This window comes from Accipiter gentilis, chromosome 12, assembly GCF_929443795.1.
Source record: "Accipiter gentilis chromosome 12, bAccGen1.1, whole genome shotgun sequence".
Taxonomy (NCBI): Eukaryota; Metazoa; Chordata; class Aves; order Accipitriformes; family Accipitridae; genus Astur; species Astur gentilis.
Window position 1 is genome coordinate 12,843,555 of NC_064891.1, and position 53,068 is coordinate 12,896,622.

Sequence of the window (53,068 nt, forward strand, 5' to 3'; positions counted from 1 at the left end):
CAAAAGGCTACATTAGGTTCTGCTCTATAAGTACTAAACCACAACAATAAACTAGTACTTTTCTGAATGATTGATAATTCAGAATGGATGTTATTTCTCCCTGTTCCCTTCCATTAGTTTCTACAACATACACTGTGTCAGTGTAACTCTTGCTAGAAAAAGGTGAGTAAAAAAATAAGCTCACTCAGTCTGATACCAAAAGTTTTTTCAGGCCAGCCATGGTGTTCTGCAAGGTTTTCATTTTCTGAGGATCAAATGAGAATGAAAGCCAATCAAAAAGTGCCATAAAGTCTTGATTGTTCCCATCACCCTGTTCTCAATAAACGTGCCCATATTACAGCTTTTAGTGGTTGTGGATTGACACAGTTTAACCCTAATGATGGCGCTCTCCCTGTAACCACTTTGCCACACTGCTTTCTCCAGGACTGACAGCATGTTTATGGAATCAAAACCACCTCTCCTCATCCATCCCAGTTCCCTGTGCAAGCCAGCAACAAATGATCACATCCCTCTTTGGAGCAAAGAGACATCAGGGAAGGAATGAAATGTCACCAAGTCACTGTTTCCCAGGATAACTTCAGGGTAGCATAATACCCTGCATACCCTAAATTGCTCTGACCTAAGGCCAAAGTCAAATCATACCTCCAGAATTTAGAGAGGGATAATCCTTTGCTATATATTGTTCTAGTCATTCAACTTCCCACTAACAGCGGCCCAAACACCAACAGTATTGCAGCTGACATTCTTTTTATATACAAAACCTCACAACCTTCCAGGAAATTTTAGGTGAAAGAGGTATGCAGTTAAGCATGCTCAAAGATCCTTTTATGAACAAAGGGTAATTTTGAATCCTCAGACAAGGTCTACTTAGACTTGTCTATTTATCAGAGGAGCAAAGAACAAAAGAACTTCCAAACAGCAAATTAGCAAGCAAGCCACCTATTTTCAAGCTTGCCTTTTCCACCATTACTGTGAAAGCGAGCCACACTTGCACTCAGGGAATGCAGAGATTACAGATCCCATGGAAAAGAACATCCAGACCTTTTGCAATAAATGTAACAATTTGCAGCCCAGGCTCCAGTCTCCCTGTGTAGAGTTTGTCAGTCAATTACAGTTGCACTCAACCATGGAATGCCCAGAGCCTCTGTACCAGAGCACTCTGACCAAAGTTCAAGTTTGTAATCCTGTACTTTTAATGCATGTTGGTTGCAGCCTAACTGCTCTTTCCAATATGGCACTCCGTAACAAGGTGTCTTAAAGTCTAAACCACATCCAAGTCTTCCAATGTTTTTCTTGTGTGCTTGAATCCACAAAGACTACAAGCCAGATAGTGTAAATACAGGTTTTGTGAAAGCTTCTGAAGTGTTGCAATCAACATACACAAGATTCTCAGAAATTTAAGGTAACAGATACAAGCCTGTGCAGTGCCAGTAGCCACTGGCCCAACAGACTCAGGCAGGCAGTCCCTTCCTGCCTCTTCCTTGCCAGGGCCATGGTGTTCCCAGACAGCTATCAGCCACTGAGTCTGTGGGGAACTGGAGTAGATCCTGCCCTTTGAAAAGCCTGGTTTCCCAATCCACTGGGAACAGAAATTACATTCAAAACATCCACCAAGAGATACTAGGGGAGTCCCGGTCTGCAGAACCTTGTTGGGGAAATAAGACATCTGTTGAGCTTGATCAGGTCATACAGCAAAACCCGTTGCTCCAAGGCACAGGTGTTGCACAGCAAAAACAAAATTTTAAGGGAGCAGGGCACTGCAACTGGAGAATGATCACTGTCAGGAGCTCGTATTAGTCCAGCAGAGAAAGACTGGGCTCTACAACACAATTATGTCTCAGTCCTTTCTAAGCACTTACTATTTCAGATTGAACATGTAGACTGTATGTTCAAAACAGTGGTTATAATGTGGAAAAAAAAAAAGGCACACTTTGATATCGTCATGTATAAACTTGACTGTATTAAACCAATCTGCTGCAATGATAACTTTAGGTGTTATCAGCACTGACTATGGCAAATACCCTAAAGCCAAACCAATGCTGAAAGCACACACTTCTGTCTACACAAATATTACTCCTCTTACACTCCGAGTCTCACATCTATCAGTTTAACGTTCTCATTTTAAAAATAACAAGTCCCTTGCCTCAGGAGGCTTTGAAAACTCTATGTTGCTGACCATTTGACCTTTCCCTTGCTGCTACTGGGGGAGGCAAGTTGACAGACTCAAAGAAGGGAATTCAAAAACCAAACTGTTCAATTGTCAGGCCTTCAAAAGTAGATACATCCTTGAGGAAGCAGCCTGTGAAGAAAGAAGGGAATGCAGCTGGAAAAGAAGTTACAGCTTTCAGCGTGTGCGTGGTCAAAAATAAATGTGGCTGTTCCCATTGGCAGCTGTAAGTAGAATTTAGTCTGTTCATTTATACCCTAGTGTGGTTGTTATAGGCCAGCCCATTAGATGCTGGGCAAGTGCAGTATGCTGCACCGAGAGCTGTGGGCATTCTGAAATGTGTAAACAAGAAAAAGAAAGAGACAGACCTGCTTCTGTTGATGTCAAATCTTTACTTCTCCATCAGTATTTGACATTGCTCCAGACCAGCGCAAGCCCTGGATAAGACCGCAGCAGAGTCGGATACCTCTCCTCATCTGTTGCTTCTGAGACTAACAACTGGCAGAAGTCTGTTTAAAACAAAACTCCTTCAGAACTGAGGTGTTTCCTGCTGTGGCCAGAAAGGAAATAACCGAGAAGGCAGTCACATTACTTACCTCTTTCCATTAATATAGTTTTGAAAAAACTAGTAGTGAGACTACAGTTAGTGCATTTTGTGAACAGTAAGAAAACTACAACACTGCATTCAGTCCAGCAAGTGAGCTTAGGGAAAGATGGACTGAAGGGTTAAAAGCCAGTGTCCAAACACTGTAGGTGCTCATGTAAGACTGACACATGTGTGTACCTGCCACCACCACCTTTGCACTGCAAAAGATGGGCCACTGGATTTTTATTGTCCTCCTTCACACTGCAGAAGAGGTAGGCCCCTCGAGCAGTCAGTATTATTTCACAGAATTACAGAATACCGCCTAACAAACCCACTGCAAACACTTCTTAGAAAGGTCTCATTCATCTACACACACATATATACCCCATGCAAATGAACAGAATGGGGGGGGGGGGGGGGGGGGGGGGAACAGTTGCATGTTCAAAGCTTTCCTTCATTTTGACTGATTTTCCACACACCCTAAATACATTTAGGTGTCTTCAATTAAAATAGGTTGAGAAACATTGCCTTGTTTTCTCCCCTCCCCAAAGCAGGGCCAGCCCATCTACAACACACCTGACAGGCAGCTGTCTCCACTAAATCACTTCAGCTCATCTAGGCATTCATCAAGGTCACTCCCAAGAGGTCATTAACTAACAACCTCCTGACAAATGCAGCACTTTCTTCTGTGGAGAAAGTATTATGGGAATATTTTGCTTTTTTAACACGTGACTTAGCAGGCAGCCATGGGGGAGACTAACTGCTAGCCAAGGAGTTAAGGGGGAAAAAAAAAAAAAACCTGCCACCCTAGGTCAGAGGATGGGCCATTTAATCCAGTAACAGGTTACCAGCGATGATCTGAAAGAGCATCAGAAACAGAACAAGTACAGGGCTCTCTGCTAGCTCCCAGAAAAAGCAGCTGGGAACAGTGTGAGCTAGACACCGTATCTGGTTTAAAACATACCAATGGACTTATCTGCATTAACTTGTCTTTTTATGCTTTAAGTGTCATTTATAGTCATGGTCTCCATAGTACCATGTAACAACAAGTTCCGTAATTTAATCATGTCGTGAAAATTTTTTCCTTCCATTTTGTTTCTAAACTTACTACCAGCAATGTTGCTGGGGGCCCCTGGCTCTCCTAGTACGAGAACAGTAAATAATGACTCTTCCTCTTCTCCTGGTCATTTACCAGTTCATAGTCTTCTCTCATCCCTCTTCCCCACCAGTCATTTTTCTTCTCAGCGGCAGTCCCTACATCCTTTTGGTCTTGAAGCAGCATATATACCTTACAGGCCACAACATCACCAAGGCTCTACCTGCACGTGGAGCGAAGCAAACTGTGACAAGTTATCTTTTGTTTAAATGCAGTGTTATCTTGAACAATGCATGCTGGGAGGGCTGCTTGGATCCTTCTCTGTAACAGAAGAGCCTAGTATAAATCAGAGAGAGAGAAAGAGACTTCAAATAAATAAAGATTAAGATACACCAGCCTTAACTGAAGGTGACACAGTGGGTTCTGAGCCAAGACAAAACATTATGTAAACAGGTTAAATAATTAAGCAATCATTTTGACTGTTTTCTGTTTCCTCTAGCCAGAGGATGCCTTTGATGGATGTCAGTATATTTTTCTCACTGTAAATAGCATTACAAGGTGGCTGTTATATTATATCCTTAAGGTTAACAAATGTTTTATACCCAGCTGTATGGGAGAATTACTGCATATGCTCTTCATGAAGCAGCAAGTTAGATTACCTGAAGATAACAGCATCAATAGAAGGTTTTGAAATTTTAACATAAAGCAGGAGGAAAAAGGGGAGGGACGGGATTAGGAAAAAAAAACAACAAACACCAAACCAGCTTCATTCTTCTCTCCACAAGTCATGTCAACTATGTCTGTATCATTGTTATGGAAAATTTTGGCTGTCTAGTAAGAAACAACCTGAGAGAGACTGTTTCAAATGAAGTCTGCATATGGGTCTGCATATAATGCAAGCAGTACTATTGAGATGGTGAATACAATAAAAGCGTAAACTGCAATTAAACACTGGCTTACAGAGTTTATTTGTTAGCAGCAGTGGATGGCAACACTGTAAAGTCAGTTCTACTTCTAAGCTACCGTTGCTGAAACACACTAAAAATTAATGCCCCCCCCCCTTTTTTTTTTTTTTTAGTATTCATAATTTCCTCCATCCATCCTTATTAGAGAACCGTTTTTTGAAAGTAAATATCAAATGCCAGAAGGGTGAGCACAGATAAAAAGGTAAAACATAGTTAATGAAGCTTTAGAGGCATCCCCAGAGTAACTTCACTGTTTTAATATTTCCACATACAAAGACAAAGCAGTCAGTGTGAAACAATATATGATGGGATGAATACTTGGCAACTAATATAGAGCAGGACTTCTAATGACATTTCCACTAGATTTCAGAGATACTATTGTGCCTTTTAGGCCTCATTATATGCAGCCTGTAGCCTGTTATTACTGAAGGAGGCTTTGAGAACAGGAAGGGTAAGAGGAAAGTACATTTACTGCAAGATGCACAGAAATAACCACCTACACAGGTTGGCTTTTTATTTTTCTTCTTCCAGGTTACCTCACTGTCACGACACTCTTCATAGATGTGTGTAAAAGAATGACCAAGACTGGGACCCCTTCTTTTACAATACTGCTACCTATTGAAATTAAGACTAGAAGTAGCCATAAAGTTAAAACTATTAGACTATTCAATGCATTAAATTCTATTAACATGTGCTCTAGATCCAGGAGGATTTAGGAGTCCACTTCCCATAGATACCAATGGAAGATAAATGCTAAATACCATTTGTCGTGGACCTGGGCTGAAAATTTTGCATACCCAGAATAACACAGCATTTAACCCCTTGAACCTAGAACATCTGCTAAGAAATTGCAGAAAAACCTGAGAATATTTATTTTACTATTCCTTCTGGTAAGAGACAGATGCTTTTCCTCTGTGCATCAAAAACTCTCCAGAAGTTATGCTGGGACATGGATCAGAAGCTCTGATCTAGCTGATTAGAAGAAAAACCACGCACACAATTCCTCAGACAAGAGAGGCCCATAAGAAAAAAAAGACCAAAGCTTTCTCACGGTAGCAGACTAGATTACTCCGTGTTTTATGGCATCCTTGCTCTTTTCTTCTTTCCTGCTCTGGGAGTTTGTCATCACATCGTACAGTTGCCATCTCTGTTACCACAACTGGCTGAAATTTTAAAAAATTTCAAAACCTCATCTTTCCACTCATTTCTGCTCCCTGAGAGTAATGAGTTTTTCCTGCTAATTACACAGTTACTTTCTAAAATATCAGATTCTCCACAGCCTTACAGTTTCTCTAGACAGTGCAGGGCAATTACACTGCTGCTTGAAAGATATGAAAGAATGCCACAGGCTTACTAAGACATGGTAGTAATTCAGGTACTGGAAGTTAGAAATCTCTGTATATAAAGTAATACTGCAGAGCAAAACCTGTTCCACTAAACTCACAAGTTGTAAATGCATGAGTTTAACAAAAAAATTATTTTCTAACTTCTCATAACTGTGGCTGGGGAGGAATAGTGGATATTGTGTATGTTCAGACTGCAGAAGGTGAATGTTCAACATTAAGAAAGATGTCATGTGCATAAACCCAGCTCCTATTTCTAATACTGTTCATTACTCCTCATACACCAGTGCTCTCTGATTTTATACTTAAAACAAGATTGTATTAAAGGATTCTGAAAATATAACAACAAAAAATTTAATTGTCTGACCCATGTTTTAGTTGAGGAAACCAGAGAAAGAAATCTGAAAAGAGTACAAAAAAAACCATCAAGCAAGCAATTTGAGAATGAGAAAATCTTGGGCACCACCATCGTCTGCATGAGATTACGTGGAACAACAGCACCATCCACTGCCCACATGGCGAATGGCAATAGGCACCACCTGGAAAAAACGACACTCGGGTCCCATTGGGGAAATGGGAATTGAACTCACTATGTAGACACACAGAGGAACCTGCGCTTTAACTACAGACACTAGAAGACTAGAAACAGCCCTTCCAATTAGCTCTTTTTGCCGATTTATAGCAGGAAATATTTCTTGAAGTCACAACTAGAAAAACCTTTTGTGGTTTGTTTGCTTTTTGAAGGTCAGTGCACTGCCAGGCAGAGGGAATTCTTGCTGGTTAGACAGGGAGGACACTACAGGTGCCCATCAGTGGACCTGCACCCAGCCAGACACAAACATCACAACCATTAATGCCTAGGATTCAACTTGGGCTTCACAGCATATTCCAGTGGTTGCATTTTTGAAAATTAATTAGTAAATTGAAAGCCATGCAGAGATAAGCCTGTCTGCACGGCAGCCTTCTTGCAGTACCACCAGACACGTCCCTGAACGCAGGAAGCATATGCAGCCACTCCAGCAGGCACCAGCTCAGTCCTCACCATCTTCCAATTGCTTACACAGATGTGGGCCACAGATTACTTACTATTCACAGGCCTGTGACCAGAAGGCTCACAGCACCCATAAACGATGAGATGACTAGCCCAGAGACCCCTCCGTGAGGTTTCAACATTTCTGTAGATACTTTGTTGAACAGGGACAAAAATATTCATATGATTAAAAGCTTTACTGAGTCAAAGAGATGAAGCCTTTCATTTACAAGTCAGAAACACAACGTCAGTAGTAATGAAGTACAGACACTTGACAGGTTAAGTTATCTACAAAGTGGTTTTTAGTCACATACCACATACCTATTCCAGGCTCTGGATTATTTTCAACAACATCATTTTTAACATAGTCTTTTTGAAGATGGTTTGGATTGGGTTTTTGTTGGTTTTTTTGTTTGTTTGTTTTGTTTTTTTTCATATAAAACTTGCAAGACACAGAAAGGATTCATTTTAGAGGAGAAAGTTACTATTTCTGATGAAATCAACCCAGGGCAGCTGCATGTTCTGCACCAGCCACCTCACCTCTCCTTGAATGCCAAATGGAGGAAGGTTAAGAGCCTGCCTGTTCTGCCTGTCCTAGGCACTGGAGTGGGGATTTTACATGGGGAGTAATTAATTTCTTTAAAGAGCAGGCAAATGTATAGCCATGGTCACAGTGATGAAATGGAAGAAAAGAAACTAAATGAGCTCTGAAAAGGTCCCGTTTCTGAGGCACTTTGTTATACTTCTGACAAGACAAAAATCACCCTCAAAGTCAGCATCTCTATTAACAGCTTCAACAGAGAAACCAGCATCTGAATTAGTTAAGGACTGATCTAATCTGATTTCTTCATATTCAGTCACTCTCCAACAAGCTTGAAATGAAGATGCAGTAAAAAGTTTGTACCCTGTCACTGGTCCAGCAGCCCCACCTCTCCCCAGCCCATTCCTCTTTGGAGGGTCAGAGGAAGAAAACATCAGCTTTGAATGCTATCTAGTTACATTTCTAAAGGATCCCCAAAATACCTATACAGAACCAAAAGCTATCATCCACACTCTTCAATGTAACGAGTCACTGACCAATACATTGGGCATACCTTGCTGATCTATGACTTTTATATGTATTGTACACAATCAAAATGGAGAAAAGTTATTATTGCTTAGGCTTTTCACACATAGTATTCCCTTATTCATAAATTACTGCTTTCAAGACAATTTAATAAATAAATGCCCACAGCAATTACAGCTGTCAAAGAGTTGAAATGGGATGAAGAAACAATATGAAGAGCACCACATCAGGTGATCCAGTGATACACATCCACAAAATCCTGTTTAATTCTTAAAATTAACTCTATGCTTCAGCACAAGTCTTTCTTTCTATTTTAGTTTTTAGATTTAAAGGCCTCAACCAGAATATTTTCTTTAAGTGGCTGGATTATCTAACAAGGAAATAAGCAGCTCAATTTAGTTTAACGAGCATTTATCATGAATCCAAACAAAACAAAATTATATTTTTATATGCATCAACAAAAAATTGAGGGAAAAAAATAATCAAGTAAGCAAGCTAGTAAATTCCACCTTTTTTTGTCCAATACACTGTATGTAATAGTGCTAAGACAAACACTTTGTGATGAAAACACATAGATAAAGAGTATCATATTTCTAGTCATAAAATAGTATCTCCTAAAACACTTGTCTGTGAGGAGGGAACAGAGACAAAGAAGGAGGGAAGAGTAGGCTTTTCAGGCAAAACCAACAATATTTGATTTCTTGAAGTTTGCTTTAAAATAGATTTTTCATAGTTAAGAGGGTTGATTTTAGTGCTCATGTTACAATTTGCTCGTGACTAAGCAAAGAGGTTGGTAGGACTTCTCAACACTTCAGAATTGTGCCAGAAATGAACTGAACGCACATTTTCACAAATCAAAATCAGAAGGTGGACAGAAAAAACCAAACAAACCAATGATTAACTATTGCCCCAAAGGAAATAATTAATTCATAGGCAGCTGTAGTTTAAAGTTATCTTAGGATTGCACCATACTGGAGATTCCATATTTTGTATTCCTAAAGGGAAGTCACATATGAAATACTAGAAATATTCTAATACAATAAACTTATTTCCATTAGACTTCTTAGAGAAAGCATAGGTTGTCAGATTTTGTTTTCTCTGTTTAATTACTTCAAAAGGGAATTTCAAACAGTTCTACTCCTTAAAACTTTCTGTAGATGACTGATATTATACTGACCCCTAACACAACTCCTGTTCAGAGTTACTATCTATAAATTTTGGCGGTAATTTATTCAGTTCAAGCCATAAGCATCAGGTTTGTGACAGTGGTCAACTTTTGCTGGAATAGCTTCACACGCAAACCAATCAGCACAGATTCTTCTGCCTTTGGTGAAAGAAACACAGCAGGAGCCTTCTTTACACAGCACATGCTGAAGGATGCATTTCAAGCATCAAAAGAAAATATGCAACAAAATCTACAAAAGGACCAGTAAAAAAATCATTAAGATCAGATGCTGTTTTCCTAAGGATTCTAAAGAAACTGAAAGAGGCTGAAAAATTAAATACAGTGTCTAATCTCTAGAGCAGTAGAAAGCAGTAAATGCGGCACCTTAGCAAAGATTGTAGAGAGATCTACTGGGCTGAAGCTACAGAGCAGTAGTTCCGACATCCACTCTGAACGAAAAAAAAAAAAAAAAACATAATAATGAATACCAGGAGGACAATAAATGTGATACATTGCAGAGCCAGCACAGCTTTTGGGGGAAGAAAGTCTTGCCCACTACATCTATTCAAATTTTTTGAGAAGCCAATAAGCATACAAACAAGGAAGACATCTCTAGGTAGATCTGATACCACGCAGCCATTTTCACAGCCATTTTCATAGCTGCTCACCAGCAATTATTTTGTACATGATTTTAGCTCAGCAAATACTAACTCAACTAAAAACAAAAACAAAACCCCAAAAAAACCCCAACAACAAAAAAGAACATCCAACCCCCAAAAAAACAAACCACCACAACACCAAAAAACTTTCTGTCATCACAAGTTATTTCTAGGCAGTGGTCATGCTAAGCTTGTAGTGTGTGCTGCTGGCCATGTTACTCAAGGATGACTAAATGCAAATTAACGCTCCTTGCTAACACATTTTGTAAAGACTTGACAAAAAGCAAAACTGACATGCTGAGAATTAATCCCAGGAAAGAGGAGAAGAAAAAAAAAATCTGAGCACATAATACAGTTTTTTCTTCTGCCAAACACCTAAAGATCTAAATAAAAACATTACTGTATATCATGTTTTTTGGAAAACATTTAAACATTTCATCATATTCCAAAACACTATACTGTACCACCCTGACAAGCTGGTAAACACAATATAGACAGACAAGTTTTGTAACTGGTACAGCAGCAAACCATACAAACAGCTTAGATATATCTAGACTGACTGTATTTAAGTCTTTATGCATTAAGTCTTAAATATATTTTAAGCACATTTTGTTTAAGTAGTTTCTCTACATCTGGATCCTGCCCCAGTCTTCCTCACAGACAAACAAAAATGGAAGAGGAAATGTTATGATTGAGGCACAGTCATGAGATCCATGCAATCTAATTTCAAGCACCACCTTTGACTTCACATTCAGCCTAAATTTCTTCATTTGGGTCTGTTCCTGCAAAAAGCAATTTGAAGAATCCCTTCGCTAATATTGTGAGGCTCTTGTAATCCAAGGTGCAGTTTGTGACAGCAGACAACAATCCAAAGCTTCAGTCCCATCTCCCTTTCCACAAAATTTCTGCTCACTCTGCAGATGTTCCTAGCTCTTCCCTCCACCAGCAGCAGCCCTCCCCAGTTGCCCCAATGAGTTATTGAGGGCATCAGGCTGTAGCTGTGTGGTTGGATTCTGCGAGCCCAGGGCCCTGCATCAGGTCACCCAAAGGGTCAGAAAAGCTTCAGTGCCAGCATGTGGGAACATGTAGCTGAAGACAACAGCAGAGTAGGATTACAGCAGCACCATTTAGATCAGTTTAGACTACAGTGGAGATGCACACCACACCTACAGCCATCCCCACATACAGCAATGACATGGAGAATTTAGTAAACTGTCCAGGAAGAACAGAGGAAAGCATTTAACTGTCTCATAAAAAAAAAAAAAAAAAAAAAAAAAAATCAGTCATGCTGGTTTTAAGTCTAAGTCTTGAATTTGGAGAAAAAGAAGCAGGGAAGAGAGAGTGAGAGCATATGAACAGGAAAGAGTGAATGCATGTGTGTGAGAGAATGGCAAACAAAGAAGGTTTTAGAGTAGATTAGGCTTTAGTGAACATATTTACTTATTGAAAGAGCTTTCATATTTTACATTGGAAACCAAGTACTTATTAGCAAGAGATTTGACAGTAATAATTCAGAAATACAATATCAAAAAATTAAAACTTCACATTTATTAAATATGAAAGTTTTAAAGCTCTTCATCTGTGAAGAATCAATTTCAACAGAACTATTAAAAGGCACAGTTTCTACAGCTGATGTATGTGACTAACTGATAAGCTAAGTTTAGAACCATGGTGTTTAGACCTTATAATGCATGAAACAGAAGTCTCTTGATTCTCCTTCACACATGTCAATTTGATTTTCAGAGCCAGTCATAAATTATGAACTAAAGCAGTGAATTTAAGCCAGCCTATATAACAGACTGGTGCTTTTCTTGTACTGTGCTTTGCTCCCTGCTAACCTGATGAACAGTGGTGCTGCAACCATCCTCTTTCCACCCAAGATCCCTGAAATACAGATCACTGTCTTCCCATCTCTTCTTCACCTGCTTCCATCCCAGAAATCTTCAATTGGTCCTACAAGTGCAGCATATCTGCTCTACTTTGGCACTGTGCAAACAGCTCTCCTTCCTTCCCCTAGCTTTGGAGGCGAAGAAAAAGACAAAGCAGCACAAAATCAGAATGCAATGCCCAGAAAGTACCAATAATTTGGTGTTCCAGCTATATTGAACAGCAGCATCACCACAGCACCCATATACTAGACTAGACATCAAGACATACAGCTGCAAAACATCATATATACTTAGAAGCCTGCATAATAGTAGGACTATTACACAAACAGTTTGAAGCAGTGGAATCATATGAAAGGTAAAATCAATCTTTGCCCATTAAAAACCACATACAACTGTGCTGAGAGGGAAAAAATTTATTGGTCCTTTAGATTTCCAATGATTGTTTGTATTCTGTTCAGCAAATTCATTCAAATATTACATACAAAGGATATCTTTTCTTCATTTGCAATGTTAGAGCTAGCGTAACATTCAGTGGAAATGTAAGGAATAAAAGCAAAAAAAAAGATCTTCAAATTATTAGTGAAATACATGATTATTTTTTTCCTATTTCAGCAAAACACTTGCAAAGAACTGGGTTCTGTGCTCAGTACCCATCTTCCATGAAGATGACTCTCGCATACTCAGAGAAGGCACTTGAAATTCCTGGAAGTTGGGATGTCAGGAAGAGGAGGGATCAGCTATCACTTGGATAACAATATGCTCATTTTTAGTAAGTGCAATACTAGTATAAATTCAAACAGCCACAAAGCATTAAGATACAAAAAACTTAGCTAGACATGCTAACTAAAGGGCTGCAAAGCTGGAGTACAACAAATCCTTCTTGTCACTGTCACCATTACTCATCATCTCCACCACAGAGGAGCAGGAGTGCTTTCCTGTAGTCCCCAGATGTATCTTTCTGTTAACATAACAGACCAGTCAGCATGAGTCACAACCACAGAAATGTGAAGAAAAGCAGCAGCCAAAGAGGACTCCAACAGATTATACATTTGTCCCACCCACAGGAAATCCACTTGGATGACTCTTCACTCAGGAATGACGCAAGGAAATTCTCTGTCTCTTATGTTAGAGCTGTATTTACGCAGACAAGACTTTCAGAAAAGCTTTACTAAAACTAAAAGCTTTACTAGAACTGAGCTACCCATTGTCTACTAGAATGCATTCATCTGCAAGTACGAAAATCCAGACAAAGGAGAAGCCCAAAGCAGCACCAAAAGCAACAACCTTTAAATGTGCAAAGTGCACCTGCCATCACTTAGAAAGGCCCCAGCCCTGCTCCCCCTAATTCATGGGAAGCTCTGCTACTAGTTCCGCAGGACAGCTGTATGGGCCCAACTGACAGTGTCAAAAGCAACTCCACCCAGCCTAAGTAAGGGAGCATAATGCGAGGAATGATAAGAGAAAAATCATAAAAAGCAGCGTTTAAAAATAAAACTGAATACCCCCAAAAAACTCCTAGAAGAAAAGCATTTTGGCTTCAACTTTGCAGCAACAGCTGGCTTTGCATTTCTTGCTGGCTTTTTCACTTCCTGCTCCTTCCCATCCACTCAAAGGGGATTATGATTCAGACTGATTCCACAGTGAAATGCTTTCCACTTTGAAACGGTGCAAAAGGTTCCACACTACAATCCAAGATTTAAACTTCCACCTTGTGATAATTCAGACTCCCAACCCCAATATAATTTCTCTGGAGCCAGCACCCTCTCTGAAGCACTGAAAATCACAAGGAACCCAGACAAGAAAAAGGAAATGAAGCAGTAGCTAAAAATGGTGTATGAGTAATAGTAATTTCAGAAAACCACATCTGTTCTCCTAGTGAACACTGGAAAGAAGCCTTTAGCTTTTCCTAAGAGGTGTCCCCCACTTAAATGATTCTATGTGGTACTTCACAAAACTGCAGACCAACTACCACTGCTCTCAGAGTGCCCTGTTTTGTGCAGCTCTACTCACATCCACCGCCTTCCCTAAAAGTAAACAGTGGAAACAATGACATCTCAATCACCCCTGTTTTCCCTGACAACAGAACAGTAATTTTACCTGAATCATATGATGCAGTGATTTTGCAAAATTCTTTCTGAATTCTTTTCTAATATCCAACAGATCAATTTCACTTCTTGAAACCATGACTCTGATCAGGGTATCATCATCAGTGCCAGCCCCCTATGGAGAAAAGTTTAAATAATATTAAAATATGAGTTTGTTCTGGACAGATGCTGTAACAAAACAACAAATACAAACCACCACAGTGCAACATGAAAGCACCAAGTGCAACAAGCGGTGTCTCAAAACACTCCTGCATTACATTTCTACTCCAAAACAGAGAATATTTGTGACAGTATCCCAAGACATTCACACTGCAATGTGGAGAACAGAGGACTGACCATGCAAGGTGCTCTAATCCCTGGACTTCTATGAAGTGCCATATTGTCAGACCTCTTATGTCATGTTTCATCTCACAGGCCTCAACCGTGAACGACCATATAAATTTAGAATGATTTTTATTTATACTAAAAAAAACAAACACATTTGGGGATCTCACCAGCAGACATTAATCAGGCCCCTCATAATAGAAATGTACAAGATTCTAAAACACACAGGAAAAGATTTTCTATTGCATTCTTTAAATAAAAATTAATAAATAGATAAATCAAAAAAAAGTAATCCTCCTCATAAAAAAATATTATGCCAGTATGCTGAGCTGTATTTTCCACCTGAACCTTATTCTACATTGGTATCTATAAAAGCAGTAAAGCAGCTTTTAAAAATTAAGCTATCATTTAATCTCTTTTCACTAATTCTCATGCTGACACCTCATCAACACAACCATCTGGTGACAAACATACTTCAGTGCTTTTCAGCAAGGGGAAGGGAGGAATTCTTCAGGGAAGCTGATAACTTGCCCAAAAACAATAGACTACCTACCTCGGTTTTAATTAATATTAGCAACTGTGAGTTAAAACCCACAGTTTTCCCTGCTTATCTCTTCCTATCCAAGAGAAGGTGAAGCCAACAGAAACGCAGCTGTGTCGCTGTTGGGATTGCCCTGCAGAACCTTTTGTAGCCATTTAAGCCTCTCTCCTTTTCTCTGATGAGTTTCTTTTCCTTCTCAAAATGGGATGGATAGTCATCAAAACCTGTTTCAAAGCTAACCACACCTTCAGTCTGTAAATACTCATCTCCAAACCAAAAAGCACTAAATTTGCACATTCTACAATTTAGTTTTTGGTCATCTTTACTTCCTCAATATATCCACCACCTAAAGACACTGTAGCCTTTATTTATCTGAAGGTGCCCAGTGGATATAGCCAGATGTTTTCCAATATAACAAGACCCAAGTCAAAAAACAGGTGATGAGACTGATGTTTCCAGTAAAAGATTTATGGTCTGACAAACTTACGATGAACACGAAGTAAAGCTTATGAATTGTTTAGATCCTCTCCCAGATCTGCATTCCCCAAACCTTTTGAAGATGTTTAGCGACACAGTATGCTGTTGGCATTTACACTGAAATCAAAAATGAAGAACAAGCAAAAGGGAGAGGAATTGTAGCAGGGGAAGATGGAAAGTGAGGTGTGGAAAACATGTACATACCTTCATGGAATAATAGAGAGTCTCAGCAAAATAGGCAGGCACACTTCGGATGCATTTCACTGAAAAAAGGCAAAGGATTGAATTTCTGATTGTTATTCAATACGGGACAATCTTTCACTGTCAAGACAAGGTGTATGTTACTGGATCATTCTCTCCTCTGTGGACAATTAAGTATACAGCTGTCAGCTAGTCTGTTCCTCTGCTACAACTCTTTGGGTTCTAGGAGTTAGAACGCACTGTACACTTCTAATAGAGAAGAGACTTTGCTAGTCAAATTCTACTCCCAGTTACAAATCTGCTATGACGTTGTGCTAAATTATACGCCAGGAATACTAACAAAGGCAGAGTTTTGTCTCACTTTCTCACAGAGGTGCACATGACTGAACAGAATGCAGTTCACCACCACCCTCCATCCCACTTCCCCCCCATTCGCACCATCTACTAAAGGAAGAATAAAGGCTTATTCTCCAAATACAAAAATAGATCCCAGGTGATTAACTTTAACAAGGTACCATGTTTTCATGCCACTTCCTATAACAACTGCAATTTAAGGAGGCCTGGGAGTAAATGAAGGCAGCCAGTTCTAGACCTGTTAAGACTTAATTACCAACTGCCAAAAGCAGCTTCTCCAGATCACCAGAGGTTTCACGGTCAATGGTCTCTTCAATCTGAAAGCCGGAAATAGTCATGTATTTGTCAAACACTGCAAAACAGAAAGTGTGCTTAGTCACATGTATAGCCAGCATTTCTCCCAGTATCTTCCTCAGTACAGGTTAATGCCACCTGTATCTCATTATCCACAGTTCAAATGCTATTGTCCGCTCATTGTTCCCTGTGTCTTATTTTAAATACCTATTTCCTACCAGATTGCTGCTATACAACGCATACCTGTACCTGAGAAGGAACAAGCCCATCCATGCACCAGTATGTGCTGGGGGTCAACCAGGTGGAAAGCAGCTTTGCAGAAAAGGAGCTGGGGGTCCTGGTGGGCACCAGATTAAACAGGAGGCAGCCGTGTGCCTTTGTAGTAAAGAAGACAAATGGTGTCCTAGGAGGAATGTTGCCAGCAGGTCAAGGGAGGTGGTCCTTTCCCATCTACTCAGCACTGGTGAGGCCACGCCTGGAGTGCAGGGTCCAGTTCTGGGCTCCCCAGTACAAAAGAGATATGTAACCGAAGCGAGTGCAGTGAAGGGCCATTAAGATGATTAAGGGACTGGACCATCTCTCCTATGAGGAAAGGCTGAGAGAGCCAGGACTGTTCAGCCTAGAGAAGGCTCAAGGGGGAATCTCATCAATGTGTACAAATATGTAAAGGGAAGGTATAAAGAAGATGGACCCAGGCTCTTCTCAGTGGTGCCCAGTGCGCCAGGACAAGAGGCAAAGGGCACAGGAGGTTCTGCCTGAACATCAGGAAACACTTTTTTTCTGGCACAGGTTGCCCAGGGAGATTGTAGAGTCCCTTGAGATGTGCAAAAGCCACCTGGACATGGTCCTGGGCAGCCTGCTCTAGGGTAGCCCTGCTCAAGCAGGGTTGGACAAGATGACCTCCAGAGGTCCCTTCCAACCTCAGCTGTTCAGTGATTCTGTGCACACATCCAGTGAGAGGGTGCAGGGAAAAGAGGGAAAGGGAAAGAAGGGAAGTTTTAAGAAATTATCAGCATTTTCCCCAGGGTGCAGCTATCATTTAGCCTGAACCTAAGATCTTGTCTACACTGGGCTACTAGATCAAATTAACTTCACAAAAACTGGTCTATTGGCAGTCTATTGAACTCTGTGTTCATTAATATCCGTAAGACCTGAGTGTTCTATGAAATCTTACATTTCTATCACACTAAGTAAATGTTGCGTGCACCAAAAAAAAAGCTTTAGGATTACTTTAACGCAAATAATGGTAAAAAAACTAAACAGTAAAACCACAAATCAAATTACCATTGAAAATCCAAATGAATCCAAAGATTCAAAAAGGAAAACAGAAAGATTGGAGAACCAAAAAAACCTTTCTGGTCATTATTTTGAATGGCCTAAACAGTTTGGTAAAACAGACTTATGAACAGGTAAGGAGCAGGGAAAAAAATTATTGTCTCTATTAACAGCTAATAAAGTATGCACCTATAAAAGGGTTGATCTTTTCAGGGCTAGATCTCCATCAGATTATGACGACTCATAACAGACTCTCAGCATCACTTCTATTGTCATGACCTCTTTCAAAAGGGAAAAATAAAAATAATAAATAAGCATCTAGAAACAAACACCCCAGCTGTCCCTTGGATCTATTGCACCAGTCCTTCAAGCAGGAGATCACCACTGCTAGGGGGGAACTGAATTACAGGAAACAAAATTACACGTGTTAAGTAGAGGGAAGAGGTGATTAAAGACAAATACAGTACCAGAAACAACTTTTCTACAATTTTTACCACCAGGTGGGTAATACTGAGACTTCAGGCAGAAGTTTTCAAGCACAGAAGAACCATACTACCTACCCCTCCTTAAATGGGAAACACTTCGGGTTCCCAAGATGGTGATGAACTTTTCTTCATCTGTTCCCCATTTCAGCTCCCCAGCTCTAAACAAAACCTGTTGTAAAGTCAAAAGATCAAAACAGCAGCATTTGTTATGTGTCCACATAGCCACTTGAAAAGCGCTATTTGTCTCACTCTGAGGAGCATTAAACTTACTAACAACCTATAGCTGGAGGCAAAAAAAATTAAATAAAATTGCCAAGTACTGAACTGACTTTAGAAAAAAATAAATGATAAATTCTGAAATTGACTGTGAAAGCATTTACATGAGCAATACTGCTTAAGGCTCTAAAATTGACTGTGCGCATAGTCCCTTTCATAAGCCTGAAGTTTTCTGAAACTCTGATAATACAGGAGATAAAATCCATTCCCAATACTGTTTTTTCTACCTTTTTTTTTTTTCCTTACTCTTTTTCAAATCAGATTAGCAAAACTTTACTAAATGATGACTCTTATCAATGGCAGAACCATGCTCACTTGGCCCAAGAGGAAGTTTTCCAAAAATGAGGGGAAGATGGATTTAGAAACTCTCAAACAGGATTTTCAGGCTGCTAAATTCTTAGTCATATGAAACAAGATTTTAATCATTTAATTGTTTTAGCACATTCATGGCTCTTCAGGCAAGTCTTTCTTCAACGCAGACAATGACAGGCCATTAGCAGCATTTAGGAAAGTAAAGCACTTCTAAAAGTTGGAATAAGCAACAGGAAGGAGAAAATGAGAAAGAAAAATTCAGAAAATTAAATTAGTTCTTTTTCCTAACACTCAGAAGCTTTTTTCCAAATACTGTGCTAAACACCATGCAAGGAGAAAGGTTTGTACATACTGTAGTATATAGTATTTTTTCTCCCTCCTCAGTATGCAGAGGACAGGCAAACAGGTTACCTCCTATATCAGGCAATCAAATATTTCTTAGAAAAATCCCCACAAACAAATCTGCTGCCTAGCAATGCTGCTGGCCATCTGCCCATACTGTAAAACCTGAATGGGATGTTATGAATTTCCTCCTTCTCCTACAATCCTATTCAAAACACATTTGTGAATGCTGCATGCTCTTTTAATATTAAGAAGTACAGAGTACAAAAGAGTGGGGTAAAAAAAAAAAAGCTATTAAGGCATTGCAAGGTTATTTAGTTCAAATAATATACGCTAAGCTCTTCAAATTAATACCAGTACTCTTCATCCAGTAGCAAATGTGAAGTCCTAGCAGAGCATTTAGAAACACTAGGAATGCATTTCTTTAGAAATACTAAAAGTTGTAAATGGCATTTTATGTGAGCTCTAAGTGTCTACCTGCCTTGCCACTGTGCAATACCCAAAATGTACATCAATTGCATAACTTGAAAATGTGATATTCACAAAATCTCTTCCAAAAAGTTAAACTTTCTCCTTCAGGCACTCTCAGAAAAGCCTTGCAACTTCCCTGCATATTCATACTATCTCTTAGAATTAATGTTTAGTAATGATAGACCCCAAAAAAATCAAAAGTCACCACTGAGCAAAAAGGTTGCCCTCTAATACATCAAATCCTTCCCAGAATATCATATTAATCAAGAGAAACATTGGGGAGCCAAAAACAGTCTTACACTTGCACAGTCACATATCTAAATCCTGACCATCTGTACCTGACAATAATAGTTAGAAAATTCTCTGAATCTGTTCCAGCTATGTTACATGTTGAATGTAAAGGTATCAATACAGATAAATGTGACAGAACACTTCTCTGTTTGGGTCCCAGCTCAAGCCAAATGTACATAACAAACCACAGCAACAATTTAAGAAACCAGGACTTTTTCAACATTTAGATATGGTGCCTCCTAAATTCAGATGCTCATTTAAACTCAATTAAAGAGGCCAAAAGGAATCTATCTATCTACCAAGGCCTGTGGTTCACGGGTTTCCTCAATTATGTAAGCCTAGCTAAAGGCAAGACTGACATAACTTATTTCATGAAGCAGTCTAGTTCATGATTCAAACATTTGCCTCTAATTTTCCAGCTCCAATTTCCACAGGATTAATTTTAATATCAGGAGAACAATGCTTTCTGAATTTACATAGCAAAGGATAGGCCTATGCCAGTAAAATACATTTTGTCAGTCTCTCTCCCCATCTTGGCCCACTATCAGGAGAATGTTTTATAGATTTGGTATTCTACTTTTCCTCCTTGCCACCTTGAACGATTCACATATTTTCTTTCATCTCAACTGACAATTTATAAGAGGAAAATGTCTAGCCCAGAGTTATCTGAAATAACAAAGAAACACGCATTAAATGTGTTCTGTAACCAAATCACTGAAATATTGACCATCGCTACAACTAACAACAAATCCAATAGCATCCAGCAAGAGACTGCATCAAGGATACCAATTAACTGGTGGTTTTGCTTTTGCTGTCTAGAGCACAGGCTTTAGTGATCAGTGAAAACATTATGGACAATACTTGCAAAGTGCAATATGCAAGTCCCTAGAAACTCTTTAAAAACAATTCTTAGACTGTCATCTGGTTACAGTAAAGCAGAGTATTTGATATATTTTCTCTTTTTAGTATTTCACCCTCTGTGGAGGCATGCCTCACTGAATAGCATTAACATTTCACTATGACACACATGAGACATGATATGGAAGGACTGAATTCAGAGAGAAGTTCAAGTCAGATATTAAGGAATGAACTGTTAACATCTCTGAGTTTTCCAGCAGCGGGTCTCAGCATCACAAAGCCTCAGTAATCATAACTCTCTCTTCTAATGATCCAATTACTGTTCCATTTATGCATCTCATTAAGTACAAAGCAATACAAGACATGCTTTACACTGAAATGTGAAAGTGCCAAAAATCTTGATCTCAATGTTTCAGGTTTTGACACTTTTGTCCAGAATGTATAAAAGCACAGGAAAATGCATTAAGAAACATACACAGAGAACCTTAACAATTTCTCTCTCACATTTGAATTCTAGCTGCATAGTCTCTTTGCAAGACAACTTGTAGAAATGCCCCAAAAACCAAGTCATTCACCCACCTGGGCATCCTGCTCAACAAGACCCTCATCAACTCTGCCGTCAGGATCTCTATTTGCCTGAAGAGAATTTTTAAAAGTTGTTAAACTGAAGAATAAAAAGCTGAATCAAAAAACAGCTTATCTGTTATATTGAGCCTGTAAGAGTTACTGCAAGAAGTCAACCCCTAATGCACCTTCTCCAAAATCACCTTATTTTTCCCCTTCTGCTCGCATGAGTCTTCTTGAAATAAATGTTCTCTTCTTCTATTGCCTTCAAAACCCCATGTAGCAGGCATTCTGCTATACCCATAAGCATCACAGAAGCTTGTCAATTCAGTGATGTGGAAATGACCCATAACAGAGCTCAAGATTGACCCCGGAAATCAGGGGAAGTGTCCCAGTTTCAGAAGCAATCCTGCCTATTACCAGGTCTTTTCAGAATCCCAGCTTAGTCAGCAGAAAGCAACAAGCGTACATCAGGCAGGAAAACAAAAGTGAAAATCATGCACATATGTCTGAATACAAAGAGATGCTGACCTGCAGCAGGACCACCAGCAGTCTCTGAAAATAGCCTGATGTTTCTCCTGTGATCTTGTCCTCCAAGTTGGCCTCATACTCTGCAAAAGAGCAATATCCATTCACCACCTTACAGACTTCCTCACTATTTTGAGGAGAAAGCAAGGAAAAATCAAAAAGTTAATTTGACTCACAGCTTGTAGAATCATTTATCAGAAACAGTTTTACCAACTAGGACATATTCTGCTTTCACTTATAACCTAACATTATTGTAAAAGAGGTGAAAAGATAGCATCTCACACCTAGTATCAGGAGCAGGTTCCTCAAAATATTTTGAAATACAGGGTGACATGCATAGATTCAGCTCTTTAAGAAACTAAAGAGCATGCAGATCTGGAGTTATGCTAAAATATGGCAGTCTCACAACTGTACAACAACTGTGAGCCCAGAAAAGTCTAGTACTAATAAATTTTGCCCTTGGAGACTCCAAGTTTTGCCTCAAACTTTTTTAAGACATGAAAATTTCTTGTGTGGCAGGAATCTGCATAGAGGCAAAAGAAATATGTTTTAATTCAAACACTGCCTTAAAAAAACAAACCCCACAATCACAGGGTAAAAGCACATACTCCTGTGGACAACCAAAAAGCTGCACCTGCTTTAGCACAAATGCATTTGAACAGAACGCTAAGCAGAAAGCAAAAAAAAAAAAACAAAAACAAAAACAAAAAACCACACTTCTGTTTTTTTATGTGATACCAGTTTTCTAGTTTCCAATTACTAAAAATCCCCTTTCAAAGGGATGAAAATAACGGGTGAAAGAAATGCATTTGAATTAATTCTAACCATAAAGTACAAATCACCATAACCTGCAGTCATAGCCCTGAAATAAAAACTATTTTAGTTTACAATCCAAACTCTAGTTTCTCTCAATATAAAATTTTGCAACACAACAGAATGAAATCCCACTTATTGGACACACCCATCAGATCACAGACAGACCTTATTTGAAAGATGAGCTACAATCATATTAAGAGAACTGAATGGAGACCCATGAACTTTTTTATGCTGAACTTTACCTTGCAGATAAACCTGTTTAATATTCCGCACTTCCGCAGGTGTTCTGGAGGCAAGAATTTCAGTCAACACTTTCTCATTGGTTCCTGCTCCCTGCAGGGGTGCAAGTATAAATCAGCTGATGGAATAACAAAAGGAAAACAAAAATTCCCTTTGACAATCAAATACAAGCATCAACTTATACACTTGGACCAAATAAAGAAAAATTATTTTCTTCTTTCTGGTATATTGTGGGGGTTTTCGAAAGAATTTCTTCCAGTTCCAGCTTGACTGTTTTCAAAACCAACCCAACACTTAATAAAGGCTCACTGCTGCAGGACTCAGATGAGCCCTTTCATGTTCAAGCACACCCAAATATGCCTCAGTTCTTCACTATTACAGTCAATGACATCAAGGTCAGTGAATGAATAGAGTAACAGGTTCCATCTTAGCTCTAGTTTATATACTGCCTTCATCAACCAGTACACAGATAAACATAGAGCCACCCGGCAATGATCTTTACCCTTCTATGAACTGTACTATGTTAAATGCACCCTCTCTTCCACTGCAAACACACACATTTTACAATAGAATTGCTAACCCAGATAGTTAAAGATGCTGCACTCTAATTACAGCAGGCACAACAGGCACTCTTCACTTTTACAAGGACAAAATTTACAAAAGTCAAGCCAGTATCTTATTTCCGCAAGTCTGAGCCTACTTTGTCTGTAAGAATAAGCCATTGCTCTTCCAAAGAAGTCATTTCACGAAAGCAACACTGAAATACAATACTGTGTATTTTTTGCTTCAGTGTGTTATTTACAACCTTTCCTGTAAGGAAAATCCAAATACTAACTGCATACAAAGATATCCAAAATACAAATCTGCCAGGCTGCATGTAATCATTTTCAAAATACAGACTGTTTCAAGAACATGCCTGCTCAGCAAGTAAGGCAGGCACAGTTATATTAGTTCTAATCTAAGTAGCAGCAGTGACAACTGCTTAGACAACGGCTTAGACAAGCGTACTCTTCGCTGGGTAAAAAACTGGCTGGATGGATGAGCCCAGAGGGTTGTGGTGAATGGAGTTAAATCCAGTTGGTGGTGGGTCACAAGTGGTGTTCCCTAGGGCTCAGTACTGGGGCCAGTTCTGTTTAATATCTTTATTAATGATCTGGATGAGGGGATTAAGTGCACCCTCAGTAAGCCTGCAGATGACACCAAGCTGGGAGGGAGGGTTGATCTGCTCAAGGGTAAGTAGGCTCTACAGAAGGATCTGGACAGGCTAGATCAATGGGCCAAGGCCAATCGTATGAGGTTCAACAAGGCCAAGTGCCAGGTTCTGTATTTTGGTCACAACAACCCCATGCAATAGTACAGGCTTGGGGAAGAGTGGCTGGAAAGCTGTCCAGCAGAAAAAGACCTGGGGGTGTTGGTCAACAGCCGACTGAGTACAAGCCAGCAGTGTGCCCAAGTGGCCAAGAAGGCCAACGGCATCCTGGCCTGTATCGGAAATAGTGTGGCCAGCAGGAGCAGGGAGGTGATTGTTCCCCTGTACTTGGCACTGGGCCTAGTGAGGCTGCACCTCAAGTCCTGTGTTCAGTTTTGGGCCCCTCACTACGGGAAAGACATTGAGGTGCTGGAGCATGTCCAGAGAAGGGCAGCCAAGTTGGTGAAGGGCCTGGAGCACAAGTCTTATGAGGAGCAGCTGAGGGAACTGGGGTTGTTTAGTCTGGAGAAAAGGAGGCTGAGGGGAGACCTTATTGCCTTCTACAACTACCTGAAAGGTTGTTGTAGTGAGGTGGGTACTGGTCTCTTCTATCAGGTAACTAGTGACAGGACGACAGGAAATGGCCTCAAGTTGTGCCAGGGAGGCATAGATTGGATAGTAGGAAAAATTTCTTTACTGAAAGGGTTGTCAGGGATTAGAACAGGCTGCCCAGGGAAGTGGTGGAGCCACCATCCCTGGAGACATTTGAAAAGCACGTAAACAAGGCACTTCAGGACATGGTTTAGTGGGCATGGTTGACGGTTGGACTCAATGATCTTAAAGGTCTTTTCCAACCTAAATGATTCTATGAACCGATAGTACAGTCTTCAGCATAGACTTCATGCTGATAGCCAAGTTATCTTGCACTGAAGTCTATGCTATCACACCTTCTTTACTCCTGTTACCCACCTTAGCTGAATTGCAGCTAGTATCAACATCTTTTCCTGTGCAGACACATTCTCTGAAATCCCATGATCTTGTGTTTACTATAATTTTTTGTGACAAGAACAAAATCACTCCTGTTTCACTATCTCTTATTTTCCCTCCTACACCCATCGGTTCCATCATTTCCCTGTCAGTCTTTGACTCTTAAGTCAACAAGAGGAGCTTGGGAATACATTTTTTTCCTTTTAGTCAGCAAGGCCTTTATCAGCTTCTTTTATCAGGTGCCATCTTCCCTTCCCCCACTGCATATAAAGACATTACAGAAAATTTCCAGGATTAAAGTTTCTGTTATCTGAGATACTATTTGCTGGGTCATGGGGTTCATGACCACTAGCTTGCACAGTTACTAAAGCCTACATATTAACCAGTTGGCCATCAAGGCTCTTGGGAGTTTATGTGTGAGCGTCACCCAACCAAGCACTACCTGACACTAGTCAAGTTCAATGTCCTCTACTTTAATCAACAGGTTCTGTGAATAATCCAAGGACATCCAGTTCCTGAATTTCCACATGCTGATAGTATCAAACAGGTGTGGTGGGGGATGTGGGGGGGATAGGACCACATGGAAGAAAACACACTAAAATATCTACACATACAGATTGTAAATTGTTTGTCTACCTGGCCTTCTCAGAAAGGCACTAAATGCATTGAGCTAAAGAGAAATGTTAGAAAGGTAACACCAACAGGGCTATCAACTCTTGCCTCTGTATTACTGCAGGCAACTTTTAGAACACATTCAATAATACAGATAATACCCACTCATAATTTTGGTGGACACCAGTTTACACAAGTACGCGAGCCCATCAATTTTGGAGTTGCATTGTAATCCATCAGGGGCAAAACACTCTCTAGCTTAAATAATAGTCAAAAACAGACATACAGGTAACACCACACTTTCATGAAACACCTTGAACTACTTTGCAGCCCATGCATACAGCTGCATAGCTATAAAACCTAGGCTGCTCACAGCAGAAAAATCTAGTGTCCACTGGACTTCACCATTGCACTTTAGCAGCAAAAAGAATTTAGAAGCAACATGCACATCTATTAATTGTATTTAAGTCAGAAAGAACAAGTCTTATGCTATGTAGATTTTAGTCTGCATCTACAGAAAAACTGTTCTCTTAAGATTACATAGTTTCTCATGAAAATAATTTCACATAAAACATATACAGAGTAGATTTCTGAACTACCTCTAATGCATTATTAGGATGAATAAGAAATCAGGCAAAACCATGGCATTAGCAATAACAGCAGGTGTTAGCATAACATTCATAATTAAAAAAAGGAAAAAGAAAAAAAGGTTACTTCTATTACCATTCCCTTTACCAACCAAAAGTTCATTCCTAAAAAACAACAAAAGAGCAACAACCATTTCATAAAATGTATTAATTACCTTCCCTCACTCCTCCTACCTTGATAGCGTGCTTCAGTGCATGAGCATCAAAAATATATGTTGGTCTCATCAAAGATACCATCAATGTTTCAAATTTGCCGGTAAGTTCTGATTTCAGGTCATCTACAAGATCCTAGCGCAGAACAAACAGTGCTGTAATGAACAAGGACTAACCATTCAAAATGGATGCATGTGTGTCTGCAAGCTAGAAGACTCTGGACTTGCAACAAAAAGCACAAGGGACAGGGCTCTGTTTGTTTTAATTGGTACCTGAACTGAAACAAATGTAGCCAAATAAGGCAGAAGGAAAGGATATATGGGCATTGGGAAAACCTGAAGTGTATTTCAATTATTTCCCCGCCCCTGCCCCCACTCCAAGACAGAAATTCTCTAAAACCTAGGTGTTCACTGCACTTGCTATTTGAAACAAAGGTTACCCAGCCAGAATATTAAAGGATCCAGCAATGCTGGAAGAAAGAAAAAAAGCCATCTTTGCTTTGAACTCACTTATGGCTTTATCTACCAATATATTTGGTTTTGCTCTCTCCTATGCTGTTAGGCCAGTCTATTTTTTCCACATTTTCTAGCTCTAGAAAATTCTTTTCCTGCTATCACCTTACATTGCAGACCTTGCATCAAAATACTTGGTAACTCCTTCCATAGCAAGAATAAGATCAACACTAAAAGCACACTAACAGGAAACTATAGGAGCTTTTGCACAAAAACCCATCTAAAACATATTGGACCAAAATACAGAAAAAGGAGGTAACTTCCTTGTGCTAACCTAAAAGGAATATTCTAACCTAGCCAGCAATTAAGAACATCACAGCATGGGGAGAGGGGGAGACAGAAGCAAAACTAGATTTTCTTTGAAGGAACATTTTACAGGGAGTGTGATGAATGTGCCTCACAGTTTTAAGTAATCATCACAGGTCACATTCAGCTCATTTCTTAGAGGTATTTTTCTTCCTCTCACCCTGCCAAATAAGGTTTTAAAGGCAGATGCAATTTCTTGACGCTGAGCATTGTTTCTGCTGGTAAGGATCTTCAGAACAGTTTCTTCATCAGTCCCTGAAGTTAGAAAGAACAAAGAGTTACAAACACTCTAAAAAACAAACACCAGTGGCACAAACTCAAAAGGCAATGAAAGATGTTTCGAAAATAAGTCTACTGACAAACAACAGAAGCATTTAAATAACAAATGTCACCATACCCCAAAGCTGGGCCACCAGGTTTGGTGTTCTGCTGTTGCAAAAATATGACTGGAGGACCTATGTGTTTTTTGTTTTCCATTAGTGCTCTGTTCCAGACACTGCTCCTAGCACCCCAGGCATCAGCTATAACATTTAGTCACAGTCTGTATTCTACATAGGAGCCTTGCCTTTGAGCTCACCAAGGGATCTGCTTTAGAATAAACAATCTGCTGACTCCCAGCAAAACTCAGTCCAGTAACCCCAAACACCCCACAGTACAGAAGTGTGGACCTATTATCAATTTTATATATGATAGTTTGCAAGGTAGCCCTCACAGCACAGCACCTTACTAGCCCTACTGAATTTGCCAATAGGTTGAGGTGTATCACACTTCCCTTCCTTCTGCTTCCTCTGGCAGGCAGCTTCAAAGAAAGTAGCAAATTAGGATTTGCTCTCACACAGAAGTTTTGGGGCAGAAAGCTACAGTGTGAGTTTACGGACCACTTGTTAGTCTACATTCATGCTGTGTGCTTGTATTCTTTGCTCACAGTAACTGCAATGTGCTTATGCACTTCCAGACCAAGGGGGCTGTCCCACATTTTCCAAGCACAGAGCTTCTATACTGTCATAACTCTCCACAGTTGTCACCTGTAAATCCACAGTCTAGCTTACTGTGCAGCAAAACTCCGTGTGCAGAAAAGCCTGTGGAGTACCAATTTTTAAATGAAGAATGTGCACACCACCTTTTTTTCCCCCTTATGCTAACCTAAAAATAAACATCCTCAAGACCAGTACAGTCAAAACTAGGACACGCCCAGACTCATGCAGTCCTGCAGTTGTCATTCCACGGCATGTAGATGCACGCCCTACCCAAACCTGCTAATATAAAAAAAAAAGGAGTTCAGAAAGGATATTTTCAAAGGACTGAGAGCCCTTTCCTTTTCATAAAATAAATTATTCTTACCTATTCCCTTCATGGCCTTACGAAGGGCTTCTGCATCAGCTCTGGCATCAAAAGGAGAGAAGGCTGTCACGGTGCCTCTTGTGTACTAGAGCGGGAAAAAAGAGGTAGGGGGAAAGGGAAAAGGGCATGAAATAGATGATAGTATCTTTCAGCTCCCCATACACGAGCTTGACTAAATTTGAATCCGCAATCCAAAAGATGATAGCATTTTTCTTGCAATTGTCCAACTAAACAGCAATCTGTTCGTATTTTAAACACAGCTCACTCAAAAGGTACTACTATGGTTTCACTCAGCAGTACCCCAGCTAAGGTCAGGTATATTTACATAATGGTGGTTTGCAGGATTGATATTTACAACACTGGAGCCTGAATACAGGAAAATTACTAAGAAATTATCATTTAAGTAATTTGGGAAATTAATTGCACAAATCACATATGCTAGAAAAGCTGCACAAAGATCCAAGACACGTTTGGAAATAAGAGCTTCCTCTCCTGAAGAAAAACCTGCTGGAACTCTCAACCAGTATCACACTGATATTTTTTTTCCCATCACATTGCAAATGAGACCTACTGAACTTTGCAATGGCTTTCAATTTTTCATCATGTTCCTTTTGACATAAGCAACTTTTTTCTCAAGTGACTCAGCTACATTTCTCATAGTTGTTTACAGCTAAAAAGAAGTAACAGCTCAAACATAAGGATAAAGATCAGCCCGTCCAAAACACAAAAATAATTCCACTAGGTTTCCATGGAACACGGCTCTTCAGGGACTTTCTCTTCAGGTCAAACACAAAAGGATATTCATCACCCTTATGGAACAGTCTTGCCTATATTTAAACATGACAGTTCAAGAACCTATATGTGTATAGCACAGTAGTTAATTTATAAACTATAAAAGTCAAGCAATGGCCAAAAGAGGAAAGAACTGGGGTTTGGGAATAGGGAGGTTTTTCTAACAGCTGAAGAAGGGAAATTTCTTGTAAGCATTGCTGTACAAAAGTACCAATCAGTACAGGCAGGGCATTTGTCCACTCTCAAGAAAAAGCATGAAAGAAAGTGCCAAGACACCTACTGAGACTGGCACGAGATTATTACACAGACAGCACAGCCATCTGGCCTCTGCGATACAGCCTTTCCCTCAAGTTAGCAATTTCAGCCACACAGTGCTTTGGTTTCAAGTCAATGGACTCATCCAAGACAGGTCAGCCAAAAGAGCACAGATAGAAAAGAGCAGGAAAGCACTAACCAGAAACTGCCCTGAAGCACTGCTGCCTCTCAGGCCACTTGTGTGTTATTGCCATCAGAGACTCCCTACCCTTCCCACCGCAGAAGCAATAATGAGTTATGTTTACCTCCGCCATATTTCAGCAAATCAGAACGCAAAGTATCATGGTGTTTAATAGCAACAACAAACTTCTTTCTTGCTGATGCTTTCCAATATCCAGCATACTTCAGAGGCATGGCAATTCCCCTGAAGCATTCTGCTTTTCTCATTACAAGCAAATTTTTAGGCACTACTTCAAATTTAGGCACAGCAATATGTACTTATTGTCATTCTCCTAGCTAATTCCAAAGGCTATCATGAAAAACTCTCAAAGATTTAGGACTCAGTTCTATAAATTTAATTTAATTTGGTAAAACAGATAAAGACTGAAAAGCCTCTGTATTCCTCCTCCTCCCTTATTACCACACCAGGCAGCATGGGGTTATTTAAAAGTGTATTTCCTGCTATTTTGTTTCATATCATCTTAACATAACTAATATTATAAAACTACCACAATTCTCCTTTGGAAATGACTAAAGGTAAACAGGTCTCAGAGAAAATAGTTATTTATCTTTGAGTTAAAGTTTTCATTTGCTTATCTTGTTATAAGCAAGTGGAATTCCCCTTCACAATTCCTAAGTCTTATGACAACAGCCCAACATTCCTCTGTGGCTGTTTTAGACAACCTATGTGTGAACACTAAAAGCTAGATTAAATCTATCTCTGCATCATCCTTCTCATTTTTGTTAACTAAGAAAAATCCTTCCATAACTCTCTTCCAAAGCACAGTGTGAAAAGCCTCAAAATAGTCCAAGCTTGATGAACAGTTCCTGAAATTCTTCTGGTACACCTGTAGTCTGAAAGAGTTTTCTTGATGTCTTCTCACCATTTGCATTCCAGGCATTCCCTTCTGACACACACTGTTTACTGGATTTTGGCTACCTACCTGCCACAATCATCCTCAGTCAGTACTTGAGCTGCACCTAGCTTGCAAACCAGAAATATTGCTGCAGCTCTGCCATCTAGCATAATAAAAATCCATGTCACCTGGGTACCACAAAGACAGCAGCTATAACAGCAGAATCTCTAGTTACATCTCCTCCCCTTGATACTATATGCTGCTGCAAATAGAGCACAACCACAGCAGAGGCTATTAGTATAAGACAGGCTTGGATACAGCTTTGCAGACCCGAGTCCAACCTACAGTTTAAGTGCCTTCAGAAGCCACATGCGGGCAGATGCGACACAGACAATAGCTGGCCCATCACTGGGAAAGCGTTGAGCCACCCTTAACTTTCACATCAGAAACCTACTCACCTAGCTCTTCAGAGCACTGCAGCGTGGCCTGGCAATCCGGCTATGGCAGGAAATACTCAGGCATACCATCTTAACAACCACAAATCTGTGTAAAACACCCCAATGCCCAGAAGCACCCTGATTAGTTACTCCAGTCCCAATTTCTCATTTGCAAAATCAATGGACAATGGCAGAAAGCTCTGCAGTGATAACAAACCCAGTCCATGGAGGGAAGAGCACTCTCCTCCTTCCCAAACATGGCACCTTTTGGCCAGAGAAAGAGAAGGCAAGCACCTGTCCTAAACCACCATCACAGCCTGAACCACTGAAGTCAACTTTCAGTCACACAGAATCTGAAATAGGAGCTACGAACCAGACATTTCTACCAAAATAATAGATCCATACAAAAGAGTTTCTGACAAAAGCCAGACACTCATTTATCAGACAACTCTGCTAGTTTCAACATTAAGTAGAGTTTAAACAAACTGGTTCTTGCAGATGGATCACAGCGTCACAACTGCTACACCATCCTGACCTAATATGAAAATGGTAAACTGAAAGACAACAATTGATTTACAAACTTAATAACTTTTTTTAGAGGTAAACAAATTATCTTATTTTTAGTATCTCTAAGAATGCTCTTTGTCATTTATGCAGACAGATACACAATAAAACAACAGGCTCATAGGTCATTTGTATTTTGGTTATTAAGTTTCCCACTCAGTAGAACCCAAAGCACATCAATAGAAAGAAGAATACAAAAAGTCCTTGATAATAAATCCTTTTGTAATCTGGAGTGATTCCCTTACTAAAGAGCAACACCCTACACTTAGCAGTAAAATATAAAAGCGAAGCACAACACGCAAGACCTCAACAGAAAGAGGATCACAAGATTATAACACCCAAAACCTACACACATTCTCTTCTTTCTACATTCCCCAATACACTGACTATTGTTAAGCAATCAGGTGTAGTGCAAACAGAGTTTATGATTATAGACTAGAAATAAAACAGCAGCTTCCATTTTCTCCAGACACCTACCAATGAGACCAACGAAACCCACAGATACACAAAATTAGTATGAAGAGGAAAGCTGGGGGGGGGGGGGGGGGGGGGGGGGGGGGGAACGGACGGATGACAAACAAAACAAAACCCAAACAAAACTTCAAAACAAGAGATGATCTTGCTTTGGAATTTATGCCCCTCCAAAGAAGGAGATTCACATTCTCTGTTATTTTTGTTTATTCTGCTCTAGCAAAAGTTTGCAGAAGGAGAAGATACAATCTCATCAGGCAAGTTGTTTCTAACCAGCACCTCAGCACTACATTAACTTCTCCCAAGAGATAACTTCACTTCACAATTTGATGCCCTGTGACCACATATCCTGGCAAAAGCATTATCTGCAAGATCAACAATAGCCACTTAGCGAGGTTCCTTTTAATTTTTCCCACCAAGCACACAAAAAAATCTCCCACCCACAAGATCCCATGTTTAGCCACTGTTAAAAACAAAGCATTCATTACCAGCAAACAAAAGACCACATTTGAACTGATTCAGACTTCTTCCCAGCTACCCCTGCCCTATACCCACTCACAGCAAGTTCCTACCACTCAGACTTCCCATAGATGAAGAGCTACCCCCTTTCACAATGCTGCTCTGCAGCAACAAAAGTAGCACCTCATCAGTTTGCCACTGGAAAGCCCAGTGTCTGGTGCAGAGGTGGTGGTATGTGGCTTTTTTTGTTTGGGGTTTTTTTTTTTATTTTTTTTAAGCAGCCACCTGTTTACAAGATGGCACAGGAAAACAGTGGAGTGTTAAGAATGGAAATGGAAATATTTTCCAGCACACAGGTTGACAAACAGAGAAGGTATGTTATTTTCAGAAGACAGAAGAGAGCCCAGAAGGTCACGTGCTAGAATAAATGAAAGACTGCCTTAAGATTTCTTACACAAGAATAGCCATCTTGCAGGTAAAGCAGAACACAATGTTCACTGGTAAACTGAAAAATTTTGTGGCCATTGAAGAGCACATAGAGATCCCAGTTCAAACTGTGCTTTAAAGCTAACATCATGTAAGAACTATATAATTGTTTCATGACATCCTTACTGAAATTTCAAAGGCAGTAGGATGCAAATTACATTGTGAGTGGATGAATATAGGTGCAGAGCTGATACAAATGTACAACCATAAAGATGTCTCTACAAAACACCTCCCTAAGTTTAGCATCACTTCAGGTTGTTCACTTAAATAGAAGGAGTCAGCTCTGGTCAGCAGACTATATTCACATCTGCCCCAATAAATTTAAACTCCTGACAAAAAATGGAATTACACAACATCTGTGCTGAACTCTGAGTCAGTACACCATGGAGATACCAAAGATAGGGAGGAGAGAAAGAAAAAAACAGAAGAAAAAAAAAAGAGAAAGAGAGCCGGTGAGAGAGAAAAGAAAAGCAAACAGCAATGTAGGAACCAATGCAGGAACATCTGCAAAAACACACAAAGAACCTCTCCTCACATGTAACCTCAGCGAAGCCAAAGAGCTGCTTAGGACCCAATTCTGAAAAACCATATGTACTTTGGAATGTGAGACGTAATCCTCTGAAGCACTACTGGAGTTGGCAGTACTACTCCTGCGCTCCAAGTCACACATGTACGTTGGCCGAACAGGAACTCCAGATATAGCACACAGCAGCCACACCTTCACCAGCACAAGCAATCCTTTCCTGGCATTTTACAAATGAATACAGAAAGCACTCCCAACTTCACATTCAGGGAAAAATTTGGGAGTAGCAAACCAAAACAGATCAGTCCACAGCATGCAAGCAGAAAATAGTCTTGTTCCTTTCTTTCCCGATTTCCAAATCAGCAAACACAGGATAGCATTTCCAAGGCAGCTTGTTTATCGAGGAGGAAGAGATCCTACCATGTGCATCTATGCATTAACAAAGACCACTACACATACGGACGTGTGAAAAAAGGCAGCTTGTTAGGACAGCAGTGTTCCTCCAAAGAAAGCAGATAAACACAGGCATGGAAAGACCAGGCTGCACAGCACATTACGGCATGCTGTAGTTTTCCCACAAAATGAATGAATGAACCTTTTTGTCCTGGACATGGATCACACAAAATCCCCCAGGTCTTTGGGGGGGAGGGGGGAATCTTCCCATAACTGAGCAAGAACAAATACTTCAGTAACCAAGACTCCAAAGATAACTTACCTTCTTCAAAGGTTTTACTCTTCAGTGATGTATCTAGACTAAATTGGACTTCAGTACACTGTGCTGTGCAGCCTTTGTGAACTCTGAACCTTTGGATGTACATATAAATAACTGCTGTCAACTGACACTCAACATTTCATGACTGATAGGCATTTTCATTTCTTAGCATTACTTCACAGTGCAACAAAATTTAGAACAAACGCCTGCCATGAGCAGCAGAGCTTACTCTTCAACTCTTTTTTTTTATTATTATTTTTATAAAATGCTTTACAGGCTACAAAGCTTTAACACTCCCAGTCTTTTGTGGCTGCATTATCGCACAGGCAAAGAATACTACTGGAGCGGAAAAGAGCCCTCTGAACATGGAAATGGGAGGACAAGGCCTACCTAGTACAAGACCTCATCACTCCAATGACTTCAACCTACCACTATCCACCACAGTTAGTAACCCAACCCCAAGTGTCACCTCAGGCAATAGAAAATTCTACTACGTGAAGACAGGAGTAACTGGTTTGCACTAGTGAAGAATGAAATACTCCTTCTACAAAGATCAAGAATTAAAGTTTGTGTCTCTGTGGAACAGACAAGAGAATTGCAAATTTCCATGCTTTCACTAAAAGGAATTTGCCCTAAGCCTGTAAGCAATACTACATATACCATAATAGAAGGCTGTCCAAGTAGGTCTGTCTAGTCAGATGCCCTGCACTGGGGCAAGGGGTCTCTCCTTTCCTAAGATGCATCCTACAAACCAGGCCTGATGTTTAAAGAAAGAAAAATCCACTCTTCATCCCTCAAAAAAAAAAAAAAAGAAAACCCCAAACTTTAAGGATTTAGTGGAATACTATTAAAAATAAAAAAACTTTTTTTTTTTAAATTAAGTAATCTTTCTTTCTTTTAAAGCTCAATCCAGACAGAATAAGTATTCACAGGAGTGTTAAAACACCACTGATCGTTCCACTCATTGTTAAAATAATGTTAAAACACCACTGATCGTTCCACTCATTGTTAAAATAATGAAACTACTACAGCATTAGTGTGCAATTACTCTGACTTTTGTGAAGGCACTCATACCACTTGATGGCTTTCACTTCCTACAGCAGTACAAAGCCCATAAATAAGCCATTAAATTCTTATTTTACTTTCCAGAGCATATGCATTTGATGCAACTATAGAAACAAATGCTGGAGTCAGCCCCATTTTCCAAGCCTTCGTCCAGGCTCAAACCACAGCGACCCAAGGGCTGCAAAGGAAAAAAAAAAAAAAAAGTACCAGACGGAGTACTACACCATAGCTACAAGGCTTCCAGAAAAACTCAAGTCAGAAATGAGAAAGCTGGAGATGGGACTACCAAGCCCCGAGCCTCCACGGGACACAGCCACGGCAGTATTTTTTTTCTCCTTCCTCCTCCAGTGGAAGGAGCCTCCACCCAAGCACTATATAAACACACCGTACCGAAAACTTGGCCAAATTAGTGGAAACTGGCAGAAAAAAAAAACCAGTTGTCCCTGACGCGCGCCTCACATGATGAGCTGCTTTCCCCGTCCCCCTCCCCTCCGCGTCTCCCCAGGCTTGGGGATGGGTTGATTTAAGGCAGACCGAAAAATAAATCACTGAGGACTAAAAGTAAGGAGACGGGCAAGACGAGGGTGTCCCGGGACCGCCGGCGGCCGTTAGCCCCTCGCGGCGGCCGTTCGCCGGGCACCGCCGCCCGCCTAACCTTCGCCATTTCTGGGATCCGCCGAGTCGGGGCTGAGTCCGAGTCTGCAAAAGAGAGACGCGACAGTGAATGCCCGCCCGGCCCGGCACCCTCGCCTCGCCTCGCCTCCCCTCCCCTCCCCTCCCCTCCCGGCGCCCCTCGCTGCCGGGCAGCGCCCTCACCCCAAGCCGGTCCGCCGAGCCGCCGCCGCCCAGAGCTACCGGGAGCACTGACTAAGGCTGGAGGGAGGGGGCCCCGCCACTGCTTGCCTCACCGGGGGCCGGGCCAGGCCCCACCCCGGGCGGGCGGCGAGCCACGGCCGCCTCCCCCGGGCTGCCGGCGGTTTTATCCCGCAAGGCCCCGGGGCTTCGAGGCCCGGCCGGGCCAGACAGTACCCGGGCCGGGCTCCTCCTCACTGGCTACTGCAGCGGCACCTTCACGCAGAGAGCCTCCAACAGCTGCTCCAGCCCCCTCCTGATGAAATCTCAATTAAAAATCAGTTGCCTTTAACCTGAAGAGACTCATAGCCCATCACTAAAGGACAAGGCTGTACTGAATTTTAAAGCAGGCATTTTATTAGCTGGCCTAAGTTAGCTTCCAAGTAAGCTAGGTTAGCAAAATAAGCACAGTGTTGGAACAGAATGCAAGGGCTGTAGTTCTAGGCTATCAGTACGGCAAGCATTTTGGGTGATGATACTTTTTACTTCTCAACATCTTACAGTGGGACCATGTCACTGGCCCGGGTATAAAGAAGATCTATCCAGTTTGGGAGAGCAACGAGGATGCAGTCTGCATGGCTGTTCAAGGAGCACTGTCATCTCTAACACTGAAGACTTGCTCCCTCACCCATACAAATGCAATCCAGCTGTGTGTCAGATGAAAGAAGGAAAAGAGAATGCAACACAAATGGAATTTAGTGTCTTTGCCAAAATAAAACATGAACATAATCTCACTCTGTAAGCGTTTTAACATGTAATGATCACTTCTGCCTTCAAGTGAGTTGTGTTTACCTCAGAAAACAGACAGAAATGCAGATTGTGGTGTAAATTTAAATATTTTGTCCAACATGTCTTGTTGCCCTAAAAAGTGCACATACAGTTCAGCAAAAACATGAGATCCACCCAGCTGGCTTCCTTTGCAGGACCAAGGATCAAATGGTTTGCTGAAATGGCCTGATTTACTTATTAAAGTCTAATTTGAATCTAATCCATTGAAGTGGCATTCCACACATGCTCAAAGAAGGGAATAGGGAGCTGCTCATAATATGCCCGTAGAAATGCACATATGGATTAGATGTAGAATAACAATATTTAAGAAAACATGGGTTATGAAATGGTTTAAAAAATAGTGGTTGACATTCAAACAGGTTGCTTTTAGTTTAAGCACAACCTTGCTTACACACAGCCACCTCTTTCTGCAAAGTAAGTCTTTTTCTCCTTACACACTATATCCAGAGCAGATACAGGCCATGCTGTGATCACATTTCAAGCTTTACCATCTAGAAAGTGTACACATGCACACACAAAGAAATGCAGTGGGATCTAAATCTGCCCTCTTTAACACACCCCAAAATTCTGTCGATCGGATTGAGGCACATAAACACAGCAGTAACTGCACACCAAGCGCCAAACGACACAGGTGTGAGCACAGACAAATGGAATTCATACCTAGTTAGTGGCACAGATGTATGATAAGGAAAAGTTATGGGGTAACATGAAAGTTAAAAAAAGGATCTATCAGTAACATGAACAATTAATAAGGTGTCTAGAAATTAATGAAGCTGTAGTCCTCATCACTTTGAAACATGTTAATAGAATCTCTTTTCGTGTAGCAAATGGCATACATGAAGATTGGTACATTACCGATACAAATGTATCTATTAAACTTCACAAATAAAACAAACCCTTGAGTAATTTGAAAAAGGTGCATATTTGTCTAACACATTATTTCGCAATTCGCATGTGACTACCTGGAACGCAACTGCACTGCCTCAGAAAGACAGCAGTCCTCCCTTTCCTCTCCTCCCCTCTGCCACGGCAAGCTCCTCCTGGCTCCCAGCGCAGCAATACAAGCTTTGAATTCTTGGCTTCCTATAATGCCAAGTATAGTTTAAACCAGGCAACGTGACATACAATTTTTGCTAGGTTAATGAAAATGTTGCTAGTGTGTCATGTGTATAATAGCACACTAAGAGGCGGGGGGGGGAGGGGGGGGAGCTTGTTTTCTCCCCACCTCTTATCATACCTTCCGATTTACGAGGACGGATTTTTCTGGATTATAGGATTTTTGTTTCCTATGCCTTAGTTAGTATCTTTACTAATTTATAGCAACTCTCAAATTTAAGGAAATTATCAAACATATCTTTAATTCCTTTTTTCCCTTTAAACTTTGTGTTGGAGGTTGTAGATTTGGAATCAAACTAACCCATGCCTTTTGTTCTGCAGTAATTGTCTCTGTGTATGCTTTGCTTCTCAGTTCTAGTGGAGGAAGTCTATCTTCTTCCATTTCAAGGTATCTGAAATGGATACAAATAATACAAATAATAGCTTGTTATTCTAATGTATGTGCACATTCTTACCCTCAGCCAAAGATGAGGTAATGTTCAGTCAATTGAAGGTAACCTCTGGATTTCTAATCGGTGAAGGACAGCAAAAAGAATCTTGGATGTGAGAACACGGAATATTTTCCTGCTCTGGAGGGGGTCTGAAATACATGATCCAAGATGAACTGCAACTGTAGGAAAAAGGTTAAACAGAGGAGAGGAAAATTATCTTCTTGCCAATAGATGAAGTTAGGAGTGAAGTCTACTCTAGTCCATCTAAAATGTCATCAATATTTGTTTAAGCAAGCAAATATTGGCGTAACTTCATGAAGCAAGGAGGCCTGGGGGCATGGGGGGAAATGTTAGAATAAAACCATGTGAAAGATTTGCCAGTCCATTTGGCAAGAGCAGATGTTTGGGGGGGGGGGGGAATATCTACTGATCATCACAGAATTTTAGCCTTTGCATTGATTTGAATTCAAAGGGAAGAGGCAGAAATAGCTATACCAGCAAATCCAGAATGAACCTGAAGACATGAATGTATCACTGGAGGGAAATGCATATTGCAGTGACTGCCTTCACTGGAAACAATTCTAGTTAGGTTAAGAGAGTTGCAGGACCTTCATGGTCACCATGGGCTAGTATTTAACCTGACAGCAGCTCTAGTATTCAGTAGTGTTCACCCACAAGCCACATATAAGACTTCCAGATTTAGTATAATTATTTTTCCTTTATTTTTTTTTTTTTTTTTAATTTAAGCCAGATTTTCACACAAGGAAAAAAATCCACATTAGGTGAAAGCAGTCTTTCCCCCTTACAAACCTCTCCCTGCTCTTTGCATCTTCAAACACTAGCAGAATCATACCAGGACGTAACAGTCTGCTTCCCAGTGCTGCTGCTGGCACAGTGCACTTCCAATCCTTCATTAACACAGAGCTGCAAACACCTGGAACAATAAAAAGCAATAAAATATGATGAGAAACAGAGTGGCAGTGCCTTAATGATATATTTAGCTCTGACACACGTTGTGAAATTGCAAGCAAGGCCCTGTCAGTTTCCCATCCGCTTCAAGGCACAGGTCTTGGCCATACAGAGTGAAATTCTGGGGTTGGTCTCAAAGTCACACTTTCAAAGAGAAACAAAATGCTGATATATCACAGTGAGGCTGAACATACCTTGAATTAAGCAACCAGGAAGTGTTCGGCAGCCAGAATGCCAAAGTGACCTCAGAAGCACAGACTACATTAGCAACCTTGCACTTCCTCCAGAGGCAAAGATGGGATTGCACCCATTTGGGGATAAGCTCAGGGGTCAGTTTTTTTGCTCTGGAGGTACACTGGCTAGTGCTGCTGTGTCACAGTTTACCACTTCCCTGTCCTAAGTGCTTGAAAAGGGATTTTTAAAAGCTACATGTTAATCCAAAACTGCATCATGACAAAAAAATGAGATGATTAATCTGCATCAGGGCTTGCTCACTGTGCGTTTCTTTTCCTCCCGACGAGGTGAGGACCTGGGAGACATGCGGCTAGCCTGAAACCGTACTTTATGGTATTTCACAGCATCTTCCTGCAGAGGAGGTGACAGAAGAGAAGAAAGGAAGACTATCGTGGGAACCCTTCTTCATTTGTCAAATACTTCTCTACTTTTTGGAGAACACAGGTTTTGTTGCCTCCCACAGAAGTGCTTCAAAAGCCACCTTTTGTTCTTCAAAGTTATTGCTCTGTATATTGTTTTCCTTTTAAAAAATAAAATCCCAAACTTCAGTATAACCTGCACTCCTGGCCTAGGTTCAAGAGCCTGTAGGCAGGATTGCACATTACATAGGACAAAACTAGTATGCACACGCTACCCAAAGAAGTGTAATCACAGTAAACTTTCTCACTTCTGTATGAAATTCAGATATGCAAGTAGATCTGGGCATATTTAAAATAAATAAGCAAGCAAATTTTCCTTGAGCATGACCACAGTATAAAGTCCAAAATTGCCATCACTCCACAGTTACACAACAGAGTCATTACAGTTGCAGAAGGGAGGCAAAGATTGCGTACAAGAATCATACAAGACATGTGAAATAATTAACTTGATATGGGGTTTCTAATAAGGGCTGGAAAAAGTTTTCAAAGTCTGACTGTAGCACTAAAATGCATCTGCATGTTTTTTTCCTGAAACAATGTAAAAGTCTTCGAGAATGAAAAGTTAGCACAAAAGCAGTTCCTTTCAAAAGCATGCCTTCTTGCAGTTGCTGTCAAGAGCAGGCTGCTAGGTCACAGAAAGATCAATAATTTCCATTTTTTTTACAATAAATAAATAGAAGGATGGATGGTTTGCTCTATCAAGACAGCCTTCCAGTAGGTATTCTCATCTCCTGCCCAAAAGCATCATACATCATTTTGCTACCAATAATATAGCTGAGCTATTATATGACACTACATAGCTACCTTTAAGTGCATCACAGAAGAGGAAAAAAAGAGCAAGGCCCATATTAAAGGAAAGTTTGCTTCTGCTATGTATATGATGGCGGCTGAAAAGGGAACGGTCCTTCAATTTGTGTAACAGGGCTGGAGGACAGTATTCACATTAGAGCCCTTTTCACATGACATAGAAAGGCCAAGGACAGTTAGTGTCCTAGTTAAAATATATTTTCTTAAAAAAAAAATAAAAAAAAAATTGCAAAATATTTTAAAAGCCTGTTGTAGAGGCACTGAAGTGCAATAGGCTTACCAAGGGAGACTTTTCAGGCTTGGGAAATTTCATGGAGCCGGCACTATCCTTATCAAATTGTAACTGAAGATCTTAAATGCTTTTCCACATTTCAATGCCTCTTTCAAAGTGAAACGGTCAAAACTGCTTGATGAACCACAACTGAGAAGCAAAGGTGAGAGAGGAAAAAAAAAAAGAGCAATTTCAAGTTCATGCTTTGATTAATACTGACAGAGAAAAAAAAATCGTTTGTGTTCCAGACTGGGTGCCAGTGGATGGCAATTTCTCAGTGCCTCATTTCCCTCTGCTCTTACACGACAGCAAACAGTTCAGCTATTAGCACAAATGAAGAGCGCTTTGTGCTACACTCTAGCACCTTGGGTAGAAAGTATGAGGCAAACACTAAGCAGTAACGCTATTAAAATAAGGGAGAAGAGGGGAAGGTGATACTGGTTTACAGGCAGGGTAAAAAGTTCAGATTGTAATATAGACAGAAAGTTTATAAAATTCTTTCCATACTTTATGTGCCAGCATCAGGAGGCTGCTGAAGGACAGGCTAAGAGTACAGAGTAGAAGATTTTTTTATTATTTTGTTTTTAAAGCACTTTGAGACTTGCTTTGGAGACTAAATATTGGCTTATATTCCAGCAAAGACAACTTCCTGCAAGTGATTCATTACTTCTAATCCACAACCCATTACAGAGCAGCCCTCTGTCAGATTCTTGATTTCTCTTGGGACACCAGTACAATGTGAAAAGCTCAATAGGAGCTAAGAGCATTCATACCAGTTATAGCATCAGGCAGCTGAATTCATCTTACTGGAAATTTTTTTATTTTCTTTTATTCAGAGGAGGTGCAGGTTTCTGTGAAATTGTCTTTAGAGTAAGACACATCACAAGGATGTCATCAATGCAATAATCTCAATTCAAGCAAAGATAAATCACTTGAGCCAGATTCCAGTACTTATCTCAGGCCCTGGATGCTAAGCTTGATTACTAGAACAGCTCTACAGCACTATGCTAAGGCAAGGCTTGATCTCCAGGCTGCCTAATTCTTCCTGAAGAACAGAATTTCCATCCCTGATGACTAGCGATATGGACTCCTCCTCTGGGACAAATGGAGAGAAAAGAAGCCAGGTGCTTAGGTTACATTTCTTTATCTCCAGCTGTTCTGCACTACAATTTATCTTGAGCAGATCACTTAGGCTTTGTGCTCTATACACTTCCACACAGTGAAGGTGTATGAGGGGACAGCCTATCAATAATAGCAGAACACTTGCTTTGTCCCCCATCCAGGAAGTTGAAGCATTGTGTGAAGAATTTAAGAGCCATCGCAAACCTTTGGGATAATGCTAAGTAACTATCAAGAGTAACCAAGGCAAGTTCAGGAAAAAATATTTCCCTTAACCCGTTAGGCCATTAGTTCTACTTAAGAAAGAGGAGCAGACACAAAAATAATTCAATTCTGTTAGCTTAGTGGAAATTTGAAAAATCTGAGGGAAGAAAATTAAAATCCTCCATGAGTGGTTGTCTCCCTGTCTGTAAGGAAGAGAAATAAGAATCAAATTAGCTGAAATGAACTGGCGTAACATCACTAAACAAGTTTGGCCTTTGCAGTTCTTATTCCCAAATACTTCTAACTGAGGTCCTGTAACAAGACCTCTTTCTCATCAAGGGACCTACCATTAGCACCCCCACGAGAGTCTTGAAATACAGGAACACTATTATCTTCATTTTCAAATGGAGAATAAAGGTAAGCTGAGGCTCAGTGGTTTCCCCAAGGTCACAGCCAATGACTGGTAACTGAACCCAGGTTTCAAGTCACAAGCTACTGACTTTGCACTGCTCTGTTCTTTCTCTCTTTATTTTGCCAAAGGGCCTCCGTGTCACTGAAAACTGCCTCCTTGGTTTACGTATTCACTGATGAAGAAGAAAAGAATCCATAAATTATTCTAAAGGTACCAGAATAAGAAGCACCCTCCCACCTCTGCATAGCTGTTCTTGCCTGAAACAGCACAAGCCTTGACTCCCATAAGTAAGAGCGGAATCAGGCCCACAAAACTTTAGTTTGATTATAAGGAAATAGGTCTGGAGGCAAAACCAAACAAAGCCTACACCGACTTGTTTTCTCTTCAGCCTTTCATTAAGTTTCTAAACATGTTAATCTCAATCTGCAAGCTGCTATTCATCAAAACCCTGAATAACAGAGTGCTTCGATTGCAGACTGCATGCAGCCCACACCACCACCTAGATAATCCAACAGTTTTATCAGGAGGCACTAGTGTCTTACAGAGCTTTAATAATTTGTCTGGAACTTAACTTACTTCCATTCTTTCTTTCCATAACCTTTCATATATTCCCCTGACACTGGGTGTTTAGTGCTCCTGTAAACACAGGAAACATTTTTAGCACTTAGCTCAAGACCTCTAAAGTCCCTTACCTGGTTTCTATGCTACATTTTGACACCTGAACTAGGACAAATCTACCTAAACTGCCAGCACGTAAGTCAAGTCTGTTTTAATTGCTCCTGACAAGTCATTGCCAACCTGCGCCCAGACACAGACACTCTAGATTAAAAATGCTTCATTTCTTTACTTGATTTTGAAACTTTAAAAGGTGAGCAAGTCACTCAAAGGTTTATGCATGGAGAAAGCTATGCAAACCTGAGATATTTCATAAACCTTCTCTCGCTCACTCTCATACAAGGTTGAAGGGCCTGCCACAGTCTAAACCCCAAGCCTTGCCTCAAGAAAAAAATTCAAAGACATTTTTATATAGTATTTCTTAGCATTCTCCTGTTCACACCTTGATTGTTGCCAGGCACAAGGGTTTTTTTCCTCCATGGATCACTGGCCCTACTGTTCAAAAATAGGACTAGGTTTCAAGCAGTGTGATACGCATTTCTTTCATAATTCTCTCCGGATCGTATTTTCAATCCCTTTCCCTATAGCAACAAATGATGGGTATTGGGGGTGGGTGGGATGGGTGTTGTTTGTTTGTTTTAATGAAAGGTGAGATTTCCAGGTAATAGTATGATTTAAGGAGTCCAAGGTTTAACAAAGCAAGGCAGTAAATATAATGGACTTCTGATAAGTTTGTATGTGTACTCAACATTGCCAGTAGTTTAAACTTCTCATCCTCATCAAGTTTTTAAGATCTGGCTGTATGACAGAATATTTCTGTTCTTCCCAAACCAGCTGTTTGTCTGAAAATAAACTATTAGTCTGGGAGAAATGCCCATGGTAACATTCCTCTAAAAAGCCTCCGTGTCTCTGCATCTCCACTTTTGGTGGAGTTTTTGTTACCTTAATTTGTGTTTTCAAGCATAAAATGATTAATATAGCACTTCCAGTAGCAGTAATCATGCAGAGCTCTAGGTAAACTAGAGACAGGTTAAGGTCCAGGAGCATAGTAACAAATTACATCCTGATGCAAACTGCAGTCCTGTTTACCTAAAGGAGTTTCCCCCCTACCCCAGCAAGAACGTATATTTAGGTATTATTCAGGTAAAGCACTGTTAAGGGCAAACCTGTTTTTCTTGATCATATTGACAGCTTTTTGTAGTGCTTATTTTTCCAGAGTAGAAGGATGCGTTGAAAGCCCAGGGCTGTGAGTCCTTTTCAAGATCCACTATTAGGCTACTATGAAACCCCAAGTCTCTTTTTCCAGGAGTGATATGGTTAAAATAATATTTATTCTTCATAAAAGCACCATGCTGAAAATCTCCACACAAGAACTAATGACAAGCACTAAATCCTAAACTATAGATTAGCATTGTTTTTGCAGTGTGCATGTAGCTACTGCCACGTATCCTGATCCATTACCAGACCAAAAACCAGATTGGTTTTTGGCATTTACATGCTACAGGATGAGCACATTTGCAAGGGGAACCACAGACCGCCTTATGTTAAGTGCCATTCCCTGCCTCCTTTTTGTATGTCCCGAGCTCTTCCTTTTGTTGAGTCTATTTCCAATCAGTGGTTTGAATGTCGTCTTGTAGGTTGCCTGCAACACGGCTTTCTTGCCCACGTCCCAAGTTATCAAAACCCTACAAATAAAATTGCTATTACATTTCAGGTCTGGAGGTCATTGGTCAAAAAAACAAACACCCAGATACATGTGTGGAGCTAAGAAGGAATGAGATGCCATGACTGAGGCAACCGAATCATCTCCCCAGAATGAGAAAAGAGAAATATCCAGACCTCACTATCCCCTTGCGTATTTGCCTGCACTTGTAGCAGCTGATCAGTGAAACTGAGGTTTGAGAGCACTGACATTTTGACACACAGCTTTTCTAAACATGGCAAATCTTGCTCCTATATAACTGCACACCTCCCAGTGTGAGGCCAAGGAAAAGGGGAGAAACTTGTGCCCCCATCCCTCCAACACTCTTTTAAACCTCTCAAGCCTTGTAGCATCACTGGCAGAGAGAGGCAGGATGCGCAGCAGCAGGCTGTGAGCTGTGGGAGAAGGTGGTGCCTTCACATCTGTGCAATGGCACTAGGCAAATCAGCACATTTAAACATCGCATCCAAACTACCAAACATGAGCAGATGCATTTTATTCTTTTAATACCTAACTTATTTGCTTCCTGGTGTTCTACTATTTGCTGAAGACAGCTGGAGATGTAAATTACCTTTTTTCCTTCAGCCAAAATAAATAAATATTTATGGCTAATTAGGACATGCCTTTCTTGGTTGTGAGTGTTCACCTGGCTGAACTGCTGTGATAAGGGGCAACACAGCGAGGCTGAGCCAAGCAAGGGAAGCAGCCGTATGTCCATGAAATGGGTAGCAACCGCTGGTGCCTCTAACCACAGGAAGGAACCAGTAAACACACAAACTTCATAGCAACACCGCCTCCATCTGCACAGTCGTTAAGGGCAAGGGACACCTCTCCTGCCCCATATCATGGCTCTGCAGGTCAGAGCTGCAAAGACAGCTTCAGCACTCACTATGACGAGTGTCGGGACAAATTTCCAGGGGCTTATGGCAAGAGGATCAAGAAACAGCCCTTTGGGATCTGGAGGCCAGAAACACATATTGGTTGTGCCTGCCTAGTTTTGGAGCCCTAGTGTATATAATCGGCATGAAGGCAGTGGTGAATATCACCATCTGAATGTGCACTGGTGGTATTTCACATTATAATTCATATACTGCTGCACAGAGGCACAAATCCTCTGCTCAGACCTGCAGAGATGCAACACACAGCGTAATTCATGCATAGCTTTGCCTCAAAATTATTTTTAAATAAAAGCAATCCACAAAAAAAGTACTTTATGCCAAATATCCCCCATTGTTAGCAGCTACAGAGCCAAGGGCTTGAGTTTTGTACAAGGTTTTAATTAAGATGTATATCCCAGTATAGCAGCACTGCTATACAGCAATTCAAAACCAAGTTACCACAAGTTATTCTGCTGAATACAGCAACAGAGGATGCCTGCATTTTGTCAGACCCACATTCCCAGCCTCAGCCACTGTAAGAATTTTAGTTAAACCACGTTAAACCACTCTTAGTGGCAAATTTTTCAAAAATAGCTACAGTACTAGTCAAAGGGGAAGTAAAAACATGAATAATGTAAATGCTGACTTGCTGAAATCCCTTCCCATATTTCAAACACAATACCAGTAATTTTGAAAGCAGCATAAACCTTACAGAAAACTGGACATCTAGTGGCACTGCTTGGGAATTGCAGCACAGAGGAGAGGTGATATCTCCTCAAATCCTCTTACATGAAGACTGTGACAAAGTATAGGAATAACAGTGACGGCACATAAGAATCCTCCAAAATCCTGACACATGGCAAAATTTTATTCCAGGAGTTCATGCAGCAATTATCCTTTGTAAATAATTAAAAAAACCCACCACCAAGTGATCAGGCAGGTATTCTACTTGATGGGTTTTTCTTTTATCACACACTTGCTCTTTGCTTCCCTTTTGTCCCCCCCAAAACAGTCAAAAGGTTTACATTATGCCATCCTGCTACATCTGAATTATGGATTCCCACTTCAAAATACCATGGTTTTGCCATTATTTGGAATAAGTTAAAGCAGAGAGCTCTGGTGTTGGGGAAAAAGAAAAGCTCTGTTTACCTACACTATCCCCTACATATCCTAGTATTTGATCCCAGAATACTTTTGTTTATTCAGCATTACCAGCAGCTGTGGGCAGATCCCCTGCTAGCTCTGCTCTTTTCAGTATGAAACCGTGAACAGGTTCCTGTAAGTAAAATGCTCCATACTGATAAATAATCTCATGCTAAGAGTTAGTCTTTAACAAAGGAAAGCTTATTTCTGAGCTGGAAATGGGCCCAATACAAATGCAGTAGAGTCAATGGAGAAAAAAATAAAAGATGCTGAGGTTTTAATTTTTTTTTTTTTGGTCATCAGTCCTTAATAAGACTTTGCATTTAAGTTTGGATTATATGTTACACATTGAGGAAATGTATTTCACGCTTGAGAAACTGCATACTAGCAAATCCCACCATAGTGATGAACAAATAAGGAGAAAACAGTAAAGCTCACAGATCAGTCAGGTTACTTCAGTACAGACTGCAACCAAAACCATCACAATTCATAAGTGTTTAATTTCTCCCTCTGTACTAGCATTGAATAGAATTTCAGTACCTTCTAGCATTTAATAACTTCCTTTGAAGGAAAGCTGAAGGGGGAAGAATTTTCACAACAGTGAGCTGTCTGTACAGTTGAGTCAGATTTCAGTCAAGCAAACCTTTTTTAATTCGATATTCTTAAAAGACATCAAGCAAAATGGCTTTCAAATGATGAATGAGAAATCCAGTCATGCACTGGCTATGCTCAATAACCTGGAGATACCAGATTTAAAAAACAAAACAAAACAAAGACTACTTTAAATTTAATTTCTCTTTAAATTAACATTGCAATTGCACAGTTCCAGGATTATGTATTTACTTTAAAAGTTGAAGTATTTCTACAAAAGCTCCCAGGTAATACTTCATTTCTCATAGCTGCAGACTGAGACAAGCAAACAGATTAGTTTGTTACACATCTTCTCACATCAAACATCTCTGCTCTGTCACAGGCATTTGTCAATGCTTGAGGTCTTTTAATTTCTAAAACGTTATCACCTTCAGGTTTTCTATGGAGCCTGCTGATACTTATGGTGCTGGTGGCAGAAACAGGGGGTTGAAAAGGAAATTTGTTTGGGGGCTTAGTGCTACCAGTAAAAGCCACCAACTTGCCATGAAAGGGGGGGAGTTTTGTGGGTTCATTAAGCAAGTTTCCTCAATGCATCTCCTAGTAACTAACCACCCATGTGGCAAAACAAGCCTGCATCACTCTTCTTTCCCCCTAAGTGGTTTCACGAGCTTTTCACACAGCGAGGGAAGAAGGGGAAAAAATGTTGCATTTTCCCTGAGCTGAAGGCCAAATTGCAAGCTTTGTTTACCTGGCATTATAACACACTTTCTGGCAGGCTTTTGGATTTCTAACCAGCTTTTAAGTGGCAGATAACAGTGCACACAGGCGTAGCTCTGAGCCCATTCAGATTCAGCTGTGGGGACCCAAAATTTTGGTTTCAGCCACAAAGGGGCTCGAGGCCAGTGGGTCACCTCAGCCAATGCTCAGGTTTTGGGAGGCACATGAGCTCCCCACTGGCGATCCCCACCAGCAGCCTGTGTTGTATTCCTGCCAGTAACTCCGACTTTCTACATGCTTCGAGCCAGTTTATGCCTCAGTTTCCCCATCTAAGGGATTAGGGTAGCAGGGTTTTGCCAAACACAGCAGTGAGGAGATAACAAGCACTGCACACACAGACCAGGTGTGGCACAATTCCCTCCCAGCTTTTTTAGCCACATACAAGGTGACTGAATTTAGCTGAGTTTGAATGAGTTACATGAATACAGGGCTGGTGTAGGTCAGTGATGAATCATCTTTTCCTCCATGCTTATTCTTTGCACAATAATGTATTGCAGACCTCTAATTCCTCTGCTAAACATCCATAATCATTTGACAGCTGAAGAGTCTCCAGGGATTTTCATATTTGAATCAAGGCAACAGAGACAGGTCAGTTAAAGCAGACTTCAGTAGATCAGTTACAAAATGTAAAGACTTCTCTTTTAACCAAACTGTGCATTTTAACATGGAAGTGGTTTACATCACTTCAACAAATTACCATAAATCACTCTTAACAAGATCATTTAGTTAGGGCCTTAAGAAAAGACCATAAAGATATACTCTCTTTTTTCCCCAGTTTTAAAACAAAAGAGGGCACCTCACCCTAAAGCAAGATGTGCCTCCCTCCAGCAGGCTTGCAGACAGAAAAACCTCTGCGCAGACACTGAAACCCCTATAGAAGTGCTGGGGAGTACGTTAACAGATCCCTCCATAGCTTCCCATGTGCTGGCTTGGGGTCCCCCTGCTAGATCCAGGGGTGTCAAGGGCCTCCCTTGCCATGCCTGGCACGAGGTGGCTGATTCCTCTTCAAGCATCCAGAGGCGAAGATGAAGGCAGCAATTCTCCTGCACAGCCTCAGGGTCTGCCTCATGCCCAGATTTGGCAAAGCATGAGAGGTCTCATTATCTAATACTTTGTAAAATCTCACTATTTTCCTGGAAATTATTTGGCTGAAGAAGACAAAAAAGCCCCACAAACACATTTCCCTTCCCTCTGGAGAGGTACCTCACCATACAGAGCCTCTGCTCTTTCCTACACATCAGAAACCAAGTAAAGCAAAATACATATATATGCCATCTGCTTTTCCTGGATCTCCTCTGCCCTGAGGCCCTCCATCTCTCTGCACCCTTACCTGCTTCTCTTGACAGACAGCCACCAAGGCTCTCCGGAAGGCATCACTACTGCCCAGGTCAGCAGGCAAGGGACACCCCTCCCCAACCCTCACCCCTCTCAAGGAAACCCATGCAGGTGCTTGTCCCACTCCTCTTAACCTCCCTCTTTCTGCCCTCTCCTGCAAGTAAACAAGCCAGCTCCTCTCTCTACAGGCAACACCTGTAGTATGTCCTGCTCCCCTCCACCTCCTGCCCACCCCTCGCTCCCCACAAGGCTCCCTTTGGCCAGCAGCATCTCGCAGGGCTCACAGACGCAGCCCTGGGCTATCCCAAAGAGTCAGCAAGCTGGCGACACTATCATAATATGAAGTCTGAGCAGGGTTTTGGGAGGCTTTTATCAATTTCAGCATGGGAATATCGAGTTTCTTCACATGTCTGATGTTACATGGCATTCACATCATGTGGAAAGGACTGGTTTGAGTACATCAATCACCCCAAAGAAAGAAAAAACAAAAGAGGAAAAGTATACACCAGCGATCCTTTCTCACCAAGCGGAATAGCTAAACTTGTCTTCAGCAATCAATCAAGGCTCCAGCAAAACCTGTTCTACCAAAGATAAATGATCTTCTGTGAAAGAACAGATACCTCTGAAAACTTCATTACCATTTGTTAAGGCAAAGACTTGCCTCTTGACAGTCTCCTTAATGCAGCATAAATTTTAATAAGGTGTGTGCAAATGACCAGCTACAGTGCAGCTCACAGACTGCTGAGCTTTAGGAAAACAATTCCCTATAGCTCCTTTTCACCTCCTGTCCTGGTATTGTTGAAAATCTGTCCCGCTAATCATGCACGGGTGAAACAGCAGCATGCGTTATAGGCTCAAGGTCTGGTTTTAAGTTTACATCCATCATGCTCTTTCTAATAATCACTTGTCTCACATCAGCTGCTACAAAGTCGCTTAGACAATCCAAATTGCTTTTTTGAATCACTAACTGGGTACCCCAAACATTATTAAAAGGGGACAGTATTAAGGTCAGAAGCAATGGATAATTGTTTTCTACACGTACTTGGTAGGATAAGGAGATAAGGAAAAAACCTCTAGGTCATTCTGTGCTTCTTAGGTCAATACACAGATATTGCAGCCAAGTCATGGAATTAATTTTTAGCATTATATTTGTCTTTTTTTTTTAAATCGTGTTGTATTGCATGTTATGGATCACTGTGCAAAAGTTTTGATATAGCTGACGTGATTTTAAATTTACTACAAATATTGGTACTATACCAACTGGAAAATTAGGACTTGTACTATATTATCAGGCACATTGATTATTAAGTTCTGATATCTTGGTACCACTGATAAAGAAACAGCTCACAGTAACATTAATCTGTATGTAGGACACTCAGGCATGTGCAGGCTTGCTTCGTTTGGAAGGAGAGCACAAAAAAACCTAACTTCAAAATGAAAAATAGCTATGCAGGAGTGTGAGTAACAGAAACATCTCACCTTAGTGCGAAGTTTCCCTTGGATTCAGCCTCCACCACTGCCTTACATTAACACCGCCTTACACTAACACAGTTCCTGTTTAACAAACCGAAATAAGGTTCATTGCTTTTAGTCACTGTGCCTTGTAGGACTGCCTGCACCCTAGGAAGATCATGAAGCAGCCTCTGCCTGACCGCCGAGGTACTAGGAGAAAGTGGCCTCCCAGCACAGCAGGTATGTTTCACATGGCACACAAATCACCCCAGTTCAGCAGTTCATGCCATTTCAGCATATACAAGGCTCCAGTCTGAACAGGTCAGATGCAATCTGGGGTCATGAAAAGCTAAAGATCAGAGAAAGACCCTTGGATGAGATCAGTCCAAAGGACCAAGCAGGTGGTGGGAGAGAGGCAATGGAAGAAGTCTTCACGTTTGCTGTTATCATCTTTTAACAACCTTTCCAGTTCATATTCTGTCTCCTGGCTGTGGTATTGAAAATGAAATCAAAGGCAGGCAACTGAGTACTTTTTGCTCTACATCCATTTATGTTAAACAGAGCATCCCTCACTGGCACAGGAACACACCAAGCTTGTGGTCACCCCATTGCAGCAGTCTGGAGAGAGAGGTTGTATTAGGAGCTATTTCACTAACTGCTTCTAGAAAACATAAGCACAGGGAAAATAGTATTTACAGCAAGGAAAGTGAGGTTTAACATTCAGCAGAAGATGCAGGGACTTGGCCTTTTAACCCTTTTTGCAGAGTGCTGTTTCTGTCAAGACAGGTTCAGAAAAAGGGTACAAAATTAATTTCTGAAAAATATGCATAAAGACAGAAATAATAAACTAAGCAGAATGAGGATATATATTCTATCCTTATTATTAAAAAAAAACACAGGAAAAGTGGAATATCATTTTAAGACCATTGTTATTGACATGTTCTATTCCAAAGAAGTTTTTCTGAAATAAAAAATAAAGTACATGCATTTTCAGAAAGGAGTCACCTGAAGCATATGCTGCTGAATTTCATTGAAAGTCACACAGGAAATATGTAACATTTGGATTTGTGAGGCTTTTCTTAAACAATTCCTCCAATAATGGTCTAGATTTCTCTTAGAACTGAATCATACTTCAATTTTTGTAACTAAATCAAGTAACATGTTCCCCATTTTCTAAAACTTTCAGTCATTACCATGAGGGAAACTAATATTTCAGTCTAACAACAACAACAAATTTATTCTGTAAGCCCAAATCAGATGGACCATCATATTCTGTACTGAAAGCTTTGTGCGTTCAGAGTTCTTTCCAGCTATCTGAAAAAAGGTTCAGTTATTTTCTGCACGAGGAGTAAGATGCAACCCCAAGACCTTGGTTGATGACCTTCTTCCCTTTCAAACTTCTTCCTTGCATCATGGGGCCTAGAGAGCTTTCTGAAAATAGAAACAGATTTGTATACACCCACCCGACTCCAGGAGCTGGGACTCTCAAACCAACACTGAGTCTTCTGAACATGACACAAGCCACAGGAGTGGGTGGTTCAGCTCAGATGTGCCAATACGGAACAGAACGGAAAACCTGTTTGGCTGAAGTCCCACCAAGGCACCTCAAAACAGGTCTTAAATGACTGTTGGAGTTTTGATAGCC

At 40.6% G+C, this 53,068-nt stretch overlaps 1 protein-coding gene across 2 annotated transcripts; it reads right to left on the bottom strand.

Moving 5' to 3' along the window:
- Positions 1-12,364: 12,364 nt before the first annotated feature.
- ANXA5 (annexin A5) lies at positions 12,365-36,260 on the bottom strand. Of its 2 annotated transcripts, none has more exons than XM_049814809.1 (13): positions 36,124-36,260; positions 35,963-36,006; positions 28,468-28,552; positions 27,287-27,381; positions 26,330-26,443; positions 22,723-22,813; positions 21,668-21,747; positions 21,152-21,208; positions 18,098-18,191; positions 16,225-16,320; positions 15,618-15,676; positions 14,064-14,186; positions 12,365-12,924 (listed from the first exon to the last, which is right to left on the bottom strand). In XM_049814809.1, exons 2-13 carry the CDS (start codon positions 35,969-35,971, stop codon positions 12,862-12,864), a joined length of 966 nt encoding a protein of 321 aa, XP_049670766.1. In that variant the 5' UTR covers positions 35,972-36,006; positions 36,124-36,260; the 3' UTR covers positions 12,365-12,861. The 2 variants fall into 2 exon arrangements, with proteins under 2 accessions (XP_049670766.1, XP_049670767.1); XM_049814810.1 differs by having other exon boundaries at positions 35,963-36,005; positions 36,082-36,174.
- Between the last annotated feature and the right edge of the window lie 16,808 nt (positions 36,261-53,068).

Excerpts from the sequence above, each read along its gene's own strand:
- ANXA5 (XM_049814809.1), bottom strand. Across the intron at positions 27,382-28,467 it reads TAAGGCCATGAAGGGAATAG|GGACTGATGAAGAAACTGTT; the intron begins GTAAGAATAATT and ends TTCTAACTTCAG. Across the intron at positions 15,677-16,224 it reads GAAGCTGCTTTTGGCAGTTG|TGAAATGCATCCGAAGTGTG; the intron begins GTAATTAAGTCT and ends GCCTTTTTTCAG.